At 43.6% G+C, this 60,948-nt stretch overlaps 1 protein-coding gene across 1 annotated transcript; it reads left to right on the top strand.

Annotated features, from left to right (window-relative positions):
* Positions 1–908: 908 nt before the first annotated feature.
* SPCS3 (signal peptidase complex subunit 3) lies at positions 909–25,519 on the top strand. The gene is made up of 5 exons (XM_068269077.1): positions 909–1,173; positions 9,779–9,854; positions 14,398–14,472; positions 20,862–20,977; positions 24,906–25,519. The coding sequence occupies exons 1-5, from the start codon at positions 1,031–1,033 to the stop codon at positions 25,036–25,038; spliced, it is 543 nt and encodes a 180-aa protein (XP_068125178.1). The 5' UTR covers positions 909–1,030; the 3' UTR covers positions 25,039–25,519.
* The last annotated feature ends 35,429 nt before the right edge of the window (positions 25,520–60,948 follow it).

Genomic DNA, 60,948 nt, shown 5'->3' with positions numbered 1-60,948 from the left:
GCAGGTTCTGGGGCTACTTACACATAACCAGTGCCTAAACTGCATCTAACTAGCCACAAGACCTGTATACTTTATATGTGTCAGTAATTAAAGGGATGAGTTGGCAACACTGAAGTATAGCCAGGTAACCAGTATTGCTTAAAGGGGAACTGAAGAGAGAGGTATATGGAGACTGTCATGTTTATTTCCTTTTAGACAATACCAGTTGCCTGGCAGCCCTGCTGATCCTCTGCCTCTAATACTATTAGCCATAGCCCCTGAACAAGCATGCGGCAGATCAGGTGTTTCAGTGGTTCAGACTTATAAGTCTGATCTGACAAGACTAGCTGCATGCTTGTTTCTGGTTTTAATCAGATACCACTGCAGAGAAATAGACCAGCAGGGCTGCCAGGCAACTGGTATTGATTAAAAGGACATAAACATGACAGCCTCCATACAGCTCTCTCTTCAGTTCCCCTTTAAAAGGAAATAAACATGGCAGCCTCCATATACCTCTCACTACAGTTGTCCTTTAAGGCAAAATATTTTACCGCGGTTGGCAATCCATTAATTCAGAATCAGTATTATTTACTAAGCATGGCCGAATGGTTTTGGTACAAATAGGGAACATGCATGGTAATATAAAAATGGACAAAACAGGTTAACAATAACAACAACCAGGGAACAGCAACAGCAGCTCGATGCAAACATATTATCAATGACAGAACCAAGGTACAGCAACAGCAGTAGCTGCAGCCTAAGGAGGAAAAGGAGGTGGGGACTGTAGAGAGAGTCCCGATGTATAGAGCAACATCTGCTACTGCAACCGCTGGTCTATGGGCATGTCACCAGTACCAAAGATGGCTGCTCATTGTAACATCCTGCAAAGTGAGCCGTCGTCTTCCTGTGGAGATGGCCGGCACCGGAAGTAGCGTAGTACAGTGAGCCGGTGGGATCAGACCGACAGACAGCTCAGCGTTAGCCTGGTGGCTTCCTGTTGTGAATCAGTGACAGGCTCGTTCTTTCCGTCCCGCCACAGCCAGTCTGCACCATGAACACCGCTCTGTCCCGGGCCAACTCCCTCTTCGCCTTCTCCCTGAGTGTCATGGCCGCACTCACATTCGGCTGCTTCATCTCCACTGCAATGAAAGACCGAGTGGTGCCTGTGAACATCCATGTGTCCCGGGTCACACTGTGAGTACAGCAGCTGGTATACGGGACTGCGCCCCTTCCCCTCTGCAGGATGCTCCTCACCATACGGCTGGCTGCCTGGCACATAGTCTCTGGGGGGTTGTACAGGCAGCTAATATGTGGGAGACAGCCTATGGGGACTGGGTGAGGTCTGCTTACAGCAGGTCAGTTGTGTATGTATGCTAGGACCAATGCAATACAGGATGTGATTAGCATCATACTGTATAATAAGGAATTCAATACATTCCCTGAAGCCTGAATAGCAGATGTTCACTGAAATCCATGTTAACCCATTTTTTTTAAAGCATACAGTATTGTGCAGATAAGTACATTCTGTGGAGTACAGCTAGCTGGTTACTCCACAATATGCATTAAAAAACTAGTCTGGACTCCCACTTAGGATTTGTGATCTGGGTACTAAAGCCAAGTGCCTTTCCAAATTAATTGTAATTTTGTGCCTAACAACTCCAGTTGCCTGGTAGCTCTGCTGATCTCTTTGGACGCAGTAGTGTCTGAATCGCATCAGAAACAAGTGTACAGCTAATTTGGACAGATCTGACAAAATTTCAAACACCTGATCTGCCGCATGCTTGTTTAGGATCTATGGCTAAATTTATTAGAGGCAGAGAATCAGCAGGACAGCCAGACAACTGGTATTGCTTAAAAGGAAATACATATGGCAGCCTCCATATACCTCTTGCTTCAAGCTCCCTTTAATGGACAACTGACATAAGAGGGAAGCTGCCTTATTTATTTCATTTTAAACCATGCACATTACCTGGCTATCCTGCTGACCCTCTGCCTCTAATACCTTTAGCTATAGACCCTTAAAGGGAAGGTTCAGGCACATAAAAATCCAAATCCACTTACCCGGGGCTTCCTCCAGCCTGTGGCAGGCAGGAGGTGCCCTTGGCACCGCTCCGCAGGCTCCCGGTGGCCGACCTGGCCAGGCCGACGGCCAGGTCGGGCTTCTTCTGCGCTCCAATCTGCGTCTCACTGGTGCGCAATGACGTCATCGGACGTCCTCCGGGCTGTACTGCGCAGGCTCAGAACTACCGAGCCTGCGCAGTACAGCCCGGAGGACGTCCGATGACGTCATTGCGCACCAGTGAGACGCAGATTGGAGCGCAGAAGAAGCCCGGTCGGGTCGACCACCGGGAGCCTGCGGAGTGGCGCTGAGGGCACCTCCTGCCTGCTACGTGCTGGAGGAAGCCCCAGGTAAGTGGATTTGAATTTTTTTTTTTTTTATGTGCCTGAACCTTCCCTTTAACAAGCATGCAGCAGATTATTGTCAGGTCTGACAAGATTGGCTCCATGCTTGTTTCTGGTGTGATTCAAATATTACTGCTGCCAAATAGATCAGCAGGCAACTGTCATTGTTTAAAAGTAAATATTCTCACTTCAGTTGTCCTTTTAACTGAGCAACTTTGGTTTACCATGATGCATGACTTCTGAATATGCAAATCAACTCTATAACCCTAGAAAGCAGAAGCACCACTTCCTCTGTACCTCCTCCCTTTGTTTGGTAGATTGGAGATGATATCACTATTCTTGCAATTGGCAGTGTGGACTGGAGGCACACAATGGAGAATATATCCCTATTCTTGCAATTGGCAGTGTGAACTGGAGGCACACAAGGGTGCAGTGGCCAGATATCTATACGCAGGAATCTAGCTTGTGTACAGTGGCTCCTGATGCACCGGCAAGGTATCTGGACTGCCAGATCGTCTTGTCTGAGCGCCGGCCGAGTACTTTGTTCTCCCACATTCATGTAAAAAGGGTGCCAGAAAATGTGGGTGCAGCCGAAAAATGGCTCACCCTGCTATTGCAAATTTCCCGGCGTCATAGATTACTGATCCCCCTCCAGGCCGCCATGGACTCAGAGGAAAGATGCAATTCAGCTGACTGCTGAGTTGCACTGGTTTATTCGTAATTTGGGCTCCGTCTTTCTTCGCCAACGTCTTAATTCACCTCTGTGCGCTGCTATAGTGGTAATTCATATTACAGTCTTTAGCAGCGCCAAAATGTCTGGCTCCCTTTTTACCTGCCTCGTGTTCTCCCTGCTCACCCCTCTTGCTCTGTTCTACTACATCATGTGTGGTGCATGACACCTCTATCCTTCTCCATAGCTACACAACTACTTTGTACAGCAATGGACCCCAAATTGTTGCCCAAGGAATTGAGTCCTAATGCCTACGAATGACAGAACTTTAATATGTTCAATCCTTTATTGTACTTGTAACAGCTGAAACTGAGAACAGATGCTAAGTGCGACTCCACTTAGCATCTGACACTTGCTTTTCAGTGGAGCACAGATGCTTGGACAGAGGAGGGGGGGAGTGTGCGTGCTTCTGCCCGTTATTATGCACCAGGCAGAAGCGAAGACTGTCCGGGTTAAAGGTCAGCTAATTCGCCAGGACACCAGAATATATAGGAGAATACGGCAGCTGACTGCGGAGAACGAGAGGCACGGTAAGTATTGACTTTTAACACCCTAAGCACTGCATCTTACATTTTACCAGAGCCTTTCGGCTCTGGTATCCTTTAACCACTTAAGGACCACGTGATTTTCTTCTGATCGGTGCTGCGTGGACTCTCCAGCCCGCAGCACCGATCAGGAAATAGCCAGGGCGATCAGACTTCCCCCCCCCCTTTTTTCCCGACTAGGGGGATGTCCTGCTGGGGGGTCTGATCGCCGCCGGCTGCCCGCACTTTCCGGGGGGGGGGGCTCTTCAAAGCCCCCCTCCGCAGCGCTTTCCGCCCTCCCCGGCTTTCCCTCCCTCTCCCTTACCCTGTGAGCGGCGCAGGACAGGATAGGCTTCTGCCTATCAGATGCCGGCGATCCCCGGCCAATCAGAGGCCGGGGATCGCCGATCTACGTCACGGCGCTGCTGCGCAGCAGCGCCGTGTGATGTAAACAGCGGGGATTTCTTCCCCGGATGTTTACATTATGCGTGCGAGCCGCGATCGGCGGCTCGCACACTGTTCACGGAGACAGTCTCCGTGAACTAGCATGGAACCATGCTATACCACTAACGACCCGCCGACGCCTATGGGCGTTAGGCGGTCGTTAAAAGTATACTATAGTACTGTATCTTAATTCAGTCGACAATTGGGAGTCGTTTTTTTATTTTCAATGCTTCAGCAAGCGAGCACAGACAGTGGGGTCAAATTCACTAAGAGCTATTATGGGGAAAAAAATGAGGTCGGTAAATACTGCTTTTGGTATTTCATACTTTTTTTTTTCAAGTTCACTAATATTTCCTCACTTGTGTTAAAATTTTGGTAATTTACCAAAAAATGTTGCTTCCATTCACTAAGCACGGTATGTCTCACCAACTGTACAGTTTTAGGCAGCCAGCTGAGTTTTTTTCTCTATGCATGTGCCATTCCTGTCAGTTTTGTGAAGAAAAATGCCACCTAAATCCCTTTAGATGTGCATACTAGATGTTCACTTCTGTGTATCAGTATAGAAATCTACACAGCTAAAGGGATGCATAAAAGCTGTTTTCAATATCTTTCTTCTGAATTCAGTTTGGTGTTTTTTTTTTTTGTGATGTTCTGCCGCCCAGGCTATTGGATCTAATAGGTGAGAAGCAGGCACCAGGAGGCCTGTTCCTATTGGTTGTCTGGCTTTTGTTAGTTAAAGAGACACTGTAACATCAAAAACATCCCCTGGGGGGTACTCACCTCGGGTGGGGGAAGCCTCGGAATCCTAATGAGGCTTCTCACGCCGTCCTCTGTCCCACGGGGGCCTCGCTGCAGCCCTCCGAACAGCCGGCGACAGACCCGACTGTCAATTCAATATTTAACTTTGCAGGCTCCAGCGGGGCCGCTGTGGCTGCTTTCGGCTCCGAAGTAGACGGAAATACCCGATCTCAGTCTGGTACGCTCTACTGCGCAGGCGCCGGAGACTTGCGCATGCGCAGTAGAGCAGACCCAACGGCGATCGGGTATTTCCGCCTACTTCGGAGACGACAGCCGTCAGAGCGCCTGCGCTGGAGCCGGGAAGGTAAATATTGACGTCACCGCTGTACGGAGGGCTGCAGCGAGACCCCCGAGGGACGGAGGACGGCGTGGGAAGCCTCATTAGGATCCTGAGGCTTCCCCCTCCCGAGGTGAGTACCCCTCAGGGGACGTGGTGACGTTACAGATTCTCTTTAACAGCAAATCCAGATAGGTCTTAAAATACAGAACATTTTACTTGCTTTACCGACTGCTCCGATCTTTGATAATTGACATTAGACATGTGGTGTGTGATGTATTTACCGCTCCAGTCAGTAATTTTACTTTTCAGTGCGGTAATAGCTTTAGTAAATTGTTGTTTAAGATGTTCGATAAAGTCTCTTGATTTCTGCATAACCAAATGCAGTAATGCTTAGTGAATTGACATCAGTGTCAAAGCTATATCAAAATGCACAGTGCTCAATATGTTGGGATTTGTTTTCAATAAGGTCTTAACATTTAATGCAAATTCAGTACTTATACTGTGCTCCTCTTTCCACATTTCTGTGAAGCTCGGATGATACTGTAGCCATGCACAAGCAAGTCGCAGATGACAGGCAATATCCTCAGTAATGAGGCAGCAGCTTACACAGGACGCATAGGTCTCACCAGCTGGTGCTTTTTGAGGTGATCGACGGAGGCCGAAAGTAGTGTGCAGGTAGCTAGCAGACTATAAGTGGCTGCCCACTGGCCACAGCTCGCGTAATTCGGGCACCAGCTATTGCGGCGTTCAAATTACTTTTTTTTTTTCTTTCTGATTTGAGCTCGGACTATTGCAGGAGACTAAATTAGTCACTGAGTGGCCCTATAGCTGCAATTTTCATTATGGCCTGGAGGGACGCCCAAATGATCAGCGCTGTGCTGAAATCAGCTGATCTGGGACCAAAAAAAAAAAAAAGCTGACTTTATTTACCATAATCTTTGAAGCCCATCAATGTCTTTAGTGTCCCCTCCGTTCTGCTACTGTTACGCTCACAAAAATCTCTGACTTGGCTCCGTCACTGGCTATTGCACACTCGAGATCCCATCGCCGAGAGCATTCTGTGCATGCGTGGTACATTGTGTGAACCCTGCATGAGCAGAATTCTCCTGGGGATGGGAGTGAGATTGATAGGGGCTCAAGGAAATAAATATGGCAGCCTCCATATTTCTCTTACTTCAGGTGTCCTTTAACCATTTACTGCAGCGGAGGCAGTATATCTACGCCCCGCTTGTGACTATAAATGGCTCCAGGGGCGTAGATATACCGTATTTTTCGGATCCACTTTTTCTGCAAAAGAGAGGAGAAAAAATAATCACAGCATCTTATGGACCCGAATACAGGGAGCTCCCGACTTTCAAACACGTTCAGCGCCCCGTTATCATGTTGGGTACTCCCTGTAGTGTGATGTACCAGGCAGATGCACAGTAATCTGCAATAGAAGCAGCGCTCACCTGCTACGGAGGTGGAAGTCAGCAGGTCAGGCATCCCCTAGCAGACATGAAGCATAAAGAGGAAGCCGCACCACATGAGTCAACTGGCAAGTCTGTTTGTGAGAGCGGGAGATCTGAGGGCCGGTGGCAGAGGCGATTGCAGCAGATCGGCAAAAGAACAAACGGAACCATCAGTGAGTCCCCACGTGAAGTCAGCTGGCTAGCCTGTTTGTGAAAAAAATGCACTCCCCTATGCCTCTGAAATCTCTGGCTAGTAACCTCCTCCTCCTGAGCTCCCATAAGCCCTTGCTACATGGGTCTGAGTGCCTTGGTGTTTTGGAGAAGCTGTGGGCGAGGCTTGTTTATTTTATAGGAAATTAGAGTATTAAAACAACACACAAAAAGTGTTTGGCTTGAGGAATGCCCTATAACCTATAAGTAAGGAACACAATTATGCAATGTATAAAAGTTCATCTCGGATCCACTTTAAAAGGAACCTTACTGAGAGGGATATGAATGTCTCCTTTTAAACAATACCAGTTGCTTGTCAGTCCTGCTGATCTATTTGGCTACAGTAGTGGCTGAATCACACACCTGAAGCAAGCATGCAGCTAATCCAGTCTGACTTCAGTCAGAGCCCCTGATCTGCATGCTTGTTGAGGGGCTCTGGCTAAAGGTTATAAGAGACAGGAACTGCAGGTGAGTCAGGCAACTGGTATTATTTTAAAAGGAAAAATCCATATCCTTCTCAGTTTAGATTCCCTTTAAGTGAAGTATTTCTCAGGTAAACCATCCAGATCATGATAGTGGCTGCTATAAGGGCTAAAGAATTTTGGTGGAAAGGAGATTTGTACAGTGCAAAATTGGGATGTCATTTTTGGATAAATTGGTATTTTAGAGGTGGCTATTTTGCTTGTTCATGATTTTTGTATTGTTGTGTCAACTTAGTTTAGTCTGTAATTCCTCTCAGTTCAGTCAGACAACATACCGTATATACTCGACTCTAAGGCCCCGTTCACACTTGCGGTTCGAGGCCGCAAAGAGACCGTACGGGTCTCAGCGGTGGCCACAAGTTGCCACCAGTTGCAGATCCGGAATGTATCAGTTCTGGCTACAATAAAGTAGCCGGAACTTGATACATTGCACTGCCAGAAAGGCACCGCAAGCATGGGGGATACCGGCGTGTAGTCCGGGCCCCCCAAGTGGCATAGGACCGGTGCTGGAAGCATCCGGTCCTATTGCCAGTGTGATGAGAAACATCCGTTTCTCATTGCACAGCATGGCCGCATGTTCGGGTCAGGATCCGGCCCGGGTCCGCAGCCGCCCCGGGACGGACGGCAAAAATGGAGCATGTTGGAAAAAAGCCGGATCGTCCCGGAGCTGCGTTCCCGGATCGGATCCGGACGGTCGCACGAGTGTGAATGGATACATTGATTAACAATGTATCCATTCACCATCCGCTGTGTACGGAGCGTTCCGAGGAAGCCGGACCTGGAACGCTAATGTGAACCGGGCCTTAGTCTCTAGAAAATTAAGTCTGACTCACTAAATGAAAGTATAGGGGTCGACTGATACCAGAGTCATGAGCACACGTAATGTGAGTACTATTTGTGACATTCCCATTTGTAGCAATTTTCTTGATTAAGGAAATGCCAAGAAAACACATGGCTGAAAGTCTATTGCGCGGCCACACTGGAGGAGGAAGAGCTGCGCATCCCTGATGTGATAAGTGACAATGCATTGTCACTAATCTTCTGGGGGGCTACACTCAGCAACAGGGACATCAGAGCAGAAAGGGAAGCCTCAATAGGATGCTGAGGTTACCCTCTCTTAAGGGGCCCATACGCTCAGCCGATTTTCTGGCCGATCGATCCAGATCGATCGCAAATCGGTTGGCCGATCGATCGATGGCCGATTTCGATCAATTTCGATGGATTTCCATCAAAATGGCAGGGTGGAAAATTTAGGTCGATCTGATGAGATTACTTATCATTTTGCATTGGCCTTAATGGAAATCTGATGGCAAAAAAATGCCATCAGATCGAATTTCAATAGATTTCAAACTGAAATCTATTGGAATTCTATCCTGGTAAAAAATGTTCTAAAAACACATCAGATAGATCATCAGATACATTTCTTATCTATCTGCTGCCAATCTGACGAGTGTATGGGCACCTTTAAGGTAAGTATCTCATTTTGAATTTTGTACCCAAGCTTCAGCTCGGGTACTTTGTAAGGAACAGGACGGGTTAATGGCTGCAATACTGTACGCAGTGCAGTCCTCCTGGTCCCCAAGTGCAGCCATTGACTTTGCTGGGTAGAGTTATACTTGAGTCAATAAAAAAAAATCCTGCTTCGAAGGGTCAAATATTGAAGTCTACTTATACACGAGGCTGGTTTATATTCGAAGATATATGGTAGTTTTGTCTATATCCCTCTTAGTTCCATCAGACAACATAGTTTAGTCTCTATCACTCTCAATTCAGTCAAACAGCATAGGTTAGTTTATATCCCTCTGTGTGCTTGAAGTTCCACAATATGAACTCGCCCTGCGTACGTCATTTCTGCTGAATAAGGAACCGCAACAAATGTATTGTCCACCATATTTTCACAGTTCTGGCCAACAAATGACAGTTGACAAAAGTTGTATGTGTGGGTCTCATTAGACATCAAGCGACAGTCCTGAACAATTGCATGCATCGTAATCATGCGTATAAGCTCGTAAAAAGGAACGGCTGACTAGGCATGTCGGGGGGGGGGGGGGGGTCAGTTAGGGTTATGTACTTGTGGGGGTCTGAAAGGGTTATGCAATGGGTGGGAATGTCAGATAAGGCGCGCCTTGGTAGAGAAAGGGCTTGTATGAGAAATGGGTTAGGTGTTTAACATTGGTAAAATATCTAAAATTTACTGATATTTTACTATCAGAATTATAACTTCCTAGTGTTATTTTTAATGATATTCTACTAACCTCTCCAGTGCCCAAATTACTGTGTCGTGGTGCCCTCTTTACATGTATGCCCATATATGCCCCTTTCCACCACCCAGTTCTATTACAAGTTTCAATTGCAGCTGATGGTAATGTAAGGTGGTCGTACTGAGGAATTTGTTACAGTGTCTCTAAATTTGCTGTCCTAACATTCAGAATTTAATTAAAAGCTAATTTGGCAATTCTGTTTTTTTTTTCCCCCAGAGAAAATGTGGAAGATTTCACCGGCCCCAGAGAGAGGAGCGACCTTGGATTCATCATATTCGATATAAATGCAGATATCCTTTATAAAGCGCACTGAAAACTGTTATATGCATTTTCCATCCTTTCTGGGCCTGACTGCTGATAAACCTAATCCCTCTGATAACATGTTCTGCAGGCACACAGTCCCAAGGTTATGTTTACTTTTGTTAGAGTTGCCAAAAATACTTTCGTAGATCAAATTATTGCTGCAGTGTTTACTTTACCCAGAATATATATTCTCAGCTGCCAAAACATATTTTTTTGCCATATTGTGTTAGAACATTGCTTTTTAAATGGATTGCAAAGGCAGGAATGCTGTGGTGAAAGGAGACAGATGTGAGAGATGTCTGAAAGATCCTCATTTGTGTGTTTTCCTGTAGTTATAAAAAGTAAAGGTGTCTTATCATCCTATATGTGATAGTCTTCAGTGTGAAGGGTTTCACATTTCCCTAGACTACACACTTATGGCATTTCTCATTCCATCCAAGATAGGTTACTCTCTGCAGTATTAAGGGGATCATGTCAGGACAGTATATGGTGCCTGCTATTCATATTTTTCAATTGTCCTACTGAAATTGGTATTTTTTTATTTTTTTTTCCTGTTTGTTTTTTATATTTAAAGGACAGCTGAAGTCAGAGGGATATGTAGGGCTGCCATATTTATTTCTTTTTAAGCAATACCAGTTGCCTGACTGTCCTGCTGATCCTCTGCCTCTAATACTTTTAGCATTGCAAAGGGAGAAACAGAGGTGTATGCATCTAACCAGTTTCACCTGACTTATATACTGGCTGCCTCAAGTCTATTGACTCATTCAAATTTGAAATTTAACTGACTCTCGTCTAATTAAAATGGCAAAGCGTTGCGAACTGCAATCGCCTACCAGTCAGGTGAAACTGGTTAGATGCACACACCTCTGTTTCTCCCTTTGCAATCTAATACTTTTAGCCACAGACCCTAAACAAGCATGTGACAGATCATGTGTTGCTGACAATATTATCAGATCTGACTGGATAAGCTGCATGCTTGTTTCTGGTTTGAATCGGACACTACTGCAGCCAAATAGACCAGCAGGACACCAGGGAACTGGTATTGTTTAAAAGGAAATAAATATGGCAGCCTCCGTATTACTCTCACTTTATTGTATTTATAAGGCGCCAACATATTACGCAGCGCTGGACATTAAAGTTACAGACAATATTTAGGGGTGACATACAGCAATACGACCATACAGGAATACATGCAAACCAGATCATGCAACACAGTATGAGTACAAGATAATGCTTAGTCAGTCATTGGATGGGAGCATGGTGATTAGACCAGTCGAGTTCACTCAAGAGTTTACTCAGATCCATAGGATGAGTGTATGGTAATGGAGGTGCATGAACAGGTAGGAGACATAAGGAGGAGGACTTGCCCGAAAGCTTACAATCGAGAGGCAGAGGTAAGGAAACGAAAGGTAGGGAACCAGAGTTCAGCTGTGGATTTAGAGCACTAGTGAGGAGGGGTAAAAATAAAAAACAAGTGTCAGCGCCAAGGCAGAAGGCGACCGCAGCCGAGAAGGACAATGTCCAAAAGTCCACACAAGCAATGAATATATAAAGTCAGCGCAGGTCTATAGTAATACAGCTTTCATCATTTTTTGGTATACAGGATCTTCGAACAAAAGGGTAAAGAAGCAAGGCTTACCAGATTCCAACAACCCACATTATAAGGTTGTAAACGAGTTTGATAGGTGGTCCGCAGAACTTTCAAATGTTGTCGTTTCACCAGCGATGTTGCACACTACAGATTCCTCCGGAATATAGTAGATATCCTGAGATCGCAGAGACTCACCAAAGGGGAGTCCAGTAGGATAGTGACATGAAAGAGATGTACGGCACATCTAAGTGTAAACCGTCTTTATTACATAACAAGTAAAACAATTAAAAACAAGGATAAAGGAAAACTCACATACGGGGCCCATGCACTGGGAACCCCGAAAAAGTAGCGCGCATAAAATGGTCAATAGAAGACCTCAAATAAAATGGTGCCGCCTGTCGCCTTCCCGACCGGTTTCGCAATCTTGCGTCATCAGGGGAGAAAGGCGACCAGGCGGCCAGCACCAACTTTATAACATTTTTGAATTAAAAAGTGGGAGTGGTTAGGCTCCACCTTATTCAGACTACACTAGTCAAAGGCAGAAAGCATCAAACATGAAATAAAACATTGTGACAAATTGCATTGTGTCAGAGAGACAGTAGCAAAAGATCTCTCAGATAGTGTGAATAAAAAGAGGTGAATGCAATATTACCTGCATATTCAATTCGTAGTAGGCTAGTTAAGGCTAAATTAAAAGCTAGATTGATTACTCTGCCCTAGGGCATATCTTTCCAATGTAAAAACTTCTTTCTAGATGAAAAGCAGGCACTTCCTGTACCAGAAGTAGTCACTGGAACTCAGGAAGTAGCCTTGCACTCCACCAGGGTCAAGTGGAGCACAAGTTCTTCCTGTGAAGGGAAAAAAAAAAAAAAAATCCAATGCGTATGCAATGACGCATACGATCATAAAAACGTAAACAATGAAGCACATAGCAGTGCAGTGCGGCTATAAATATGCATGAAGTGTACTCAGGTGTGCAATGAAAAGCGCGTCTAATGTACTATACTAAGCAGGTGCATAAATCTGTATGCATAGTAAAAACAATGAAATGATAAAACAGCCTCCATGGGAGCTCCAGGGACCTTAAGTGGTGAAAGTGAAGAACATCCATAGTGATCATGCAAGACAGATCCCATAGGTATCCGATAGATGGAAATTATGCAAGGTTATGCAAATGTATATACACAGCAGTGTAATGCGGCTATGATTACGCATAAAGAGTACTTAAGCGTGCCATAAAGAGCACATCTAAAGTGAAAGCGGTCTCTACTACAATGTAGAACACGCATGCGGCGAAGCATAAAACAACAAAAAGCGCACATAGGGACAAAAATCCACTGCGAGCCTCTAAACCGACATATGGAACCATAAACAAAAATAATTGATCTTATGCTGCAATGAAGTCGCATTTAGTACGAGTAGTGAGGAGGGGTAGGCCAGAGTGAAAAAGGGAGTTTTGAGGGCCTTCTTGAAGATGTTGAAGGAAGGGGAAACCCTAATGAGGGTGAGGTAGGGAGTTCCATAGAGCGGTTCTTGAGAAATCCCGGATGCGTGCATCGGATTTGGTGTTGTCGGGGGGGGGGGGGGGGAGGGAGGTTGCAGTCAGGCGAAGTTCATTGGAGGAGGGCAGTGAGTGGCTATGTGTGTAGCTCTAGGTAAGATTGGAAATGTAGGTTGGACAAGTTTTGTGGACAGATTTGTAGGTTGGGCACAGTATCTTGAATCTGATTCTGGACTGGATAGGAAGCCAGTGGAGGGATTCACGGAGGGGAGCCACCGTGGTGGAGCAATGGGAGGAGTGGATAATTCTGGCTGCCACGTTCATGATGGACTGCAGCAGGGCAATTCGGGTCATAGGGAGACCAGACAGAAGGGCGTTACAGTAGTCAAGGTGGGAAATTATGAGGGCATGGATGAGGAGTTTGGTGACAGAAGTCAGGAAACGGTGGATCTTGCAGATGTTATGGATGTAGAAGTTGCAGGACTTTGTGAGGTTGACTTTTAAATGGCATTTGGTATACTGTATTTACTGACTCTTTATTTTCAGCACCTTTTCACACTGTCCAAAACTAATGTAATTGTTGTTTTCTGGAGATGGAATTTAAGGTTACTCTAAGGTACTGTACCATCACAGACCTTGTATGTGCCAAAAATAATTCTGGGTACAACTCCCGTTGTATTTGGCGAAATACATTGATTCTGATTCTGGATGTTGACATCATTAGTAGGTCACTGGAGTAACTTGAGTAACTTTGAAATACATACCTAAGTAGAGGGAAGACTTTGAATACCATACAGCCTTCCTAGTCCTTGGTTCCTCTCATTGTTTTTGCGTAGTTATTCTACCTGCTAGGCCGAATAGCACTTCAGTACTCCGCGGGCAGCCTTTGGAACTACTTGCATCTCTGAGCAATTCAAAAGCTGAGCACATCTGTACAGTGCACACACTCGTCTTCGGAACTACTCTGGGACATTAGTACTAAAGGCTGCTCGAAGAATACCAAAAAAGTAGCAGGATGAATAACTTTAACCAGGCATAGCATAGTAATGACCAGAGGGAGGATGAGGAAAGTTTTATGGTATTCAAGCCTGGAGTGAGTTCTCCCCAGAATTTTTTTTTCCAGCCGGGTGGCATGAAATAGTAGCTGGGTGGCATGAAAAAGTAGCCGGGTGGGGTTATATATGAGAATACAGGGCCGGTGCTTCCGTGCACAACTCTGCTTACAGCAGAGGAGGTGAGCAGATGACAGTCGGTTGCTCATTAAAACTAGCCGGGTGGAGCACCCGGCTAACAGGGCCTGGGGAGAACACTGCAGTCTCTGATTTTGTTAGTGGAATTAAATGGAGAGTTTATGGATCCCATTGTTTGCATGCATTTTTGCCGTTCCTAAATAAAGTATGAAAATCTTGCATTGTAGAGTTTTTCTTAATTTGCGTACATCTGCAGCCAATATTTGATTGGAACGTGAAGCAGCTTTTTATATACCTGTCAGCGGAATATGCCACTAAAAGTAATGTAAGTGATTTTTTTTTTCCTCCTCCTTTTCAATTTAAGTGTATGTAAAACATTTAAAAGGTAGACTGCAGCCAAATAATATAGCTGTCTATACTGCTGCTGAGCTGGGGACCCAGCAGTTCTACAGAATTTGTGTTTTTTGTAGAGTAGATGCAATTCGGCCACAGATCCCTTGTCTGGATCTTATCTGAACACAGCAAGGATGGCTTGGCCAATTAGAATTCAGCTTGGATTCATGCTGTGGCAGTCACAGGCATAAACACGCAGCAAGAATTTCTCTTTAACCACTTGAGGACCACAGTCTTTCTACCCCTTAAAGAGACACTGAAGCGAAAAAAAAAATATGATATGGTGAATTGGTTGTGTACTATGAATAATTACTAGAAGATTAGCAGCAAAGAAAATATTCTAATATTTTTATTTTCAGGTATATAGTGTTTTTTCTAACATTGCATCATTCTATAATATGTGCAGATTACACAACATTCAGCATTCAAAATGAGTCTTTCAGAGCAGTCTGTGCACTAATGACCTCTCCTCTAGCAGAGAAAAAGAAAACAGTTGAGATAATAAAAGTCAGATAACAGCCCTCTCCAGGACTAAACTTAGTCAGAGAGTTAATGGCTTGTTTGCATAGAGATAACAACTGGAGTTTCTTAACTTTTCCTGTACTGGAAACAATTAGACTGATGTATCTGATCTTAATGTTTTATTTCTTAGCTGTACTACACAGACAAATCATAATATCATATTTATTTTTTTGCTTCAGTGTCTCTTTAAAGAGGAACTCCAGTGAAAATAATTAAATTAAAAAAAGTGCTTCATTTTTACAATAATTATGTATAAATGATTTAGTCAGTGTTTGCTCATTGTAAAATCTTTCCTCTCCCAGATTCACATTCTGACATGTATTACATGGTGACATTGTTACTGTGGGCAAGTTATGTAGCTGTTTCTAGCTGCTCTGGCTGTTACAGACAGCTTTAAACAGCCATTTCCTGTCTGTGAACATTGTTACATTGTGGCAGTTTGCCCAGAGTACCGCGGTATTCAGAGCCTCTTGTGGGAGGGGTTTCAGCACAAAATTAGTCACACAGCGCCCCCTGATGGTCTGTTTGTGAAAATCATTCTATTTCTCATGTAAAAGGGGGTATCAGCTACTGATTGGGATAAAGTTCAATTCTTGGTTGGAGTTTCTCTTTAAGGACCAGAGCCTTTTTCTCCATTCAGACCACTGCAGCTTTCAGGGTTTATTGCTTGGTCATACAACCTACCACCTAAATGAATTTTACCTCCTTTTCTTGTCACTAATACAGCTTTCTTTTGGTGCTATTTGATTGCTGCTGCGAGTTTTAGTTTTTATTATATTCATCAAAAAAGACATGAATTTTGTCAAAAAAAAATGACTTTTTTTTAACTTTGTGTGCTGACATTTTTCAAATAAAGTAAAATTTCCTATACATTTGAGCGCAAAAGTTATTCTGCTACATGTCTTTGATAAAAAAAAAACATTCAGTGTATATTTATTGGATTGGGTAAAAGTTATAGCGTTTAAAAACTATGGTGCCAAAAGTGAATTTTCCCATTTTTTTAAGCATCTCTGACTCTTCTGACCACCTGTCATGTTTCATGAGGTGCTAAAATTCCAGGATAGTATAAATACCCCCCAAATGACCCCATTTTGGAAAGAAGACATCCCAAAGTATTCACTGAGAGGCATGGTGAGTTCATAGAAGATTTTATTTTTTGTCACAAGTTAGCGGAAAATGACACTTTTGTGACAAAAAAGAAAAAAAAAAGTTTCCATTTCTTCTAACTTGCGACCAAAAAAAATGAAATCTGCCACGGACTCACTATGCTCCTCTCTGAATACCTTGAAGGGTCTACTTTCCAAAATGGGGTCATTTGTGGGGTGTGTTTACTGTCCTGGCATCTTGGGGGGTGCTAAATTGTAAGCACCCCTGTAAAGCCCAAAGGTGCTCATTGGACTTTGGGCCCCTTAGCACAGTTGGGCTGCAAAAAAGTGCCACACATGTGGTATTGCCGTACTCAGGAGAAGTAGTACAATGTGTTTTGGGGTGTATTTTTACACATACCGATGCTGGGTGGGAGAAATATCTCTGTAAATGACAATTTTTTGATTTTACACACAATTGTCACAAGTAAGCTTAAATTGATTTTAATTGTTTTTTTTCACAAAGTGTCATTTTCCGCTAACTTGTGACAAAAAATAAAATCTATGAACTAACCATTCTCCTAACGGAATACCTTTGGGTGTCTTCTTTCTAAAATGGGGTCATTTGTGGGGTTCCTATACTGCCTTGGCATTTTAGGGGCCCTAACCCGTGAGGAGTAGTCTTGAAACCAAATGTCGCAAACTGACCTGTGAAATCCTAAAGGTACTCATTGGACTTCGGGCCCCTTAGCGCACTTAGGGTGCAAAAAAGTGCCACACATGTGGTACCGCTGTACTCAGGAGAAGTAGTATAATGTGTTTTGGGGTGTATTTTTACACATACCCATGCTGGGTGTGAGAAATATCTCTGTAAATTTTTTACATACGTTTGTCCATTTACAGAGAGATTTCTCCCACCCAGCATGGGTATGTGTAAAAATACACCCCAAAACACATTATACTACTCCTGAGTACGGCGATACCACATGTGTGACACTTTTTTTGCAGCCTGGGTGCGCTAAGGGGCCCAACGTCCTATTCACAGGTCATTTTGAGGCATTTGTTTTCTAGACTACTCCTCACGGTTTAGGGCCCCTAAAATGCCAGGGCAGTATAGGAACCCCACAAGTGACCCCATTTTAGAAAGCAGACACCCCAAGGTATTCCGTTAGATGTATGGTGAGTTCATAGAAGATTTTATTTTTTGTCACAAGTTAGTGAAAAATGACACTTTGTGAAAAAACAATAAAAATCAATTTCCGCTAACTTTTGACAAAAAATAAAATCTTCTATGAACTCGTCATACACCTAACAGAATACCTTGGGGTGTTTTTTTGTCTAAAAAAAGGGGTCACTTGTGGGGTTCCTATACTGCCCTGGCATTTTACGGGCCCAAAACCGTGAGTAGTCTGGAAAACAAATGTCTCAAAATTTGCATCTGCAAATTTTGATGACAGGTGGTCTATGAGGGGGCGCATTTTGTGGAACCGGTCATAAGCAGGGTGGCCTTTTAGATGACAGGTTGTATTGGGCCTGATCTGATGGATAGGATTGCTAGGGGGTGACAGGAGGTGATTGATGGGTGTCTCAGGGGGTGGTTAGAGGAGAAAATAGATGCAATCAATGCACTGGGGAGGTGATCGGAAGTGGGTCTGAAGGGGATCTGAGGGTTTGGCCGAGTGATCAGGAGCCCACACGGGGCAAATTAGGGCCTGATCTGATGGGTAGGTGTGCTAGGGGTGACAGGAGGGGATTGATGGGTGTCTCAAGGTGTGATTAGTGGGGGGAATAGATGCAAGCAATGCACTGGCGAGGTGATCAGGGCTGGGGTCTGAGGGTGTGGGCGGGTGATTGGGTGCCCTAGGGGCAGATAGGGGTCTAATCTGATGGGTAGCAGTGACAGGGGGTGATTGATGGGTAATTAGTGGGTGTTTAGAGGAGAGAACAGATGCAATGCACTTGGGAGGTGATCTGACGTCGGGTCTGCAGGCGATCGGATGGTGTGAGTGGGTGATCAGATTGCCCGCAAGGGGCAGGTTAGGGGCTGATTGATGGGTGGCAGTGACAGGGGGTGATTGATGGGTGATAGGTGATTGACAGGTGATCAGTGGGTTATTACAGGGAAGAACAGATGTACTTAATGCACTGGCGAATTGATAAGGAGGGGGGGGGGGGTCTGAGGGCAATCTGAGCGTGTGGACGGATGATTGGGTGCTCGCAAGGGGCAGATTAGGGTCTGATCTGATAGGTAACAGTGACAGGGGGTTATTGATGGGTGATTGATGGGTAATTAGTGGGTGTTTAGAGAAGAGAACAGATGTAAACAATACACTTGGGAGGTGATCTGACGGCGGGTTTGCGGGCGATCTGATGGTGTGGGTGGGTGATCAGATTGCCCGCAAGGGGCAGGTTAGGTACTGATTGTTGGGTGGCAGTGACAGGGGGTGGGTGATGGGTGATTGACAGGTGATCAGGGGGGATAGATGCATACAGTACACAGGGGGTGTCTGGGGAGAATCTGAGGGGTGGGGTGGGTGATCAGGAGTCCCCAGGGGGCAGTTTAGGGAATTAAAAAAAAAAATAGCATTGACAGATAGTGACAGGGAGTGATTGATGGGTTATTAGGGGGGGTGATTGGGTGCATACAGTGGTCTGGGGGGTGCTGTGGGCGATCAGGGGGCGGGGGGGCAGATCAGTGTGTTTGGGTGCAGACTAGGGTGGCTGCAGCATGCCCTGGTGGTCCCTCGGACACTGGGACCACCAGGGCAGGAGGCAGCCTGTATAATACACTTTGTATACATTACAAAGTGTATTATACACTTTGTAGCGGCGATCGCGGGGTTAACGCGGCGCTTCCGAACGTCCGGCGAGTTGTCGTCGCGGGTGGGCGGAGCCAGTTGCCAGGGAAGCACGCGTCATCAATGACGCGATCGCTCCCCCGGCATGCCGAAAGGACGCAAAGCCCTTGGGCGTATTGCGGTCCTTTCGGCGTCCACTTTGCCGCCGCCGCCCATCGGCTGTGGGCAGTCGGCAAGTGGTTAAAGTGTACCTGAGATGGGCTGTGTGGGTGTATTTATACTATACCTGGGGCTTCCTCCAGCTTCATTAGGTGCATGGGTTCCCTCTCCTCCCACTCCATTCTCTTGTAAACCACCCTTGGTTATCTGGCCAGTCACAGGCAGCAGTGCCCTTCTGCACATGCATGTGCACGCTCGCTGTGCTCCCATGCCTGTGAGCGGTCTGGGCCTGCGGGAGGGGGCGGAGCCATGCACGTGGCCAGGGGCCAAAATCAATGTAAATTTAAACAGGCCAGGTTTTATGGCACTGCGGGCCAAATTTGGCCCACGGGCCATAGTTCGACACTTAGGGCCATATGCAATTGCCTTTTTCACCTGAGTTTTCTCCTAGGAGATAATTTTTCACCTTTAATTTAAAATAACTTTCCAGCACTTTTCAACTTAAAAAGTACCAAACAGTAGGTTAGACAGTACTATTAAAATTATTTTGAGCATTTTTTTTGCTTGCTGGTGGCTAAAAATAAATTTTATTGGTAAATTTAAAATTATCACCTAGGAGAAAACTCAGGTGAAAAAGTGAATTGCATATGGGCCTTAGGCTATAAAGGGATTCTGCTGTACTTGCAGTTTAACTAATGCTTAATAAATTGCTGCTGATTTCTATTGAGACTCATACAGTTTTGTTAAGGGTTTGATTGCCTTAGCATATCGGGTCTGTAATTGATCCATGTAGGTCTAGCTTAACATTAGGCCACATTGGCACATGTGCACATCACCTTACATTTGTCACGTAGGTGACCTGGTGCTAACTCTTGGCACAATGACAGGTGGCTGGAGAGAGGAGGTGGTTGCACACCACTGCCCTGTTACAGAAAGTTACACATTTATACACTCTTTGCACTACACTGTCTTTTTTCTATTTTGACTCTAGATGACGTTTAGACAGTTTAAAGTAAAAGATATTCACTTACCTTACCAGCCCCTTGCAGCCGGGGCCCGCGCCAGTTTTCAACGATCCTCTGCTCCCTCACTGCCGCTTAGTTTAAATTTCTGCCGACTACCAGTCGGCGGGCCACTGCACGTGCATGGCCCTAGCCGCATGCATCTTCCTACGCGTTCACATTGGCGAGAGCGTCCTGTGCTTGACGGTCAGGCTGACGGGAACATGAACGAGTGTGTACTCGGCCAAGGCCGGGCAGGCGCAGTGCCCTCCTGACTTGTAGTCGGCCGAAAGCAAAACTAACCTTGGGGGGACGGGGACGAAGGATCATTAAGGGCGGGCGCAGGGGGCTGGTAGAAGCCCCAGGTAAGTGAATATCTATTTCATTACTTCATTTTAGGTTTTAAGAGGCTAAAGAAACCTGTTTGCTCTTCACTTTTGAACATGATCGGATTAAAGTTAATCCCAATATTGCTCATTCTCTTAGCTTTCTAATTTTCAAACATTCTGGCCCAAGATGTATAAATCGTATCTCTTATAATCTCATTAAATTACACAAGCAATAGTTGTTTTATAATGTTTTAAGTAAGCTTTCTGCTTTTGGTTCTTTTGCTCTTATATCTCAGCATGATCCCACTTTGCATTGTTCCACACAGTTCTTTTTATACACTTCACTTTAATTCTGTTAGTTCTTTGCATGCTATGTGGCAGAATCTGTGAAATATTATTGCTGAATATCTTTCCGATTTCATTTTAGGCTTTGAACCAGGTTGTGCTGTGGGACAAGATCATCCTTCGGGGGGATAACCCAAAGTTGTCTCTAAAGGAGATGAAATCAAAGTATTTTTTCTTTGACGATGGAAATGGTCTGAAGTAAGCATCTGGAAAAAATATATTGTTTTTATTAAAATGTGCTCTCTTCAAGAAGCGAGTGCAGGAGATAAAATTTATAAGGTGAAACCTGACAGAAAAAGCTGATGTCTGTTTACTCTTTGGCGCCAGAAAGTTTTGTGATTGATTTGTGGTGACAGTAAGGAGAGTTCTGCTCAAGATCAAGACGTCAAGACTACTTCAAAGTGGTGCTGTTTAATTATCGCTGTTTGATATCGCTTGTACTCTAGTTTCCTGAATGTTACGAGCATAGTATTGCTTGCTGGAATCTGAAACCAATCATCAGGAATGTAGACATTAAAACATCGATCAGCTCTGACTGTTGGAGAGGGACTAGTAGAGGGTAGTCGTTGTCATGTCATTTATTTACTACTTAATTTTTATTGTTATTAAGAACTCCCATGTAGCAGAGTTTTTCTTAAAGAGAACCTGTTAGTGTGGTGATTATTTGCTCTTAGATATTGTCTGATGGGCTCTATAAATGAATAAGAACTTGGAGACTTTCAAAGCCAGATCTTTTAGTACTAGTGCTTAGGAAATGTTCCTTGTTACATGCTATTTGCTGTGCTTTTCATTTGTGATTCGATAAATGTTAGGACACAACCAGACGGCAACGAAATGTAAATAGCAGTAACACATTTACATTAATGTGATCTGGTTTAGGCCTGGTTCACATTGGCACAAAAAGCAGTCCGATTAGCGGTGCTAAACGGTCCGGATCCTAACGGAGGTGAACCAATCCTACTGTATTCCGTTCACATTGCTGTTACAATGGATCCATTCGGCACGTTTGAGTCTGCGCCAACATTTCTAGACCAACGGACATGTCGCATTGACCGCGCGCTAACAAAATGGATCAAAAACTGGTGCCAAATAAAAACTGATTTTGTTTCACAGATTTTTTTTACACTGATTCGTTTATTGATCCATCCGGTGTGAACAGAGCCTCCGACCCAAGCGCAATCTTTTGGCCTGAAGAGCAAATAGAGGGGAATTGAACAATGATGGTGTTCTTAAAGGGGCGCTTACAACAGGCAGTGGCCATTTAGTTTTACGAGTGCTCTTTTAAAGCAGCAATAAAATCAGAACTTCCTCTCTGCTCTAAAAGATATGCAAAAGCATAATAACCTTTAAAGAAAAAAATTTCTTTGTTACAGCCAATACAAATCCTGCAGTACATCTGCAGTTTGCCTACTTCTTGCTTTCATGGAAGCAGACATATTGTTAACATCCTGTGTTTACCAGTAGATTACTGCCTTGGCAAGTAGCTTACACAACTGAGGTAGCAAATTGCAACTTGTGCTTAGTCACAGATAAGGGGGATTTAGACAGGCTAAGCTTTCTAAATACATACAGGGTGCATTTCGCTATGTTTTCCTTGTGCTCTCTGCAAGAGTTCAGGTCCACTTCAAGCCCCTCCAGACCGCCTAATGCCAATTGGCGGCGGGAGGGTAGCAGCCTCAGGACCGCCTAACGCCGATCGATGGGTGGGTATAGCACATCCCACTGAGCGACGGCCTGTTGTTTTTTTTTTATTTGGTTGTACAGCGATGCGATCTAGCTCAGCGCTGTACAGGGGACAGCTGGGTGGCAAAGCTGTCCCCTCGAATGGCCAACAAGTGATCCCCTCTCATAGGCTGATGCCTATGAGAGGTGATCACTGATTGGATCTTGGGGCAAGATGGATGAAAATAATACAAAAATAGGGAAATTTATATATAAAAAATAAATAAAAAAAAAATTTTTTACATCATAGCAGCCAGGGCTGTGGAGTCGGTCCAAAAATCCACCGACTCCGACTCCTCAGTTTAGGATTCCACAGACTCCGACTCCACGACTCCGACTCCTCTAATTTGCATATTACAATTTTGTTGATTAAAAGTATGTAACATGAAATTCGTCTCTTAACTGCCAACGCTTAGGAATTTCACAAGACAACTGAAGTGAGAAGGATATGTAGACTACTATATTTATTCCCTTTAGACTAAAACTAGTCCTTGGTAAGAGTACTTGTAAAAGGTACAAACCGGAACAATCTATCAGGCCCTAGGCAATGTAAGTGTGGGTGCATGTAAGAATGATGTGCAGGCACTGTGCAGGGGAATGAGAAGATTCTTCCTCTATTACACATTCTTCATGCACAATCTGAACAAGGTTTATGGGTGACAGACAACACCTCTGTGTTCAATGTGCACAGCATTCTCAGTGGATTCCCTGCAGCTCTGTGGGGAGTGCATATGTAGAGTATAGTACTACTGTGTAACAAAGTAAACCTGAGACAGATGAAATTAAAGTTTTATACATACCTGGGGCTTCCTCCAGCCGCCTTCATGATAATCAGTCCCTCGTTGTCCTCCTCCACCACCTGGATCTTCTGCTATGAGTCCAGGTACTTGAGCCAGTCCGGCGTAGTGTGCATGCACACACTCCGCCGCCAGGAGCATACTACACCTGTGCAGCACTATTGCGCAGGTGCAGAATGTTCCTGGCTGTGGGAGTGGCATGCGGCCGGACAGTGCTGACTGGCTGAATTACCAGGACTCATAGCAGAAGATCCGGGTGGTGGAGGACAGTGAGGGACTGATTAGCCTGAAGGGGGCTGGAGGAAGCCCCAGGTATGTATAAAACTTTACTTTTCATCCGTCTCAGTTACCCTTTAATTTGTAGTCACCAAACCAAATTTTAATAACATATCAAATTATTTGATTTCATCAGCAAAGGGAGTGCATACATTTGCATAAATCAGCATCAATGCAGAATTATTTCCATCTCGTGGACCATCTCTATTAGTGACACAGCTACACATCAGGCTTTATTCTTACAGCATAGATGTTATTTAGTATATATAAGAGATTCCTGTGTACACATCATATATACTGTCACAATCAGATGTGTATATCTGACCTTAAAAATACGGGGACTGCTTTATTGAAGCAGCACAAGTAACTAATTTTGATTGGTTTATTTCATTTTTGTGGACTAAGCACAGCTATTACTGTATATATACATTATTTTTAATGACTATTCTCTGAGAAATAGAACATTTTATCATATTTTCTATTTTCATTACAGTTACAAATTCATTAGGAGTCGGAGTCGGTGCATTTTTTCCCGACTCCAGGCACCCAAAATTGCCCGACTCCACGACTCCGACTCCACGACTCCAACTCCGACTCCACAGCCCTGATAGCAGCAATCAGATGCCATCAACAGAAAGCTGTGTTGGTGGCAAGAAAAGGAGGGCAGGGTCATTTGAGTGCTAAGTTGTATGGCCATGCAGTGCACTGTTAAAGCGGCAGTGTGCTGTATTGTAAAAAATCACCTGGTCACTGGGGGGCCTGTGGTCCTGAACTGGTTAAAGTGAAAAGTTGCTGCCCCATTGTCATCGTTCAGCTCCACCTCTTTATTTGAGCTTCCATTGTGATTGGCTGATACAAGTGTAAAGCTTTGGACAGGCATGCCATCTGGCATATGTCTGATGAAACTCTGTGACGAATTGAAATGCATCACGTGCTGTCCCTTGTGACCGCTACTCTCTCTTCCTCCCTCTTCTACTGTGTTTGTGAGACGCCGCATCAGGGTGACTGACGTTTGACCCGTGCAGTATCTGGGATTTCCCTGGAGTGGTTAGCGAATTACACTGGTCCTGCCAGCGACCTTACAAAGGGCCTGCACATAGTTTCCCTCTGGGAGATGGGTTTAGAGGCAGCAAAGCTTTGTATGGAGAATCACTTATAGCTGACCACCTCGTTAAAGGACAGTGCGTTGGTTTTTAAAATGGCAAAAGGAGGATAAGGTTGCAACCAATTGATTCGTGTCCCAGTGTGAGGTTATGGTCATACTGTATGTACATTGTTGAATCTGTCACCTTGGTACTCCATGCTGATAACGTTGTATTATTTTCTTCCAGGGGTAACCGGAACATCACGCTGACTCTCTCCTGGAATGTGGTCCCAAATGCTGGAATACTTCCTTTGGTTACAGGATCAGGCCACATGTCCATTCCATTCCCTGACACCTACAAAACCCCAATGAGCTATTAAGTTATTGCAATTTTTTCTACCTTGAATTTTTTTTATATATTTGTTCCTGTACATCTTGGAAACAAAAAAAAAATCCTGCCTAATTTTCCTACCAAAATTAAGAGACAAGTTTTGTTTACAAAAGCGGAAGATACAACTACACTTGGCAATAAAACGTTTTGTTCAGAAATGTAACGGCCATGTGGGTAGCAGCATCCTTGTAAATACCGATAAGAAGCCACAGTTTTTATTTTTTTATTTTAAGAAGTCTGCCTATGTTTTGTCTTTCTGGTTGTGAGGGAGAAGCATTTGTATCTATCTGTTAAAAGTAATGCAAACATTTTCCTTTCTAAATGGCAGAGCTGGCCGAGTAAATGCATTTTTTTTTTTAAATTAGGCTATTTGTTCATTTCGAAATACATTATGCTGCCATCTGTAGACTAATGTGAGCAGTCCAGACACTGTGTTCAAATAAAACTATCCGACATGGGTGTACAAGTTCCTTCCTAGTTTGTTTTACTGTTTACCACATAAATACTGTGTATATTCATAATATTTTGAGGTGATAACATGCTTTGTCATTTTGAAACAGTGTGCCAGATAAGTTATGCAGCTGCACCAGAGTATGATGAAGTGATCAAAAAGACAAGGATCCTAAATGCCCAGGGATAAAACACAGTAAATACAATACCACCTTCTTAAAGTGGATCCGAGATGAACTTTTACTCAATGCATAATTGTGTTCCTTTTCTATTGTTTATAGGGCATTCCTCAAGCCAAATACTTTTTTGTTTTAATGCTCTAATTCCCTATAAACTAAATAAACCACTCCCACAGGTTTTCAGAGAGCCAAGGCACTTTCAGACAGTAGCAAGGGCTCATGGGAGCTCAGTCTGGGCAGGAGGAGGGGGAGGTATTACTAGCCAGAGATTTCAGAGGCAGAGGGGAGGAGGGGGGATTAGTTTTCTTTGCTCAAGATGCAGATAAGCCTGCCTCTGTGTAATGTTTACAAACAACATGGCTGCTGTCATTGTATTACAGGAAGAAATATTCTTATTCTATTAAAGCTGTTTGCAGCTATATTTGCTGTGTAAACTATCTAAACTTTAGCGAAGATATATAGACAAGTTACTTGTTATAGTTTTTCATCTCGGATCCGCTTTTAACCACTTAAGTACCAGCGGTTTCTGCCCGCTTAAGGAATACAGACCACTGGTACAAGAAACGGCGGAATAGCAACGAATACCGATGAGTCGCCGCACATACTCGCCGTCACCACCTCATGTCGGGAACTTGGGCCACCCACTCTGCCGTCTCTGACAGAGTTCCTGTGAGCCGATCAGGAGCCGCTTTCATTGGCTCCTGACCCTGCCTATCAATGTAAGCCAATGGGAGCCGCTTACGTTGATAGATAGGGGCCGCTCACAGGGCTCTGCCGTTACAGAGATGGCAGAGCGAGTAAGCTGCGGCAGGAGCGACGAAAGCAGCGAGAATGCGTGGTGTTGGTGTATACTGAAATCTATGCCCTGGCAGCCAGGTAGCCATCAAAACAGGGCGAAGATTTCAATTATCAAGGTCCTTAAGCAGTTAAAGGGAACTTTGCACTTTAAAAAAAAAAAAAAAAAACCTCTTAACCACTTCAGTGGGTTCTTTTCCCCTTATGGACGAAACTAATTTTCACATTTCAGCGCTTCTCCCATTCATTCCCCAATAACTTTATCACTACTTATCACAGCAAAATGATCTATACCTTGTTTTTTTCAGGACTTTCTTTTAGGGTCGTACATTATGCTAAGTTATTTTATTCCAAGTGCATTTTTTTTTATGGAAATAAGAAAACACGGAAAAAAATCATTATTTCTCAGGTTTTGCCCGTTACAGTTTTAAAATAAAACGTAAAACTGTGGATAAAGCCACACATTTTATTTGCGCATTTGTCCCAGTTATTACAATGTTCAAATTATATCCCTAGTACAATGTATAGCTCCTAAATTTTATTTGGAAATAAAGGTGCATTTTTTTCAGTTTTTCATCCATCACTAATCACAAGTCCATAATTTAATAATAATAATAATATACATTCTTTGCTTACATATTTAAAAAAAAAAATCCCCTAATGTATGCAGGTGTAATTTTACTATTTGGCCACAAGATGTCCTTGCACGTGATTTCCTATTAGCGTACAATAAGGAAGTAATGCGTGGCTGTGTTACTTCGGAAGGGACGTTGGCATCTCATTGATGCTGGCGGTCACAGGGGCCTAGAAGAGAGATGAATGAAACAAAGTTCCCATTCATTAATCTAACGATCGGTGGCGGGAGGGAGAACCATTTGAAAATGATCACTGGTTTTAACAAAACAGTCCTCATTCTCGCCAGACAAGCACGGATTGGCTCAGGGGACTTTTGTCCCCTTCCACCAATCCCCCCCCCCCCCCCCCCTGTCGCCGGGACAATCGCGATCGTGGGCTTCTGCCCGCACGATAGAGCCAGCAGCCTCCTAAACTGCATGAACGTGACTCTTGCATCTCTGCGGCTGTAGTCGTAGCAGCTGCGAAGGTATAATATTCGCTGCATCTCTATCCTCCCCCTGTAAGTAGAATGCTGAGTACTGCAATGGAAGCTGGTCACTCACTAATTCAGTGCCGGTTGCAGCATCCTCTGTTCTGGCCCACACACGCCAGTCTGCTTTAGCTTAGCTCTGGCTCCTGATGTCACATGACTTCAGGAGCTGGAGGTATAGTAATGCTTGCAGACCGACACGAGTGATCGAGAAGCGAGGACTCTGTCTGCACTGGATTGTGAGTGAAGCTTCTGCAGCAACTTTGACATAGTGCAGCTGTGCAGAGAGCACAGTAATCTTCCTCTATGGAAACGACAGGCAAGCTGCTGCGTGGAAGCTGGTAGAGAGTGAAACTCTGTAGACCTATGTAGCTGCTATGTTTTCTGGTGTAGACTAGAAAATACAAGCATGGATGGGATTGGCTGATATGAGGGTAGAAGAAGAAACATTCCTGGTAATAGAACAGGTAGACCTCAGATATACAGTATATTAAAAATACTTCATTTTTATCTTTCATGCCTCTTTCCACTCTCTTCCTGCACCAGTTAGCACTGCTGCATCTTGGGGCACATACTAGGGGGAGCACATAGTGACCCCACTAAATGAGGTGACATGGGACACATATTGACCCCACTAAATGGGGGAGAAAAACAAAAGTTTGCTTTCCTAAAACAGAAAGAATTTGCGATAATTCAGGTTGGAGTGAGCTTGAGATGTCTCCCAGAGCACCACTGCTGAATATATGCAAATTAACCATTGTACCCTTAGAAGCTAAACACACCTCCAGAACCGCTGTAATGCAATGATGTGTCAGCTTGTTAATTTGTACAGAGCCATAATAATCCAACATGCTTACAGACTGTTTCGGATTGTTTGATTCTCATCAGTGCATGGCATGGATTAATTTGGCTCTATGGAGTAGGGCTTGTAAATCCGAGAGGTACAGACTAACCAGCAAGCTAATGGTGACCCAAAACTCATTGGAGTCTGTAAGGGACTACAATGGTCCTAAAAGCCCCCTTACTAAGATGTTAAGAAAAACAAGTTTTCTTTCCTAAAACAGAAAGAATTTGCGATAATTCAGGTTGGAGTGAGCTTGAGATGTCTCCCAGGGCATCACTGCTAAATATATGCAAATTAACCACTTCGCATCCAGACCTTGTTTTCCCCTTATTGACCAGAGCAGTTTTGACGCTTTAGCGGTGTCCCTGTTTAATCACCAATAACTTCATCTGTACTCGTGCTACTTAAATTATCTATATATCGTTTTTTTCAAGACAAACTAAGCTTTCATTGGGGGGTATTTGGTCCCAAATAAAATGTTCCTCTCTATGCATTTTAATGGGAAAAAGGGGGGAAAAAATAAAAAAATGCATCATTTCTCAATGACCAATTTCTGTTAAAAAATAAAAAGTGTGATTGACATAAAAACTGTGTAACCAGTTAAAGTCGCCCCAGTATAGATATCCAGATGTGTCCCCAGTATCACCCCCCCCCCCCCCAGTATAGCCAGATGTGTCCCCAATATCAGCCCCCCCAGCATAGCCAGATGTGTCCCCTGTGTTTGCCACCCCCAGAATCGATTGACAGATGCACCCCCAAGAATAGTGCCCCTCTTTATAGCCAGATGTGTCCCCTGGATCAGGATTACCCCATTATAGTCAGATGTACCCCCAAGATTAGTGCTGCCCCCCATTATAACCAAATGTGCCCCCAGTATTAAGTTATGGGCCCCCCAGGTGCCCAGATGTGCAAAATGTGTAACCCCGGCCCTCCCCTTGGTTACTCATATGTCCCCCCGTGCATATGCACCCCCCCTTTACATATCCCCCCCCTCCCCCCCAATAATCCATAGATCCAGATGCACCCCCCCCCCCATTAGGCAGCCCCCTCGGCGCACAAATAGTTAAAAAAAATGCACAAGCAAGCAGCCACACTCACCTACCTCGGTCCTGCGACTGTCTTGAAGCCTGATCCTCTGATCACCGCTCTGCAGTCAGCCGCATATTGCCGGTAACCCGGGTCCCGGCTTGATGACGTCATCAAGCCGGGACCCGGATTTCCGGCAATATGCGGCTGACTTCAGAGCGGTGATCGGAGGATCAGGCTTCAGGATCGTCGCAGGAACGAGGTAGGTAAGTATACTAGTATACTACTATTTGTGCGCCGAGGGGGACAGATGAAGGATCGCTGCAGTTCACTACTGCAGCGATCATTCATGGGAGGAGGGTATACTAATTGGCCAAAAGGGAACATGTTCCCTTCCACCAATTAGTATTGCAGCTGACAGTGCCGGAGGGTGCGCTCTGAAGCGCACCCGATCGTGCACAGCAGGGCTGCAAGGAGGTCAGTATATCTACGTCACTGTGGCTTGGAGGGTGCCACAGCTGACGTAGATATACTGTAGTGGAGGACAAAGTGGTTAACCATTGTACCCTTAGAAGCTAATCACACCTCCAGAACCGCTGGAATGCAATGATGTGTCAGCTTGTTAATTTGTACAGAGCCATAATAATCCAACATGCATACAGACTGTTTCGGATTGTTTGATCCTCATCAGTGCATGGCATGGATTAATGCAAGGGACACATACTGTCCACACTAAAAGGGGGAGATTGGGGATTCAGACATTGGCCACACTGATGGGGACAGACCAGTGAGTTAATGACTACATGTAGGGGGCCCTGAGGAGTTTTAGGTTGCAGTTGGGGGCCTTGCTGGATTAATCTTTAAAATAGTTTTTCCCGTGCTCCTCCTGGTCCCCAAGTGCAGCCATTAACTTTGCTGGATAGACTTATACTTAAAGAGAATCTGTATTGTTAAAATCACACAAAAGTAAACATACCAGTGCGTTAGGGGATATTTCCTATTACCCTCTGTCACAATTTCGCCGCTCCCCGCCGCATTAAAAGTGGTTAAAAACAGTTTTAAAAAGTTTGTTTATAAACAAACAAAATGGCCACCAAAACAGGAAGTAGGTTGATGTACAGTATGTCCACACATAGAAAATACATCCATACACAAGCGGCTGTATACAGACTTCCTTTTGTATCTCAAGAGATCATTTGTGTGTTTCTTTCCCCCTGCATCTCTCATGCACTGGCTGCTCTTTTCTTCCTGCAAACAGCTTTTCCCTTGTCTGTAATTCCTCACTATGTGAAAGCCCAGCCAGCTCAGAGGACGATTTATCCAGCTTGTAAAAGATAAGAGAGAAGCTGCTCTAATCTAAATAATACACAGGCAGTGTGCATAGAGCGGCCTGGAAGGGGGAGTTCATAGCAGAACCACAACACTGAAGAACTTGGCAGCCTTCCAGACACAGGCTGACAAGTCTGACAAGGGAAAGATACATTGATTTATTACAGAGACTGTGATGGTGCAAAGTGCTGCAGTAAGCCAGAACACATTAGAATAGCTTTTGGAACTTGTAGGATGATAAAAAACAGGATGCAATTTTTGTTACGGAGTCTCTTTAAGTGATTAAAAAAAATCCAGCTTAAAAGGGTCAAATATTGAGGTAGACTTATTTGAGTATTTACAGTAAATGCATGTTGCCTTCCGTTAGGAGCAAACCTCCATTGGGGAGAATCTACATATATAAATTATGTTCTATTTGTTCTATGCCTTATTAGAGGGAAGCATAGGTGGTAAATTACACACTCCATACCACTACTTGCACACTTCTTACCATGAAAAAATTCATACTAAGCTAATGAAGGGAAATCTGTCCATAGATTGAATTCATGAAGTTAAGTAAATAACTATTAACCTGCTGAGCGGTCTGGACGAGCTCAGCTCGTCCAACACCGCCAGAGGCTGCCGCTCAGGCCCTGCTGGGCCGATTTTAATGAAATAAAAAGCAGCACACGCAGCCGGCACTTTGCCAGCCGCGTGTGCTGCCTGATCGCCGCTGCAGCACGGCGATCCGCCGCGTGCAGCGGCGAAAGAGGGTCCCCCCAGCCGCCCGAGCCCAGCGTAGCCGGAACAAACAGTTCCGGCCAGCGCTAAGGGCTGGATCGGAGGCGGCTGACGTCAGGACGTCGGCTGACGTCCATGACGTCACTCCGCTCGTCGCCATGGCGACGAGGTAAGCGAAACACGGAAGGCCGCTTATTGCGGCCTTCCGTGTTACTGCTGGCCGCCGGAGGCGATCGAAAGAACGCCTCCGGAGCGCCCTCTAGTGGGCTTTCATGCAGCCAACTTTCAGTTGGCTGCATGAAATAGTTTTTTTTTAATTTAAAAAAAACCCTCCCGCAGCCACCCTGGCGATTTAATCAGAACGCCAGGGTGGTTAATAGATGTGGGTGATCCATATCACCAGACAGAAGATGTTAGCTCAAGCAGAGCAAATAGTATGGTTGACCACATCATAAAGTAGTGTCAAGAGGTATCTTATTATTTTGAATTTACAACTGCATCTTCTGTGGATGTTTGTCAAAAAGGGTGCTAAAAAATGTGTGAACCCAGTAATCCTGATAGAATATCTGTAAGTTTTCTGATATTTTACTATGCTTTTTACACTTAAGTGGAATTTTAGCTTAAACAAACATGCTGTCCTTAAGTTACATTAGTTATGCTAATTAAAATAGATAGGTAATATAATCTATTACCCACCTTGTTTTAAAAAAAAACAAAAAAAAAAACAGGCAAATCTTTGAGATTTCATGGGGGCAGCCATCTTTTTGGTTGAAAGGAGGTGATGGAGAATGCGCCAAAACAGCAGAAAGAAAACATCATCAGAAGTCACATCATGCTTTGCAAAGCATCGGGGAAAATGCCCGGTCAGTATTCTTCTGTGCAGCTAAAAATGAGGCTTGGGTAAGAAGAACAAAGGTCTGATGCTGTGAAACTGTTAAAGAAACACCAAGCCGTTTCAGCGCTGCTGAGTAGATTTTTAGCCTGGAGGTTCACTTTAAATAATTTTTCTATAGATAAAATTCCTAAGCCTATTCTCACATGATGCCTAACCTTCACCATTCTTACCCTCCCTCATGGCTAGCATTGGGGGCACCTATACCTGCAGTGGGTGTATATATATATATATATATATATATATATATATATATATATATATATATATATATACATACACACATATATATATACATACACACACATACACAGTGGGTTGCAAAAGTATTCGGCCCCCTTGAAGTTTTCCACATTTTGTCATATTACTGCCACAAACATGAATCAATTTTTATTGGAATTCCAGGTAAAAGACCAATACAAAGTGGTGTACAAAATGAGAAGTGGAACGAAAATTATAAATGATTCCAAACATTTTTTACAAATAAATAACTGCAAAGTGGTGTGTGCATAATTAATTGGCCCCCTTTGATCTGAGTGCAGTCAGTTGCCTATAGACATTGCCTGATGAGTGCTAATGACTAAATAGAGTGCACCTGTGTGTAATCTAATGTCAGTACAAATACAGCTGCTCTGTGACAGCCTCAGAGGTTGTCTAAGAGAATATTGGGGGCAACAACACCATGAAGTCCAAAGAACACACCACACAGGTCAGGGATAAAGTTATTGAGAAATTTAAAGCAGCCTTAGGCTACAAAAAGATTTCCAAAGCCTTGAACATCCCACGGAGCACTGTTCAAATGATCATTCAGAAATGGAAGGAGTATGGCACAACTATAAACCTACCAAGACAAGGCCATCCACCTAAACTCACAGGCCGAACAAGGAGAGCGCTGATCAGAAATGCAGTCAAGAGGCCCATGGTGACTCTGGATGAGCTGCAGAGATCTACAGATCAGGTGGGAGACTCTGTCCATAGGACAACTATTAGTCATGCACTGTACAAAATTGGCCTTTATGGAAGAGTGGCAAGAAGAAAGGCATTATTAACAGAAAACATAAGAAGTCCCGTTTGCAGTTTGCCACAAGCCATGTGGGGGACACGGCAACCATGTGGAAGAAGGTGCTCTGGTCAGATGAGACCAAAATGGAACAACAATGTTTCAGGGCAACAATGGAATGGTTTAAAACAAAACATATCTATGTGTTAGAATGGCCCAGTCAAAGTCCAGATCTAAATCCAATCGAGAATCTGTGGCAAGATCTGAAAACTGCTGTTCACAAACGCTGTCCATCTAATCTGACTGAGCTGGAGCTGTTTTGCAAAGAAGAATGGGCAAGGATTTCAGTCTCTAGATGTGCAAAGCTGATAGAGACATACTCTAAAAGACTGGCAGCTGTAATTGCAGCAAAAGGTGGTTCTACAAAGTATTGACTCAGGGGGCCAAATAATTACGCACACCCCACTTTGCAGTTAATTATTTATAAAAAATGCTTGGAATGATGTATGATTTTCGATCCACTTCTCACATGTACACCACTTTGTATTGGTCTTTCACGTGAAATTCCAATAAAATTGATGCATGTTTGTGGCAGTAATGTGACAAAATGTGGAAAACTTCAAGGGGGGGCGAATACTTTTGCAACCCACTGTATATATTATATATATACAGTATATATACAGTGGCTTGCAAAAGTATTCGGCCCCCTTGAAAAAAAGACTGAAATCCTTGCCCATTCTTCTTTGCAAAACAGCTCCAGCTCAGTCAGATTAGATGGACAGTGTTTGTGAACAGCAGTTTTCAGATCTTGCCACAGATTCTCGATTGGATTTAGATCTGGACTTTGACTGGGCCATTCTAACACATAGATATGTTTTGTTTTAAACCATTCCATTGTTGCCCTGGCTTTATGTTTTAGGGTCATTGTCCTCCTGGAAAGTGAACCTCCGCCCCAGTCTCAAGTCTTTTGCATTCTCCAAGAGGTTTTCTTCCAAGTTTGCCCTGTATCTGGCTCCATCCATCTTCCCATCAACTCTGACCAGCTTCCCTGTCCCTGCTGAAGAGATGCACCCCCCGAGCATGATGCTGCAACCACCATATTTGACAGTGGGGATGGTGTGTTCAGAGTGATGTGCAGTGTTAGTTTTCCGCCACACATAGCATTTTGCATTTTGGCCAAAAAGTTCCATTTTGGTATCATCTGACCAGAGCACCTTCTTCCAAGTGGTTGCTCTGTCCCCCACATGGCTTGTGGCAAACTGCAAACGGGACTTCTTATGCTTTCTGTTAACAATGCCTTTCTTCTTGCCACTCTTCCATAAAGGCCAACTTTGTACAGTGCATAACTAATAGTTGTCCAATGGACAGAGTCTCCCACCTGAGCTGTAGATCTCTGCAGCTCGCCCAGAGTCACCATGGGCCTCTTGACTGCATTTCTGATCAGCGCTCTCCTTGTTCGGCCTGTGAGTTTAGGTGGATGGCCTTGTCTTGGTAGGTGTACAGTTGTGCCATACTCCTTCCATTTCTGAATGATCGCTTGAACAGTGCTCCTTGGGATGTTCAAGGCTTTGGAAATCTTTTTGTAGGCTAAGTCTGCTTTAAATTTCTCAAAAACTTGATCCCTGACCTGTCTTGTGTGTTCTTTGGACTTCACGGTGTTGTTGCTCCCAATATTCTCTTAGACAACCCCTGAGGCCCTCACAGAGCAGCTGTATTTGTACTGACATTAGATTACACACAGGTGCACTCTATTTAGTCATTAGCACTCATCAGGCAATGTCTATAGGCAATTGACTGCACTCAGATCAAAGGGGGCCGAATAATTATGCACACACCACTTTGCAGTTATTTAGTTGTAAAAAATGTTTGGAATAATGTATGATTTTTGTTCCACTTCTCATGTGTACACCACTTTCTGTTGGTCCTTCATGTGGAATTCAAATAAAATTGATTCATGTTTGTGGCAGTAATATGACAAAATGTGGAAAACTTCAAGGGGGCCGAATACTTTTGCAACCCACGGTGTGTGTGTGTGTGTGTGTGTGTGTGTGTGTGTGTATATATATGTGTATATATATATATATATATATATATATATATACACACACACAGTCGGTTGCAAAAGTATTCAGCCCCCTTGAAGTTTTCCACATTTTGTCACATTACTGCCACAAACATGCATCAATTTTATTGGAATTCCATGTGACAGACCAATACAAAGTGGTGTACCCGTGAGAAGTGGATCGAAAATCATACATCATTCCAAACATTTTTTACAAATAACTGCAAAGTGGGGTGTGCGTAATTATTCGGCCCCCTGAGTCAATACTTTGTAGAACCACCTTTTGCTGCAATTACAGCTGCCAGTCTTTTAGGGTATGTCTCTACCAGCTTTGCACATCTAGAGACTGAAATCCTTGCCCATTCTTCTTTGCAAAACAGCTCCAGCTCAGTCAGATTAGATGGACAGTGTTTGTGAACAGCAGTTTTCAGATCTTGCCACAGATTCTCGATTGGATTTAGATCTGGACTTTGACTGGGCCATTCTAACACATAGATATGTTTTGTTTTAAACCATTCCATTGTTGCCCTGGCTTTATGTTTTAGGGTCATTGTCCTCCTGGAAAGTGAACCTCCGCCCCAGTCTCAAGTCTTTTGCAGTCTCCCAAGAGGTTTTCTTCCAAGTTTGCCCTGTATCTGGCTCCATCCATCTTCCCATCAACTCTGACCAGCTTCCCTGTCCCTGCTGAAGAGATGCACCCCCCAAGCATGATGCTGCCACCACCATATTTGACAGTGGGGATGGTGTGTTCAGAGTGATGTGCAGTGTTAGTTTTCCGCCACACATAGCGTTTTGCATTTTGGCCAAAAAGTTCCATTTTGGTCTCATCTGACTAGAACACCTTCTTCCACATGGTTGCTGTGTCCCCCACATGGCTTGTGGCAAACTGCAAATGGGACTTCTTATGCTTTCTGTTAACAATGCCTTTCTTCTTGCCACTCTTCCATAAAGGCCAACTTTGTACAGTGCATGACTAATAGTTGTCCTATGGACAGAGTCTCCCACCTGAGCTGTAGATCTCTGCAGCTCGTCCAGAGTCACCATGGGCCTCTTGACTGCATTTCTGATTTATTGATTCATGTTTGTGACAGTAATATGACAAAATGTGGAAAACTTCAAGGGGACTGAATACTTTTGCAACCCACTATATATATATATATATATATATATATGTATATAAATATATGTGTATATATATATATGTGTATATACTATATATATATATATATATATATATATATATATATATATATATATACACACACATGTGTATATATGTGTATATATATATATATATATATATATATGTGTGTGTATGTATATATATATATTTTATTTATTTATTTATTTATTTGTTGTATTTATAAAGCGCCAACGTATTACACAGCGCTGGACATTAATTTAGGTTACAGACAATATTTAGGGGTGACAAACAGCAATATGACAATACAGGAATACAAGAAAACCAGATCACACAGCACAGTATGAGTACAAGGTAATGCTTAGTCAGTCACTGGATGGAGCATAGAGATTAGGCAAGTTAGGTTCACTCAAATGCATAGCATGGGTGCACAGTAATAGAGGTGCATGATCAGGTAGGACACAAAAGGAGTGAGGACCCTGCCCAAAGGCTTACAATCTAGAGGGAGAGGTAGGGACACGAGAGGTAGGGGACCAGAGTTCGGCTGGGTTTAGAGCAATAGTGAGGGGTGGTAGGCAAGAGTGAAAAGGTGAGTTTTGAGGGCCTTCTTGAAGGTGTTGAAGGAGGGGGCTGCCCTAATGGGTGGAGGTAGGGAGTTCCATAGTGTCCATATATATATATATATATATGTGTGTGTGTGTTTATATGTTTATATATGTGTGTGTGTGTGTGTGTGTGTATAGAGGGGTACTTGGCTGGAACGGAATTGCGATAGTGGGTGCTTGGGTCGGAAAAGTTGAGAAACACTGCTCTATACCACAGGTATTGATCTTCAGTCCTTCGAGGGCCATACCATGCCATTGTTTAGGATTGACTGAGAAATGGGCTCTACTTGATGAACTGCACCTTCCCTGATTCAGTCCCATTTATTCATTTGAGCTGTGCCAAAAATGTGTGAGGACCTTGGCCCTTGAGGACTGGAGTTTGACATTCCTGCTTATATCACCCAGAGCATTCACTCTTTTTGGGTAAGGACATAACCTGAAGGTACGTGTCCTCACTTAAAGGACACCTGAACTAAGAGGGATATTGAGGCTACCATACTTATTCCCTTTTAAACTATACCAGTTGCCCGGCTGTCCTGCTGATCCTCTGCCTCTAATACTTTTAGCCATAGACTCTGAACAAGCATGCAGATCAGATGTTTCTGACTGGATTATTCACATGCTTGTTTTAGGTATGTAATTCAGGCACTGCTGTAGTCAAAGTGCTCAACAGGACAGCCAGGCAACTGGTATTGTTTAAAAAGGAAGAAATATGGCTGCCTCCACATACCGTTCAGTTTAGATGTCCTTTCAGTGTTTTTTTTTAAAGGGAGGTCAGAATAGGGAGGTCAGAATAAGCAGGTGCCAAATTGTCTTCTTTGAAAAACCAGAAAACCACTAGATGGCAGCCTTTCCCTGGGAGTGTATTCAACAGAAGTTTAAAATGCCATAATGATCTTATCAAGATAATATGCAGAAATGTCCAATGCACAATTTATAGTTTATCAAAACCACCTAATATTTTTTTGTTTTAAACAAATTTGAGTTTTAAAAGATTAACAACCCCATTGGGTTAATCCACATGTCAAAAATGTACAGTTGTATATCACAAAGTATTAATATCAAAGATACCTCTTATAATAATCCATACATATAACTGGCTTGAACATACATATCAAGATTAACCCAACCCAGACCCGCCCTGAGCTACGCCCCCCCCCCCCCCCCCCCTTGTCATTCCCATCCAATTAACCTTATCTATCGTGTTGAGAGACTTCAAGAAATATCTAATTTCCCCATTGTGCCCAACAGATGTTCCGTTAAATACCACTTCGTATATTTAAAATGTTCCATCAGGCACCTATGATTTTTAATGAATGAATGCTACTAGCTGTATGTAAATTATGAAAACTACCCCGAAATTACACTTAGGGCTGTTTTATACTAGGGTAATTATGCTACGTTTTGGGATCCTTTTCCAATTGTAACAAAATCACAAATGCAAGGTTGTTAATAAACCAATAAAAATTGCAGGGCATGTTTTATACCAGTGCCACCAGGTTTTGCCTGATTGCAAACATTCTGCATGCTTCATTTCTCCTTTTGTTCCTAAAGTGTAAATCACAATGGAAGGAAGTGATCAAACTTCAGTCCATGAGAAATAGCCATGTTTTGTTTTTGTATTTTTGGGGGCGATTTTTGTCTTATAATGTGCATTTTCCACCAGAGTCAGGCAACAGTCTATTGGGCCCCAGCCCTGAGTGTCATTGGCAGGATTTCTGCTTAGTGGTAAGTTAATTTGTCTTGTGTTTACAGAGCTGATGAGAGACTATGGGCCAGAGCTAATTCGCCTTTTCGCCTAAATTTTCTCCTAAATTATTTTTTCACATTATAAATAAAATGTCTTTAAAGCCACCAGCAAGCAAGAAAATACTACAGTATTTCAATTGCAGAGTGCTGAAAAGTGAACTGGATTAGGCTCAATGAATTCATCTATTTACTGATCAGGGAAACAGATGAGATTTAAAGCTAAGTTATTCAACCAGAACATATGCCCTTAGTGTGTGTAATGATCCGCTCAGCTGGCTGCACAGGCAGACAGCTATTTGACCATTCCTTATGTCTGAGAGATGCAGGTCTCTGGAAAAGAGACCTGACTTCATCTTACAATTTTCAGAGTTGCTTTGCTGAGGGATTTGCATACATGCAAATTGCCCAGCTGTCTCGTTTGAGGGCTGGCAGTATAAAAGCCTTCTGCTGACCAGAAGGCTTTGCTGGTCATAACGGTTTGTTAAATACACTCCTGGAGTGTTAGCCTTCCCTGTTGGATTGTTATAGGTATCTTAGAGTAATTCTGGGGACTGCACTAGGCAGCTCCTCTAGTGCAGTTAGCCTGCTTATCTGTTTTGTCTATGTTGCCTCTCTGCTGTGATTGCCCTGTCGCCAATGGTGGTCGATAGGAAATCGCCCTGTCTGTCTGTGGGTGTTAACCAGTGTAGCGGTTGCTACTGGTAGCCCCTTCTGTTTCATCTGTCTTACTCGGATCGCACTCGCTCTGGCCGTAAGAGCAGTGGATCTTTCCTATCCTGTCCCTGAACTTGGATCGCACTCGCTCTGGCGGAAAGAGCAGTGGATCCTGCTAAGCTCTGTTGCTTTACATGGATCACACTCGCTCTGGCGGAAAGAGCAGTGGATCTTTCTTATCCTGTTTCCCGTTCGTGTGTCTGTCTTGTCTGATACAAACGCTTGCTGTAGGCTCGGTGAGGTAACCGTTAAGCAAGCGCTCGCATTCTCTGTTTCGTGTTTGGGTGGCGGGGGTTAGTTAGGTGTGCTTGTCTCTGTTGCGCTTAACGTGCGGAGATCACGCTGTAAACGTGTTTGCTGTTGCAAATGAGTGCGGTGTTCGCGTTTAGTTAGCGTTTGTTATTTTCCTTATCTTCTCATTGTATGATTTGCTGTGCCTTTGCTACTCTCGTGCCCTGTCTTGCTTTAGCCTTGTGTCACCTCTGGCAATCGCCTCTCTCGCGATTGCGTTCCTACTTAATATCTGCTGTTGTGTGTGCACCGTCGCGGGTTGGTGACTAGATTGGTGCACCTACATACATTCTGTCCCTGTGCTCATTCTCATTCGCAATCGCTTCTCTTGCGATTGCGTTCTCATTTGCTTTCCTCTGTTGTGTGTCCACCGTCGCAGGTTGGCGACTAGATTGGTGCACACACATACATTCCTCCTCTGTGCTTATTCTGTCTTGTGTCATTGTTAGCAATCGCCATCTCTTGCGATTGCCTTCTCACCTGATCTTCATGGTTGTGTGTTCATCGTCGCTGGGTGGCGACTAGATTGGTGGACACACATACACTCTGTCGCTTCACTCTCTCTCTTTAAGGGCTATCTTGCCCTGCGTTCTTCCCTTCGTACAATTCCTATCTGGCATCTGTGGCAGGGCAGAGGATCTGTTCTTCTGCACTCCACAGCTCCATCTGCTGACAGGAATTCCCCTCTACAGGTGTGTTGCACCTTTTGCTGGGTTCTCTCAAATTATACGCTTGTGGAGGATTTCCGCAGTGTCAGCGCGCGTCCTGTGCGCTGACCACGGAGAGAATTCCACAATCGTTACAGTGTGCTATTTATATATTATTAATACTGTATATTATATAATATGAAATCAAATAGGGCATTAGCAATGTGCCTATTACATCTCTACATGTCCTTCAGGATGGCAATTGGTTGTTTACATTTGCAACAATTTTCATAAGTAGGTCCATTTATCCTTAATAGCAACTTGTACACTATGTACAACAGTGCTGTGGCTGCTGCTAGCGTCTCCTGCTCATCCTCTGACTATCAAAATCCCCTCCACTGCGTGTCTCAGGAATACTCACGTATCTTTGTTCTGTTATCTACTGATCAGCCTGATGCGAAAAATGCTGTTTATAGAGATATTTGAAGGGTAGAGAGTGTGTGTGTGAGAATGAGAAGTTGTTATCCACACAGGAGGAACAGCCACAACACTTTATACCATGTATACTGTATTAAATGCCCTATCCCAGCGAACACTGCAAATGCAGCGCAGGAGACTTGGGCGCAGCCGGCGCCACCATAGACCATAATAGGAATTACGGCTATAGCTGCACACTGTCAGGAACTTCAAGCTGAAGTTACTTTTAAAACACTGCAATTCACCTTCCAGCAATAGCTGGAAGCCGAATTACATAATTCCCCACCATCCACAGGGACCTAGAGGGGGAATAGTATTTAACGCCGCCGGGAACTTGTGCAGCAGCAGGATAAGCCGTATATCAGCTGTATCCTGCGCCCAAGTCTCCCAGCGGCCAATTCTCTTGGATGCCCATCCCAGACCAAAAATGTTTTCTTATATCTCAGTATGCATTCAGTTGCTGTGTTTGTTTATATCTGTATAAGATCCTTGACTAAACAATGTGAAATAAATCACAGGTCAAATACCTGGTCAAGAGATCAGACCCTATATACTTCCTGCCCAGAAAAACTGCTTTGGGCCACAATCTTCTCACACAGATTCAAGCTGTTTCTTCCACCTTGCTTTATGGACACTGGAGATGATGCAATCCAGGTACCTGTAGAAGCCACACCCACAGAGTCTAAAGGTGGCCATACACTGGTCGATTTGCCATCAGATTCGACCAACAGATAGATCCCTCTCTGATCGAATCTGATCAGAGAGGCATCGTATGGCTGCCTTTAGTGCAAACAGATTGTGAATCGATTTCAGCCTGAAACCGATTCACCATCTGCTGAGCTGCCGCTGTCGCCCCCGGGCCCCCGCATACATTACCTGAAGCCTGGTCCCGGGCATCTTTTCCCCATCGGCTCCCGGCGGGCATCTTCTCCAGTGACAGCGGAAGTTCAAATAGAGCGCCCTCTATTTGTACTTCCGCTGTCACTGCAGTGACACAGGAAGTTATACACGGATGCCGGGATGCGGAAGCTGATGCGGAGAAGATGCCAGCCGGGAGCCAGCTTCAGGTAATGTATACCTGCGCCGATCGTACGCCGCTAGCAATGCGCTTCTTACCCGCGGCGATCGATGGGACCGATCTATTTCGGGCCAAAATAGATAAAAAATTAGCGTGTTGCGTGAATGATTTGACAGCAGATTCGATCCCAGTGATCGAATCTGCTGTCGATCGGCGGGTAATCGGCCTAGTGTATGGCCAGCTTAAAGGCTCAAACACGCACACCAACAATCTGTCCAATTATCTTCCAAACTTGTCTGTTGGAAGATAAGTTGGGCATGTGCACGGCTGGCAAACAACCAGATGAACAACTGAGAACAGGCTGTTTGTCAGATCCAACCGGTGAATCAATCTGCCCACCTATTATGCAGGTTCGTGTACAAGTCTTTTGAACAACTTTGTTGCTTTTGAATGCGAACATGCTGTGCAATATGTCATTTAGCTTGCACGCATAGTTTTTAAGTGAGTTAATTGTTTATTTGATTGGCGTGTGTGTACGTTGCTTGTCAGGTAAACTACTTGTGCGGTTGGTTGTGCATTAAGTCGGATGGAAAGGCTAGGAGCACACTTGTCTGTGCAGAAAAGCGTGTTAAAGTGAACCTCCAGACTAAAAATCGACTCAGCAGCACTGAAAAGGCTTGGTGTTTCTTTAACAGTTTCACAGCATCAGAACGTTGTTTCTCTTATACACGCCTCATTTTTAGCTGCACAGAAGAAAACTGCCCGGGCTTTTTTTCCCTGATGCTGTGCAAAGCATGATGGGATGTCTGATGTTGTTGTTCTCGTTCTGCTGTTTTGGTGCAATTTTTTTTTTTTAGATTTTGAATTTGACATTTGAAGCCTAGCGCATGCAGCTGGGAGGGGTTATTAGGACAAAGGACAGTTGGAACTGTGTCTTATGCTCCTTGTCACCTCCTTTCAACCAAAAAGATGGCTGCCCCATGACAAAGATGGCAGCCCCCATGAATCACAAACATTTGCCTGTTCTTTTAAAACCGGGTGGGTAAGAGATTATATTACCTATCTAACATAACTAATGTAACTTAATGACAGTATGTTCGTTTAGGCTTAAGTTCCCCTTTAAGGTGGGTACACACGTCAGATAAAAGTCTTTAGAAAATGAAAGATCACAGACCAATTTTACCCCCTTCCGTGTAGTATATGAGCAAACTCTACACAGTCTATTCTATTGAGCTGAACTACACATCAGATAAAAATCTTTGCAGTACTTTGGACCACTGAGCAACAGTCCAGTGCTGCTTCTCTGTAGCCCAGGTCAGGCGCTTCTGCCGCTGTTTCTGGTTCAAAAGTGGGTTCATGCTTCCATCTGCTGAAAAGCTTTACGGAGATGAAGATTTCATTTTTCAGCACGACCTGGCACCTGCTCACAGTGCCAAAACCACTGGCAAATGGTTTACTGACCATGGTATTACTGTGCTCAATTGACCTGCCAACTCTCCTGACCTGAACCCCATAGAGAATCTGTGGAATATTGTGAAGAGAAAGTTGAGAGACGCAAGACCCAACACTCTGGATGAGCTTAAGGCCGCTATCGAAGCATCCTGGGCCTCCATAACACCTGAACAGTGCCACAGGATGATTGCCTCCATGCCACGCCCGCATTGAAGCAGTCATTTCTGCAAAAGGATTCCTGACCAAGTATTGAGTGCATAACTGAACATAATTATTTGATGGTTGACTTTTTTGTTTTAAAAACACTTTTCTTTTATTGGTCGGATGAAATATGCTAATTTTTTGAGATAGGAATTTTGGATTTTCATGAGCTGTATGCCAAAATCATCAATAAGAAAAACAATAAAGGGCTTGAACTACTTCAGTTGTGTGTAATGAATCTAAAATATATGAAAGTCTAATGTTTATCAGTACATTAAAGAAAATAAAGTTGAAGAGAAATCGAGAGCCCAATATGGTGTAGTATGTCAAAATTGATTGGATAAATGAAACAGTGAGATGGTAATACTCACAAACACGGGTTACCACCTAGGTAACCACTCATTAGGCAGGTGAGGAGATTAGACCTGTCCTCACTCAGGATTAAGAAGTCGCTCTCTGTAGATAGGAAGAAAGGGGGTAGATCACCCCTCCACCTGGGGTGGACTCAAATATATTGGTAGGTGAGCAGAGGCGCCAGAAGGATAAAAGTACATAACATTTTTAAAAAATTGCTGGGAGGAAGTGGTGGACTCGCCTCCGTTAAAGCAGACACCAAGGACTGTAAATATATAGATATACACATTTATTGAAAATACCCCAAAGATGCAACGCGTTTCGCGGGCACAGCCCACTTCTTCAGGCAATAAGCAGGGGATAAACAACAGCAATTCAGTTATAGCAAGCAGAGCACCTCTGTCAAGCAGAGGTGCTCTGCTTGCTATAGCTGAATTGCTGTTGTTTATCCCCTGCTTATTGCCTGAAGAAGTGGGCTGTGCCCGCGAAACGCGTTGCATCTTTGGGGTATTTTCAATAAATGTGTATATCTATATATTTACAGTCCTTGGTGTCTGCTTTAACGGAGGCGAGTCCACCACTTCCTCCCAGCAATTTTTTAAAAATGTTATGTACTTTTATCCTTCTGGCGCCTTTGTTCACCTACCAATATATTACAGAAAATAATGAACTTTATCACAATATGCTAATTTTTTTAGAAGATCCTGTATGGCTAATAGTGGCTCTTTGTACACACGTGGCTGACTGCATCTGAGTTGATCTGCCGGATGGATAGGGGAAAATGCCCAATATTGGTCAATCATGGTTTGGCTACATTTTTTTTTCAACAAGATTATTTGGTACAGATAGTGTGATAGACAAATGGACAGCAAAACTGTCTCGAGTTACTCAAGAAATGGGACCGCTTCAGTTGTGTTTTCTTTAGGTTCATCAAGAAGTATTGCAATTTACTTCTGCTGTACAGAAATTTATTTCAGCTAATTTATTTATCCACTTCAGCAGACTGTGTTCATGTGAATAATATCTAGATGGAGTTTGGGATGAATCACAGCTGGCATTTGAGCTGCTTTAACCATTTACCGCCATCCTAACGTATTAAAACGTCATGCTTACCGCTATTAACAGCAACATGACGTTTTAATACGTCGCGCATTCCCGCCGCTGCTACCGCCGTGTGTCCGCCGCTACCGCCGCCATTACCGTCGGGATCCCGTGCTGGGTGATTGGGGAAGAGGACCGAACAGTCCTCTACCCAATCGCAGTGCCTGGAGTGAATGGACGTGACCGCGAACAGCGGCTACGTCCATTCACATAAACAGGAAATGTAACAGTTTAATAAAGTGTAAAAAAAAAAAAAAAAAAACACGTCCTATGAGTGTTCACTAACGCCATCTTGTGGCCAAAAAGTATATTACACCTACAAAATACATACATTTTCAAGTATATACACATCATTAATAAAATTACACTTCCAACCCTCCCCCCCAAAAAAAACACTTGTAAAAAAAAAAATCAGCTTAAAAAAAATAAATAAATAGTTGCCTTAGGGACTCAGCTTTTTTTATTCTATATTTTATGGGGGGAAATTAATTTTAATTTATTACATAGGGGCTTGTAATTATGGCCAGAGCAAACAGAAAAATAACCACTTATATTTCAAAATAATATACTGTCGCCATACATTGTGGTAGGGACATAATCTAAACGGTTTAATTATCGGGACCACTGGGCAAATAAAACGTGTTTGTTTTATCCACAGGAGAATGTTTAATTTTAAAACTATAAAGGCTGAACACTGAGAAATAATGATTTTTTTTCTTTTTTTTCTGTTTTTCTCATTAAAATGCATTTAGAATAAAAAAATTCTTAGCAAAATGTACTATCCACAGAAAGCCTAATTGGTGGCGAAAAAAACGAGGTATAGATCATTTTCTTGTGATAAGTAGTAATAAAGTTATTAGGGAATAAAAGGGAGGAGCGCTGACAACTGAAAATTGCTCTGGTCCGTTAGGATAAAAACCCTTGGGGGTGAACTGGTTAAAGCAGATCCGAGATGAAAAACTAACTATAACTAAACTAGTATAACTATAAGTAACCTGTCTATATATCTTATCTAAAGTTTAGATAGTTTACACAGCAAATCTAGCTGCAAACAGCTTCAACAGTTTTTAATTTCTTATTCCTGTGATACAATGAGGGCAACCATGTTCTGTTTGTCACATTGTCACAGGCTGAGGGCTGGAGATGCTATCAGCTTGCCTGTGTGTAAATTCAGTCCCCTCCCCTCCTCCCCTCTGCCTCTGAAATCAATGTCTAGTAACCTCCTCCTCCTCCTGTCTAGACTGAGCTCCCATAAGCCCTTGCTACAGTGCCAAGACACAAAAGGATCTGTGAGCGAGGCTTGTTTAGTTTATAGGAAATTAGAGTATTAAAACAAAACAAAAAAAGTATTTGTCTTGAGGAATGCCCTATAAACTACATGAAAGGAAAACATTTATGCAATGAGTAAAAGTTTATCTCAAATCCACTTTAATGAATTCTCCCTTAGACGTTTAAATATTTCTCCAGTCACAAAATGGGACTGTACAGCTTCCTGTATGGCCTGGCTGAAATCCAGTAACCTATTGTCATGTAATTGTTTTAATTAGATCCTGGAATATCTGTCTGACAGGCCTGGTGGTATGTTCTCTGACACCAAATAAACTTTTCTTCCAGGGGCTGCTGCCACATATTTCATACTGCAGCTGCTATGAAAATGCTTGCCCATCTCTGTAGCTCTGGTTTTCCCTGCAGCACGGCTGTGCACGATCGGGCGCGCTCCCGCACGCCCCCCTCACTTTCTGCTGCATTACTAATTGGTGAATGGGAACTTGTTCCCTGATAGCCAATTAGTGACACACCCGCCCCCACAGATGAATGATTAATGCAGTAGCCAACTGCAGTAATCGTTTATCTCTCCTGCTTCGTGGCCAGATTGCTAGAAAAAAACTCCCTGCAAGGAGCTTCCCTCTCCTTGCCTCGTTCCTGTGATCATCCTGCAGCTGGAGCCTCCGTGCACAGCTCTGCATTCCCCGTGATTCCCAATAACTTGGTCCTGGCTTGATGAGGTCATCAAACCGGGACCCGTGTTTTCAGAACCACGGGGCTGAGTGCACAGCGGTAAATGGAGGCTCCGGCTGCAGGAAAGTCGCGGGAACCAGGCAAAGTGAGAGAGGCTCCTTGCAGGGGTGTTTTTTTAGAGATTTGGCCATGAAGGGATAAAGAATTACACAGAGAGCCCGATATAGTGTAGTATGTACTGGTAAGGATGAATCAATGATAGAGTAAGTATTTTTATACTCACAAAGCCAGGGTTACCACTCAGGCAACCACTGTAAATGCAGGTAGGGAGATTAAAGGAAAGATCCGTGCAGACTATAAAAAACAAACTGCACTTACCTGGGGCTTCTTCCAGCTCCTTGCAGTCTATCGGTGCCCTCGCCGCAGCTCCTCTCCCTCCCGGCGTCCAGTGGTGAAGAAGCCGACCTCACCAGGTCGGCTTCCGGGTCGGCTTCATGTGCGCTCCATGGCGCGGGTCACGTGGTGTAAGTGACGTCATCTGGTCTCTACTGCGCAGGCGCAGTAGTTCTGCGCCTGCGCAGTAGAGACCCAATGATGTCCCTACACCACGTGACCCCCAGCCGTGGAGCGCACAGAAGCCGACCCGGCTTATTCACCGCTGGATGCCGGGAAAGAGAGGAGCTGCAGCGAGGGCACCGATCGACTGCCAGGAGCTGGAAGAAGCCCCAGGTAAGTGCAGTTTGTTTTTTATAGTCTGCGCGAACCTTCCCTTTAAGCCTGTCCCCACTCAGGGTTAAAAAGTTGCTCTCCGTAGATCAGAAGAAAGGGGTAACACCCCTCCACCAGGGTTGGACTTGTATAGTACAAGGTGAACAGAGGTGCCAAAAGAATAAAAATAGATGAAACTTTTAAATCATGGGTAGGCAGTGGTGGACTTAACATAGAAAATGTATTAATACACTCCAAGGTTCTTTGCAACGCGTTTCACAGGTATGACCCTGCTTCATCAGGCAATAGGGTATAAGTATATGGCAAATGCAGGTCTCAGTCTGGGCTGAATTGCTGATAAGGGGAAGAAACACTTCAGGAGTGGTTACATTTTATAATCTAATTTTTAAATGTATCAGAATACACTGTAGCTAGTTTCCTGTCAGTACATGCCGAGAGTGACATCTTAATTATATAAGTTGGAGGGAACATGCTGGCAATATAAAATGGGGCTAGTACATTGCTGTCTGGCCAGATCACATATTTGCATTGTGTTAACATTATCACAATACAAAGAGTTTTTGGCACCATTGCATTGCAGCCCAGGAGCGGATGTGTTCCATTCATCAAATGAATGATGGTGCATCACTCTTCAGAAAATGGACAGAGCAATGTTGTAACAGAGTAGACAGAACTTCAACAGGCATGTGTGAGAGTGTCCATGCAAAAACATGGATCCGTTCAACCTATCTGCTGCATGTCCAGTGTGAACCAGATCCATTTTGAAAACACTTAAAATGTAAGAATGCTTAAAGGAAACATCGGGCAAAATGCAACAACAACAAAAAACAGATTTACTTATCTGGGGCTTTCTCCAGCCCCCACCGGAAGCCTATGCGTCCCTCACCACAGCTATACTCCAAGCCAGTCTCCCAGGGTTCCTTCCTTCGCAGCCGCTGAAGCGACCAGGTTGGCGGCCTCTACACATGCATGAGCGCGCTGCTGTTCCACTCGCGTCTCCACAGAACTTTCCCTGTTTGGGAGTGCATGCGCAGAGGCTACTGACCTGGCCAGTTCAGTGGCTGCTACGGAGGGGAGTGCGGATCCAGCAATAAAGATGGCCGCTCAGGTCACGTCACATGGTGTTCTGCTGTATATAAAAGAATCATGGGAGGTATCCAGCCACCCCCCCTGACATCACTCTGTGGAAGCCCATTGGGCGAAACATGTAAGTGATAGGAGCCCCTGGTGATTGACCTCACTCACCACTCCAAGCGTACTGCGCGCTGGATCCCCGCTATCACGTAAGGCTGTGAGCGGGTTGATCGCGTGTAACTCCAGCCGGGACCACGTGTACTGCCTTGAAAGACTGCTGCAGCGGAAGTGGAGGAGAAAGGCGGATACACTTGCCGGTGGTACACGGACTGCGGAGTGTGGGGGGGACGTAAGTTAAAACTGACATCTGCCTCCAGCCTATATGTATTGCGGCTAAAGCTGTATGACTGAGCCTCTATAGTGAACATATGAACTGCTCTATCTACCGGTACCGTGGCTGCTTACAAGTCTGCCTTGGACTAACTATGAACTATGATCTGTATTGAAGTGCCTGGAAGTGTGAGCACTATCCTTTGAAAAGGTTGATGCACTGGATCAGCGTGACAGCACTAGTGGTGTACGCTATGGAACTAACTGGAGCAGTTACATATTTTTTATATGGGCCCCCCTTTTTTTCTGAGTGCACTCATAATTGCCTTTTGAACAGTGATCTATTTAGATTGTACAGGACTTTCTAATATACATATAGGTAGTTCTGCAGATTCATTGATACTCAGTCAATCAAGCTAGCCAATACGCTGCAGCAGATATACAAAGGCACTGATAGGTCTGTGTGAATGGAGTGATGTATGTGAGGGTGATGTGGGGAACCCCGGGGACTCCAATTTTTAAGAAATTGCTTTTAAATTTTGGGATGCTGTGTTTGTTAGTCTCCAAATAAAGTTTTGCACTTATATATGGATTATTGAGGCCTCTGGAAGCTTTTCTTCTTTTTCCTTTTGATTGAGCTTGGTGTTCAAGTTTTTGAGGCCCATAGTGAGTGATACGATTTAAGAGAGCTAAGCTGTCTAAGTTAGGTATTCACTCAGATCCATGTTTGAGGGCTACTTTCTAATATTGTTGCTACGGAGGGGAGACCAGTTTGGAGCGAAGCTGCGGCAAGGGATGCATACGCATCCAGGGGCTGGAAGAAACCCCAGGGAAGTAGATCTGATTTTTTTGCATTTTGCCTGATGTTTCCTTTAAGTTTTAACCAGGGTTGGTTTAAAGGACAACTGAAGTGAGGGGGATATGGAGGCTGCCATATTTATTCCCTTTTAAGCAATACCAGTTGCCTGGCAGTCCTGCTGATCCTCTGCCTCAATACTTTTGGCCATAGACCCTGAACAAGCATGCAACAGATCAGGTGTTTCTGACATTATTGTCAGATCTGACAAGATTAGCTGCATGCTTGTTTCTGGCGATATTCAGACACTACTTCAACGAAATAGATCAGCAGGGCTGTCAGGCAACTGGTATTATGTAAAAGGAAATAAATATGGCAGCCTCCATATTCTTCTCACTTCAGTTGTCCTTTAAGGTGCCCCAGAGCAAACTCAAGCTGCCCCCTCCCTCCCTCCCTCCCTCTAGGAAAGTAAGCCCCTCCCCCTGCTCCGATGTATTGGTATGTAGTCCTGCCCTACCAATGATGTCACTGCTTAGGCTGGATAAGCAGAATTCTCCTCTCACAGTATTTTGGGAGACCAGGTATTATTTCTACTGACTTTGAAACACAGAATAAAAAAACATTCTGCAGTGATGCACCTGCCAGTAGTAAAGATGTTGCCACCTTGATAAATGTAAGAATGTACGGTAAATCAGAGTGAGGAAAGATTTTACAATTGGCAAACAATAATTAAATCATTTATAAAGTAACTGTGTAAAAAATAAGCAATTGTATTCATTACATTATTTTCAGTACAGTTCCTCTTTAAGTACATTGGGTTTAGCAGAGTATAAAATACAGGAGTCGTAATCATTGTGCCTATATGAAATGTTCTCGTTTGCCCTCTCATGTATACTATCAGTTAACGTCTCGCTACTTTCTGTTTTACGTCATATTCGCGTTGAAGTTTTGTATGGCTTCCAGAGGTGGAGATACCACACACCCTGAAAACATTGGACCATGCCAAAAATGACAAACTTTATTCCAAAGTCTCAAGTAGTCTTTTCCTAATTGATTGCACTGAGCGGTGTCCTAAAAATGTCTCAGCACCCTGCTTTATTTAAACTGTCCTGGGAAAGAGGCAGCACTGTTTCTGTTTTCCTTAGGAATAAAAACAAATGCTATTTAAAAAAGTACATTCTAAAACAATTGCTGAGATATGTGTATTTGAGTTTGTGTTGTATTGAATGTTACAGTGTATAGGTTACTAAACTTCACTTAAAGAGAACCCCGAGGTGGGTTTGACAAATCCTATTAGGACACAGAGGCAAATTCTGTATACAATGCCCAGCCTCTGTGTCCTTACAGCGCTCCTCCAGGTGCCCCCTCCCCCGGGCTTACCCATTAAAAAAGCGCCAGGCTAGCAACATGCAGATTGTCGCTAGCCTGTTATTTGCCTCTGCCATGTCATTCAGCGCTGCTCCCCCGCCTCCTGTATATTGCGGCTCCCCGCCTGTGTCCTTTCCATCCCCCCCTCCCTCTGTAAGCTTCCTCCATTTGAAAACGGAGGCAGGGAGAGAAAGAACACAGGCGGGGTCAGCATATGTCATGGTGTTTTTTTAATTATTTTTTTGCTTTTATCTCAGATGCCATACCGATTCTGGCCACAAAGTGGACGACCCTGATGTCACTTTCGATTCCCCAGAGATGAAAAAAGAGAGGAAATGGCTACTGAATGCAGGAATTGAAGGACAACTATTTTCTTAGTTTGTAGTCTTGATAATGCAAGATTGTCAGGGAAATACATTTTGTATCTATTCTAAAAAAAATTCTCCTAACAGTTTTGTTTTAAAAGATACGCAGGTTCAACTTGACAAGGATGCAGAGCCCACAATTTTCGAAATCGAAGAAGGTGAACGAGATTCAAAATTAAGAAAATTTAGGCTGAGATTGAAACGCTTAGCAGAATCTAAAAATCCAAAAGTTGTTGCATCCAAAAAGAAATGGTGCTGTTCATGTCATTTATCTAATGACAATAGACAACCCAAAAGTGACAGATCCACCCAGACTAACGTCAACCAGATTGACACATAAACCCAGATTGAGCAGAATATTTCAGAGCATGGAAAAGTGTCCCACGTTGCTGAAGGTGGTCTGTGAGTCTCTTAGTCATGACCATACATATAAATTGATGCAGAATGAGCCAGCAGCAAGCACATCGACGGTCAGCGTTGCACTTTCCAAACCACAGATGCTAACAGTATCACAAGTACAACTGGAAGGTAGGTATTCTCTTCCACTTTTTCCTTTAGGTGTTTCCAGTCCCTTTCCATCATCTGCCTTATCACGACGTGTGGAAGAAGAATTGACATCCTCCCCATCAATTGACACTCCCATCAAGCAGCACGGTGGCGTAGTGGTTAGCTCTCTCGCCTTGCAGCGCTGGGTCCCTGGTTCGAATCCCAGCCAGGGCACTATCTGCAAAGAGTTTGTATGTTCTCTCCGTGTCTGCGTGGGTTTCCTCCGGGCACTCCGGTTTCCTCCCACATTCCAAAAACATACGGATAAGTTAATTGGCTCCCCCTAAAATCGGCCCTAGACTACAGTACTTACACTACATAATATAGACATATGGCAATGGTAGGGATTAGATTGTGAGCTCCTTTGAGGGACAGATAGTGACAAGATATATATATACCCTGTACAGCGCTGCGTAATATGTTGGCGCTATATAAATACTAAATAATAATAATAATCAAGCGAGCGGGTAAACATGATTTGGACAAAACCTACATACCAAATTATTCCTACTTGGACGAAGACACAGCCATGGAAAAAAACATTCTGTGAGGAAGAGGCTGTCATTTTTGGACCCAATCTGCCTCAGGAACATGTCTGGGTAAGAGAGAACACATTTATTGTTTTTGAATCATGTCTTGATAATTTGCTTGCGGATGTTCTTTGTCCTCTCCCAGACTGTTGAAAAAATCAGCAAATTTGAGAATAAATGTCAGTGTTCTCTGCTGGCAGTTTTTTCAACATGCTGTGCTGGACACAGAGCTAAGCTCTGGGAAAGCCAGCCTCGAATTAAAAAAAATAGTGTAGGGAATGTGATACTGGCCTCTGCCATAGTTGTCAGTGGTTCCAGTTTCACAAAAGTGTCACAAATGTGTGAGTTTGCTGACTTTTTTTTTTCACTTGTTTTTCACTTTCTCAACTTTCCACATGTATCAAAGTAGATACATATTTCAGGGGATACACCAACTCTGGAATATAGAACAAAAGTTATTACTCAACCAGTTGGGCCAAAAACCACTATACTTAGTTGGAGATGGTCAATGCGACTCGCCAGGCTTTTGCGCAAAGTACTGCAATTATTCCCTTATGGATGTTTCCAGTAAAAAAAAATGTTGATTTTGAGTTGGTTCAAGTATCCCAAACCTCCTTGTCGGTGAAGATGGAAAGCCATGGATTCCAGGTGTGTCTGGACCGAGTACGGGAGACCTTCAACGTAAAAATTGTCGGTACCGATAGACACACCAGAATACAAAATTAATGTTCATCAACTACAAGGATTTGATACATCAGTTCGATTTGTGGCATTTTGCCAAGTCTGTGAAAAGGAAATTGATGATGGCAAGTCCCAAAGCTGCCTATAAGGAGTTGCAACCATGGATTGGCCCTATCATTACACATTTTTACTGGTGTAGCCGAACTTCCCGTGGTGATGAGCAGGTCTTCCGTAAAAAACTGCATTCACTGCTACACCATGTATGTAATGAACATGTATGGAAAGATGGAGAAGAGGAAACTGGATGTGACCACCACTTGTTGACACTGAACCAGCGAGGTCGTGGCTAGACAACCATAGCCGGTCTTTCAGGCCCTGTTAGGAATAATAAAGAACCTATGGATAAAAACTTACGTCATTTGACCATGTACTGCCAGACTGGTTCTTTGGAAAGCTTCCATAGCATGGTGTAAGCGTTGCATTCGAAACGACAACATTTTGCTTGAATTCCATGGAGGCCAGAACCAAGGTGGCAGTTTTACACCATAATCATAATGTTAATCGACCTCAGGAAACAGGGCACTGCCAAAACTAAATTAGTTTTCCCTAGAAACCCAAAAAAGTGGGTTGTTAGTAAAAAATTGGAGGATCCTTCACATTCATATTTTCTCCCTCTCTTAGGAGACATTGTCCACATAGTTTGTGGAACACTAACTACAGATTGGGTTTCTCGAAGAAACTCCCTGCCACAAAATGTTGCCCCTGTTGAACATCCACTTACACAAGATGTTTTGGCAGCTCAACATAGCCGTTTCCCAACTGTTTCTTGAATCTAAAATCGTCTAAAATTGCCTCTTTTAAAAACTCTAAAACTGTTAAATGTGTCGTCCTCCACTTCCATCAGAGAGATCCCTTTATGCCACCGTTGTCGACCATGTGCTTCCAATGAACACACTTCTCCTGCGAAACAATTTACCGTATGTATCCCCCACCCCCTTCTTTGGTGCAGCAGTTTTAAAGCCCCCCAACTTGTAACGTATAACCGTATAAAGCCACACCATTGTGCTTCATTTAAAATCCACCTTTAATCCTGTAACACACTCCCCTTCTGCCCTCATCAAAAATGTGTCTACAATTATTGTGCTGGCAGCCATGCCTCCCTCCCAGCAGCATTTAAACATCTATCTCTCTCCCAGTAATAGGGATCAGGTTTACAAAGTGTATTACAATGTGGAATAGAAATAAAAAATAATTTTAAAGTTTGTTGTTTGGGGTTCTTTTAGACCTGTGGTTGAAAAAATTATGGAGATACATGAAGTTATTGAATATTGTAAGTATACCTTTTCTTTAAACTTTTGGTTTTTTTATCTCTATCTCTTGTGCGTACATTTTCCAGGAGCATCTTGTGCATCTTCTCCGTAATTGCTGTCCGCAATGTGTCACTTTCTATATCCCTTCTGTCACTGTGTCCACAGGCCCTCCTTGTCTGCTGTTACCCCTGTATAATTGGTGTAGTGGCAGCGTGGCTCACAGACCTCTCCTGTCTTGTACGACTCCCACTAGTGTCAGCTTCTGCTGATGACGCGAGTAGCAGAAGCTGTCGATAGAGGAGCCATGCAGGACGGGAGAGGTCTGCAATTCCCGCATGAGCCGTGATTAGGTGAGATGCCACCAGTATACTACCAAGTATACACGGTGGAGAAGCGAACACACGTTTAAACAATGCAGGGACTCCACAACCAGGCGTTGGTTCATATAGTCGGGCATTAGTAACTTGAGGATTTCCTGCAGTCACCGTGTAAGATGATGGGATATTTTTCATCATCGTTTTTTGAGGAGAAAAAGTTCATCGTACACAGCAGGAAAATGGGTTTTTTTTTGTTTTTTTTTCAAATATTGTAAGCTAAGTTTTAGGGCCCTTACAGAAGCAGAGAAGTTTAGTGGAGAAAAAAAAATCACAGATAATTCAAATTTTACCCTCTTGCAGGGATAACAGGTCCAAAACAGGGTGTAGATATCAATTGTCAAGGTCCAGAAGTGGTTAATGCTGCTGTATTTGTGTATTTTAATTTCATTTGTGGTGTACCTTATTTTCTTATCAATCTTGTCAATAACTCCCTTAATCTCTCCCCGTCTCTTACAGGTACATTGGTTTTATTTCTTGCAGTTTGAATGAAAGATCATCTGACATTTGGTTCATGGTTTGTAAAAGAAAAAAAAAAGAAAAATAAACAAAAATGTTTTTAAAAATTGTCAGTGGTTTCTTTTTATTGTATGTTTGTATTATTGTATGTAGAATTATTGGCCAAAGCAGTGCAGCTCGTTGCATCACCCCCTAATTGGCATGTACGTGGAGGGGAGGGATTATAACCCAATCTGATTCAGAACAGAGAGGAGTATCTCTTTTTTTGCCATATTTTATGGAAAGTAATGTATGTATGGCCAACATAATTACAAGTTTTGATGTTCATTGTAATGCAGCCACACACATCTAGTAACCAATTTCCTCAATTGCATTAAAAAAAAAATGAGTCCACTATATTGACAATCATCCGTTCATGTCTACTGTAAGCTTGCAAAAACATAAAACTAATTATTATACTTTTATTCCAAAACAAAACATGAAAATATGAATGTGGGACCATTCATTATTTCTAGAGTGGTGTGTTCATGCAGCACTATGGACTTTATTTTCACAAAGCTAAATTTTGAAATGGTAAGCTGCATTATTCTTTTTATAAAAAACAATAAAACTATCTACATGGTTTATTAATAGAATAACCAAAGCATGTATTTTTCATCCTAGAAGTTTGACAAATTTTAAAAGGATTTTTTTAGGGACAAAGGATGATCATGATCATAAGAAACACCATTGTGTAGATGTCAAAAATTATCAAAACAAAAAAAGTATACGAAACCTGTTGCATCCATGGTGCACGGCCATTTTTTTGGCTGTTCTTCATCAAATGTTCTCCTTGTTTTTCCCCTTTTGGTGTTTTTGCCTCTACCTGTATGCTCTTTGTGTCTCCCCCTGTGTGCTTAGTCTGTGTGACCCTGTCCTCCTCCTCTGCTCCCCCAGTGAACATAAATCTGAATCCGTGACTCTCTCACCAGACCCAAGGGAGACTGCACCTATTAGCTACTTCTCCTCTTCCTCACTCTCCCCCTAGTTCCAGCTTCTGTGATCACGTCATTATAGGGTAGTCACTAGGGTGAGAGTGAGGAAAAGGGGAAGCAGCTGGTCGCCGCAGTCTCCCTTGGGTCAGGTAAGTGATGTGGTGATGCCAATGCCAATTACTGTTCACTTGGGGAGTGGAGGAGGACCCCAACATCATGTGAATTTGTATTGCTGGCTACTTTAACCCCCTTGCCGTTCCAATTATTTTGGCAAGGGGGCGGCGCAGCACTTTTTAAAAAAAAAAAATTTCATTCATGTAGCGAGCCCAGGGCTGAAAAGCGGCATCCCCCTACCTAGTCTGATCGCCGCCGGCGCTGTTTGCAAGCAGGAAATCCCCTTCAGAATGGGATTTCCTGCAGGGCTTCCCCTGTCAACATGGCGACGGGGCGGGATGACGTCACCAACGTCATGGCACTGATTGGCCAGGCTATGCAAGGGGTCTGGAGTGGGGGGGGCGGCGCGGCGGGTAGCGTCGAATCGGCGGCGAGCGGCGGCGATCGAGACATGCATGCAGCTTGCAAAGTGCTACCTGCGTGCAATTAAAGAAAACTGTGAAAATCAGCCCAGCGGGGCCTGAGCATTCCTCCTGCGCAGGTTACTCCGAGCTCAGCTCAGGATAACCGGCAAGGAGGTTAATTTGTGGTCTCCATGTATATGGAATATAACATACCTTGACTCCCCAATTTTGGTGAAAAAAAATTCTTAGAAGTTGAAAAATACAGAATTTTTGATTATTTCCATTCATATATTTTTTTTTTTTAACTTTTTAAATCAATTTACAAATTAGACCTAAAATTAGTAAAATATTTTTGCAAGGTTAGAGTAGGACTAACCGTATGGGGGACACTTTGACATAGTCGGTGAGCTTAAGCGCCTTATGCATGACCAAGAGCCCCTGATGCATGCCACAAACACACTATACACAATAGTTAGTTTTAAAAACTTTTTAACAAAATAACGTGAACAAAAATGAGGATGTCTGGTCAAGTTGGTAGACTAGCTGAGATATGCCATTCTGCATCGTTAATCTTAACTCATGCCATACTGTGGTAAAAAAAAGTAGTCTAAGAAGGTCTGAACGATTTTTGATACAAAACTATGAATTAGCACACCGATGGTGTGTCAGCTATAGGTGACCCAGTATAGGTAAGTCAGCTATAGATGCTGCAGCAAGGACCAGAGGTTGAATGTACCAGACAGAGGGCTCTGGTGGCTAGGAGGGACACAGATTGGCTGACAGAGGGTTCTGGTGGCTAGGAGGGACACTTCCTGGCAGAGCTGGTCCCTTTATAGTAAAAAATAGAGCAGGTGAATGAGGGTCCCGCTGTCCTCCTGGCAGATGATTAATAGCTCAGGCAGTAGCAGCTGATGCGCCCCCTGGGGCTATGAGTACCAATACTGGTGGTGCAGGGAGAGACTGCGGCTAGCCGGTTGTATGTAGGAGACCAGCAGGAGAGCAATTAGCATCAGCGGGAAAGTGGGTAGGGAAAGCCACTTACTGACAGGTGACATTGTGTCCCTGCAGAAAGAGGCCAGTCATAGCTAGTGGCAGCAAGATCTAAGCACACTGGATCCTAAATACAGAGCACACTTTCCATACAGTCTCCCTGGAATCACTCCGACAGCTCGGAGTCAGGCAGGCTGAGTCCTCAGGGCAGAACGAGGTAGTTATGATAGGGCAATTAGTAAATTAAAGGACAACTGAACTGAGAGGTAAATGGAGGCTGCCATATTTATTTCCTTTTATACAATACTAGTTTCCTGGCAGCCCTGCTGAGCTATTTTGCTGCAGATGTGTCTGTATAACACCAGAAACAAGCATGAAGCTAATCTTGTCAGATCTGACAATGTCAGAAAGACCTGATCTTCAGCATGCTTGTTCAGGGTCTATGTCTAAAAGTAATAGAGGCAGAGGATCAGCAGGACAGCCGGGCAACTGGTATTGATTAAAAGGAATTGAATATGGCAGCCTCCATATCCATCTCGGTTCAGTTGTCCTTAAAGGGAACCTTATCTGAGAATGATATGGATGTTTCCTTTAAAAGAATACCTGTTGCTTGTCAGTCGTGCTGATCTCTTTGGCTGCAGTAGTTTCTGAATCACACACCTGAAACAAGCAGGCAGCTAATCCAGTCTAACTTCTGTCAGAGCATCTGATCTGCATGCTTGTTGAGGGGCTGTGGCTAAAAGTATTAGAGACACAGGATCAGCAGGAGAGTCAGGCAACTGGTTTTATTTTAAAAGGAAAAATCCATATACTTCTCAGTTTAGGTTCCCTTTAAACAAACAGGGCAGTGGGTAAGGTTGATCGGAAATTAGTGGAGGAGGGGGCCAGGAGTATATCTGAGTAGGTATCAGCGGCAGCAAGAACCGCACATTTGATAATCTCAAGATCATCTTGTACTGACCATGATTTTTGTTTTAAAACCAAACATTGTCCAGCCCTATAACCAAGTCATTCAACAAGTTCAGATAACTTTTTCAGAGAATAACATATAGATAACTTTTTCAGAGAATAACATTAAAAATGTAACATATCTGAGGCAGCAATATCATTGGAGTAATAAAACCCCACGTAAACTCCATTTGGGTCGGGAAATTCGGTACGTATAGCTGCTACAGAGCCGGATGTATGGGCTTCCGCACTCCATTCCCAAGGTAACCGCATATCCAAGTAGCAAAAGATCTGTAGCATGTTGTTCTTAATTTCCTGAAAGAGAAATAAAAAAATTTAACAGCTTCTTATGCAGACACATTTCATATTGCAAAACTAAGGTTCCGTTCAGGCCTACTCACATATAGTGATGGTCAAGTAGATGCAAATAACTTTGAGTTAATGCAAATGTATGCAGCTTGAAAATGAACCAATCAAATCCTGATGAGGTAAAATTTGATTTGTTCATTTTCAAGCTGCATGCATTTGCATAAAAATTTGTATCAACTCAAAGTTATTTGCATCTACTTGACCATCACTACTCACATATATTAAAACCACTTTATTTAAAAATGTTGTTCAGATGAACTTTCAAGTGCATTAAACTGTATTAATTTAGCAGTTGCTATGATGAGGCTGTATGGAGCCATGGGCCCCACTACAAAATGATTTGCATGTCCCGCGTCTTCAGAGGCTTTGTGGGCACTAAGTCTTTGAGAACGCGGGCCACGGAAAACATTTGTTAGGCGGCCTACGCTGCCACAGCCACCAAAAGAGCCACATCTGGCTCCCGAGCCATAGGTTCCCTACCCCTGACTTATACTGTTGCTGTCTTGCGGAATGCATACCGTGGCCTGCTTCTAAAGATACATACGGCACACATTTTAGATTTTCCTTGGCCTTGACGGCAGGTCAGGAGTGGCTGCAGATTGATGGTCCATAGCTTTACACTGCATCAAACAGTGCAACTCTGCAGATCGACCAGTCAAGTAAGAAAATATGTGGCAATGGCGGGGTTGGTCTGTTAACTGCCTGACAGCAGTGCTCTGTAATAACAAATGTGCACACTGCCCTGTTTCACTTTGCTGAATTTTTCTTAGTATAGGTAAATAGGAGATTATTCCACTGGGCCATGTGGCCCAAAGATCTGTGCAAAATGGAGATGCCAGGAGAGTCACAGAGTTATCAACTGATTCCTCCCGTTTCTTTTGCTTCCTCCTGTGGGAAAAAGGGAGGAGATAGGTGAGGTCAGCTCTGTGTTCACAGAAAGTGTCTGGCTGATGCCCCCTCCTAACTGCTCCCGGACTACTTGATGACGGGATGGGGAGGAGTTTTGTTCTTAGTGCACCCAAGCTGCACCTTTCACACAGGAAGTCAGCAATGAAAACCCAGCAATAGCGATAAAATAATTATGTTTTGCAAAAATGGTTACCTGCAATGCACTACATGTTATACATTGCAAATTATTGTCTATTCCACACAATATGCGTTAAAAAAAAACAAAAAACCCTTTATGGAGAAACTAAAACGGAAAACCGAGAGCCCAATATAGTGTAGTATGTCAGAATGGTTTGATAAAATGATAAAGTGAGAAAGATTATACTCACAAACATGGGTTACCATCCAGGTAACCACTATAAAGGCAGGTGAGGAGATAAAGCCTGTCCTCACTCAGGGCTAAGAAGTCGCTCTCTGTAGAATTGAGAAAAGGAGGTAGCACTCCCATCCACCAGGAGTGGACGCAATGGATTTGTGTG

This window comes from Hyperolius riggenbachi, chromosome 1, assembly GCF_040937935.1.
Source record: "Hyperolius riggenbachi isolate aHypRig1 chromosome 1, aHypRig1.pri, whole genome shotgun sequence".
Lineage (NCBI taxonomy): Eukaryota > Metazoa > Chordata > Amphibia > Anura > Hyperoliidae > Hyperolius > Hyperolius riggenbachi.
Note: the sequence above shows the minus strand (reverse complement) of the source record. Positions and strands in the feature narration are given on the sequence as shown.

Excerpts from the sequence above, each read along its gene's own strand:
- SPCS3 (XM_068269077.1), top strand. The coding sequence starts at position 1,031 with ATGAACACCGCTCTGTCCCGGGCCAACTCCCTCTTCGCCTTCTCCCTG. Across the intron at positions 14,473-20,861 it reads AATATGCCACTAAAAGTAAT|GCTTTGAACCAGGTTGTGCT; the intron begins GTAAGTGATTTT and ends ATTTCATTTTAG. Across the intron at positions 20,978-24,905 it reads GACGATGGAAATGGTCTGAA|GGGTAACCGGAACATCACGC; the intron begins GTAAGCATCTGG and ends ATTTTCTTCCAG.